Source organism: Sparus aurata, unplaced genomic scaffold (assembly GCF_900880675.1).
Source record: "Sparus aurata unplaced genomic scaffold, fSpaAur1.1, whole genome shotgun sequence".
NCBI lineage: Eukaryota > Metazoa > Chordata > Actinopteri > Spariformes > Sparidae > Sparus > Sparus aurata.
The window spans coordinates 1-57,137 of record NW_022045146.1 but is presented as its reverse complement, the minus strand read 5'-3'; the positions used below and the strand labels follow the sequence as shown (position 1 = coordinate 57,137).

General features: G+C 42.1%; 2 protein-coding genes across 6 annotated transcripts; both read right to left on the bottom strand.

Annotated features, from left to right (window-relative positions):
- Positions 1–15,196: 15,196 nt before the first annotated feature.
- On the bottom strand, positions 15,197–17,305 carry LOC115577995 (putative nuclease HARBI1). The gene is made up of 3 exons (XM_030410855.1): positions 17,150–17,305; positions 15,831–16,533; positions 15,197–15,744 (listed from the first exon to the last, which is right to left on the bottom strand). Exons 1-3 carry the CDS (start codon positions 17,303–17,305, stop codon positions 15,368–15,370), a joined length of 1,236 nt encoding a protein of 411 aa, XP_030266715.1. The 3' UTR covers positions 15,197–15,367.
- Positions 17,306–22,223: 4,918 nt separating this feature from the next.
- Positions 22,224–29,114, bottom strand: LOC115577999 (uncharacterized). Of its 5 annotated transcripts, none has more exons than XM_030410859.1 (6): positions 29,045–29,114; positions 27,508–27,563; positions 24,652–25,111; positions 24,358–24,426; positions 23,564–23,701; positions 22,224–22,559 (listed from the first exon to the last, which is right to left on the bottom strand). In XM_030410859.1, exons 2-6 carry the CDS (start codon positions 27,513–27,515, stop codon positions 22,377–22,379), a joined length of 858 nt encoding a protein of 285 aa, XP_030266719.1. In that variant the 5' UTR covers positions 27,516–27,563; positions 29,045–29,114; the 3' UTR covers positions 22,224–22,376. The 5 variants fall into 5 exon arrangements, with proteins under 5 accessions (XP_030266719.1, XP_030266721.1, XP_030266723.1 ...); XM_030410861.1 differs by lacking the exon at positions 29,045–29,114 and adding an exon at positions 28,585–28,683; XM_030410863.1 differs by lacking the exon at positions 29,045–29,114 and adding an exon at positions 27,867–27,938.
- Positions 29,115–57,137: the final 28,023 nt, after the last annotated feature.

Below are 57,137 nucleotides of genomic sequence, written 5' to 3'. Positions count from 1 at the left end.
ACACGTCGATATTCAATGCCTGGATATTTCTGTTTATATTTCATATTTGTTCATATTTCATATGATCTATTTTGTTTTTTGTTGTCTAAATTTCCAAAGTTGTTGCAGTTTGCACAATAAGAGTTCACACTGATGAATTGGTTGTTGATTTAAAAACATTTCACACACATACACACACACACAGGGCCCTGGTAGTCACCCGGCTCCATAATATAACTGGCAAAAATACAAGAATTTCATGCATCGGCCTACAATGGGAAAATGGTTCAATCTGGTGAAATACATAAAAATATAACTACTTTTCTTCAAAATGGCATGCTGACATTACAGAATGCATGGTTTTATACTGTAATGGTAGTGCGATTAAAAAATGTGGTTTTAATGGAAGTCAATGGGGCATTTTTTGCCACAAAGGTGGTTAGAGGGAGTATTTGTTACTACATAAAATATACTAATGCAATCAAATCAATTTTGTTGGTAATCTTTGATATATCAAAGACTCTAATCACCACTAAAGCCCCATCAGCCTACTACTTATTATATGGAAAATAATACATTTTTTGTGTTTCTTAAAAAATAGATAATTAGTAATTCAAATAATAAAACTGGCATTTAAAGGGTTAAAATCCTGAAAATTATTGAATTTTTGATCATTTTGATCAGGGAACAAGTTGACTAAGGGATTCAAGCAAAAAAAAAAAAGCAGAAAAAAATACTGATGTATGAGTATTTTATTGCAGATTTTGTGCGTGTACATTTTTGGTGGTTAGAGGGTGCAAAATGCATTACAGGAAAATAAAAGACATGTAAGAGTAAAAGACACTGGATTTCAAAAATATGACTAAAAAGAAGAGTTCCTACAAAAATCCATGCAACAAGCTGTAACACAGCCAAAATGATCGCTAAATCAAAAGAAAAAGTTGAGAAAAATGTACAAAAATGCCCGAGGAGGGCACAAGGGTTAAAAAAAAGGGCTTAGGGCTCTAACAAGTCCTTTGAGTTTACGAGTTACATGCAACTGTCTGAAAGAAACAAATATTTTCTTAATGTTATTCCATGTTCATTATTTTTAGATGGCTAAATCAAATGCAGAGAGGCAAAGAGAGTACAGGGCGAGAAGAAATGCAGATTCACAGAGAAGAGAAGAATATCTCAGGAAAGAGCGTGCCAGGTGGCAAAGAGATACTGCAGCAGGGAAAAAGAAGTCAATTAATGACCTAAGTGAGAGAGCTAAAAGACATAAGCGGAAGATGTGGCGGAAGGCTAAAGAAACACAGAAAAGAAAAGCTGAAATTGAGAGCAGTGGGTCTGCACCTTTAACCCCTCCACATAGTCCTGAGAGTGAGATTCAGGATGCAGTGCAAGCCAGACCAGGGTCTTCAAGGTGAGGGACATTGCTACTCAGTCTAAATTGTAATAGAACCTGCTGTAACCCTCCTGCTGTCTTTGGGTCAAGGAAGGACTGGAAGAAAGAAGGAAGGATGGAAGGGTGGGAGTAAGGAAGAGAGGAAAGAAGGAAGGAACAAGAGGGGGAGGGAAGAAAGCAGTAAAGAACAAGGAGGGTGGAAAGAGAGAGGAGGGAAGAAAGGAAGGAAGGAAGGAGGGAGGGAGAAAGGAAGGAAGGAAGGAAGGAAGGAAGGAAGGAAGGAAGGAAGGGAGGGGGGAGGGAGGGAGAAAGGAAGAAAGGAGGGAGGGAGGAAGGAAGGAAGGAAGGAAGGGAGAAAGGAAGGAGGCAAGGAAGGAAAGAAGGAAAGGACGAAGGAAGAGTGAAAAGAGGGTCAATTTGACCCAGGAAGACAGCAGGAGGGTTAGAATTAAGACTGGCACACACAGACCTTAATGTTTTAACCACACACACACACACACACACACACACACACGGTGGTCAATTATTGTACCCTTCCTCGAACAAATATGAAGGTGCACAGAGAGAAACTTATCTGCAGTGGGCCTCAGAAGAAAGAGCTCATAAAGAAGAGACCTCAGTCACAAAAATAACAGTGAAAACAAAGGTGGAGAGTAGCCAAGAGGAACTTGTTGAAAGGTTCCACAGACACATGAGGAAATTCAAACGTCACCTCTTCAACATACGGCAACAGTACGCCTACTCCCGTGCACTGCACAACAACATGGCCAATGATGAATGCCTGATTCACATTGATTTCTCAGAAAACTTCTCTTGTAAATACCATAAAGGAATCCAGTCAACATACTATGGTTCAAACCACCAACAAGCCACACTGCACACTGGTGTTATTTATTTTGGTGGAAACAAAGAGCCAACCTGCTTCACCTCCATCTCACCATCTAGGCACAAGAGTCCTGCTGCGATTTGGGAACACCTCAAACCTGTACTGGACCATGTGCAGACCAGCAATCCTGAAGTGTCTGTTGTGCACTTTTTTAGCGATGGGCCCTGTACCCAATATAAACAAAAAGGAAACTTTTTCCTTTTTAGCACAGAACTAGAGAAGAGAGGTCTGAGAGGGACCTGGAACTTTTTCGAGTCCAGTCATGGAAAAGGAGCACCAGATGGTGTAGGAGCTGCTTTGAAGAGGTCAGCAGACAGGCTCATTTGCCATGGCCAAGACAACACCAATGCTTATGAGCTCTTCAAGGCCCTTTCGGAGACAGACACTTCAATCAAATTATATTTTGTTGAAGGTGAAGCTATTGAGCAGGCATTGGAAAGGATGCCGTCCACAATACCACCAGTCCCAGGAAACATTAGCACCCATCAGGTGGTAACACTCGCTCGTGGGGAGATACAGTTTTTATTGATTGCTTTGATGCAGAACTATAAGAATGTTGAAAAAAAGGCGAAAAGCTGTAGGTTAAGAGGGTAGTAAAGATGTTAAAATGGAGAAAGAAGGTTAAATAGGTGAAAAAAGGAGGCAAGGGATCAAAAGCTGTTGGGTAAGAGGGAAGGAAGATGTTAAAATGGTGATGAAATCTGAAAAGCTGTAGAGTAAGTGGGCTGGAAGAGGTTAAAAAGGTGAAAACACATGAAAGGCTGTAGAGTAAGAAGGCTGGAAGAGGTTAAAAAGGTGAAAAAATATGAACAGTTGTAGAGTAAGAGGGCTGAAACAGGTTAAAATGTTGAAAAAAGGCTAAGGGGTGAAAAGTTAAAGGCTGAAAGAGCTTCAGAAGGTGAGAATAGGATGAAAAGCTGTACAGTCAGAGGGCTGGAAGAGGTTAAAATGGTGAAAAAAGGGCTGGAAGAGGTTAAAATGGTGAAAAAAGGCTGGAAGAGGTTAAAATGGTGAAAAAAGGCTAAAAAGGATGACAAGCAGTGGAGTCAGAGGGCTGGAAGAGGTTCAAATGGTGAAAAAAGGGCTGGAAGAGGTTAAAATGGTGAAAAAAGGCTAAAAAGTATGACAAGCAGTGGAGTACGAGGGCTGGAAGAGGTTAAAAGGGCGAAAAAATATGAGCAGTTGTAAGGTAAGAGGGCTGGAAGAGGTTAAAAAGGTGAAAAAATATGAACAGTTGTAGAGTACGAGGGCTGGAACAGGTTAAAAAGGTGAAAAAATATGAACAGTAGTAGAGTAAGAGGGCTGGAACAGGTTAAAGAGTTGAAAAAAGGATGACAATGTAAAAAAGTCAAAGGGTGAAAGAGCTCAAATAGGTGAAACAAGGATGAAAAGGTAAAAAGATGCAGAGTAAGAGTGCTGGAAGAGGTTAAAATGGCTGTACATACGTTGAAGGAGGAGCAAACATGAAGCAAGCCAACAAGATTTCCTACATTTTGTATGTATACATTGTCTATGTGAAGTAAAAGATAAGAGACCCAAATCCAGCTGAAGAGAATTCTTTCTCCAGATTTTCCAGCTGTCCTACACTGTAGCGATGATGTCACGCACTCTGGCTCACGCAATACACACTCATTCTTCAGATACACACGCTGAGAAATACAGAGAGACAGATCAAACTGTCCCCATAAGGATGAACAGGAGAAGCCCTCCCAAACTCCTGCGATTTCTGAAAAAAACGTAATGGTAATCGCAGAATAATGGTTATTAGGGCTGCACGATTCTGGAAAAAATGTGAATCACGATTTTTTTGCTTAGAATTGAGATCACGATTCTCTGGCACGATTTTTTTCACAAAATGTTTATTGCACTGATGAACTTGAACAAAACAAACAAAAACATGATAGTATGGCAGATACTACTATGCCTCTGCCAAAGCAATGCTTTTTTTGTTCATTTCAAGTTCTATCATTGGATGAGAAATTATTTTTACGCACAAAAAAAAAAAAAAATTGTCTCCCAAGATGAGAGGGCATTCTTTTATACCTCATGTTGTACAGTGTTTATTGGGGGCCGTATCTTAAGCTAGGTGAACGAATTTGTCTTCAAAATAAGAGCTTTACATTACACCCCATTGGAGTTTAGAGCTGGGTTCTTAGCGGGGGGCTTTTAATTTGAGAGTAGCGACCGTTCCTAGATTGTGGCTTACACAACAAGCTAACACAACCATACAGCTAGAGATCCAGGAGACGCTAGCATCTCCTGATCTCAGCGGCTGTCCAGTTGCTCATCTAGCAGGCGAGGCGGAAATAAGTGTACCCTCCGAGGTGGGAAATCGGCGGACCAAAACAGACCCCCATTTTGCCGCCCTCTGTCTAAAACCGCGGACCTAGCCGCCAAAAGGACGGGCAGATTGGCGGCTTGCTGCCCCGTCTAAAGACGGCTTCTCACTCACTCTTTCCATACACTTAACTGCAGGCGGGCTTCCGCCACTGAATCACGTGTTGTCAAGACGCTTTACCACAGGTTGAGGGCAGAGGCAGCGGCATGCTGCGTTTGGGGGCGCTTCAAAAAATCCGGGAGGAAAATAGGAGCATTTGTTTGTGATTCAGCTCGAGATACAAAATGCTTCAGAATCGCTGTGTGTAGATATGAGATCACGCGTATGTGTGAATCGAGATCGCGATTTTTTAACGATTTTTTGTGCAGCCCTAATGTGTATGTTGAGTGACAGGAGACCTGGCTGAACACACAGATGTTATTTTCATTTCAGTCGAGTGAGAAATGATGGCACATCAGCGAGAGACATATCAGGTACCGTCTGCTCTCGGCCAGAAATCTGGGCTCTAAATTAACATTGCGACTTATGGACCACGGTTTTGAGTTTGTGTCGCTCCCGGGCTTCTAAATACAAAACTGTAATTCCCACATCTGAAATGAGGCAACCAGCTGTCACCCAACACGTTTTCCTACATTTCTATTCATATATTGAGTATGTCAAATAAAAGGTGTGGGATCAAAATCAAGCTGAAGACAATTTTGGCTCCCATTCTTCGAGCAGCCTTTCACTCTGGCGATGATGTCACGCAATACACACCCATTAAAAAATCAGAAGAGGAGCTAAAAATCCTTAAAACTAAAACTGCAATATTTTCAAAACCGTACAATAATTTTAAAAACTGAATAAATTGTTAATAGTTCAAGGTCTTGAGACTGTTTTAAAGTTTGAATGGTGTCTCTCGCTCAACATATGACGAACAAGATGAGGTTGAAAGTCGATGACTTTTGAAGAGGATTTGAAGCTTTTCCCATTTGATTCAATGTTAAATGTTTTGGTGAATTATTGAAAAAGTTGAAAAGTTGAAAAGTTGAAAAGCATAATTTTGAGAGCTGAACGAGCTGAACATTTGAATGTATGAATGGTTTGAATAGCTGAACGTATGCTGAAGTTATAGGAGAATGAAATTTGAAAACATCTCCATAAGGATGAATTGGGAAAATTTGGCAGAAAAAGCTGAATATTTCCAAAAGTATAAAAGGTAGAAATAAGAAAAATAGACACCATCATGTCCTAAACAAGCTGAACGTTTTGATATTTGAATGGTTTGAATCGGTCAAGATTTGTAGGAGGAGATACGTGCCAAAAAGCGTACGGAAGAATAATAATAACTAGAAAAAAAAATTGCATTTCCTACGAAAATACAGTGTGAATGCTGAAGACTGAAACGAAATCGGCTGAACCTACTGCCGGAAATGCATAAAACTATAGGCTGAATGGTCGTGATTTTGCAGAAAAAGCAGAATTTTCCAATAGCTGGTAAGGCGGAAAGGCTTAAAAGCAATAGGTTTAATGGGCTAACAAAGTTGAACATTTTGATAGCTGAGCAGTTTCTCTAGCTGAACATGAAGTTGTATGTTTGAAGGAGTTGAAAAAGCAGAAACATGAATATCTAAAAAGGCTAAAAAGCTGTAGAGTAACAGGGCTAAAAGAGCTTAAAAAGTTGAAAGAAGGCAAAAAAGGTTAAAAGTTAAAGGCTGACAAGGACCCAAAAAGTTTAAAAATGTGAAAAAGGGTGAAAAGCTGTAGAGTAAGAGGGCTGGAAGAGGTTAAAAAGGTGAAAACGTATGAAAAGCTGTAAAGTAAGAGGGCTGGAAGAGGTTATAAAGGTGAATAAAGGATGAAAAGCTGTAGAGTAACAGGGCTAGAAGAGGTTAAAAATGTCAAAACATCTCAAATGATGTAAATTAAGAGGGCTGGAAGAGGTTCAAAAGGTGAAAACATAAAAAGCTGTAGAGTAAGAGGGCTGGAAAAGGTTAAAATGGTGATAACATATGAAAAGCTGTAGTGTAACAAGGCTGGAAGAGGATGAAAAGGTGAAAAAAGGATGAAAAGGTAAAAAGTTTAAGGGTGAAAGAACTCAAATAGGTGAGAAAAGGATGATAACATGTGAAAAGCTTTAGAGTAAGAGGGCTGGAAGAGGTTCAAAAGGTGAAAAAAATATGAACAGTTGTAGAGTAAGAAGGCTGGAACAGGTTAAAATGTTGAGAAAAGGCTAAAAGGTGAAAAGTTAAAGGCTGAAAGAGCTTCAAAAGGTGATAAAAGGATGAAAAGCTGTACAGTCTGAGGGCTGAAAGAGGTTAAAATGGTGATAACACATGGAAAGCTGTAGAGTAAGAGGGCTGGAAGAGGTTAAAAAGGTGAAAAAAGGATGAAAAGGTAAAGTTTAACCCTCTGGCCTTGTTCGTTTTTACGCCAAAAATGGCCACCAACAGATTGAGTCTGTAATTTTTGGGATGTTGTATGTTTTTTGATACTTTCACTGCATAAAATGTTTAATTAATATCAGTTCTTGTCATAAGTACAAAAAATTTATTCATTTTTAATTTTTTAACCCCTCAAATGCCAATTTGTTTGAACAATGCGCTTGTTGGAAAACTACCACAAAAATGATCACTGCCTATCTTCTCAGTGCTACCGGTTTTTCTTGTATTATAAATAACACAGTCTGAGATATGTAACTGATTAACAACAACATTGATTATCATGCATTGTTATTTTTGTGCAGGGAAGGCAAAGTAGAAAAAACTCCCTCTCAGCTTGTTCGTGGCCAAAAGTGTCCACCTCCTGTTTGCTTACAAAATGCTATATACAAACACTATATACTGAAAATATTTGCTCCTTTTTTCAAATTTGACATCAGTCCTGATCATGAAATCCAAAATTTTAATCAATTCCAGAATTAACTGGGTGGTTTTCCCATGTAAATCTCCATGCTCCAGGCATAGGAGGTTGCCACATCACAGGTGAACCAGATTTTAATGCCATACTGTGCAGGCTTGTTGGGAATATATTGTAGATGTCAGTGGTGTGCATGGGAGGGTGGGCAGTGGCCTAATTGTTGGAAAATGCACACTAAAGTGCCCTCTTGGGTGCCAAAATGCTTGCTAAAGTGCCCTCTTGGGAGCCAAAATGTGCGCTGAAGCACCATCTTGGGAGCCAAAACTCGCGCTGAAGCGCCCTCTTGGGAGCCAAAAAGTGCGTTAAAGTGCCCTCTTGATTGGCAAAACACAACAAACTGCCCCCTTGGCTGGTTAAAACATGATAAACTGCCCTCTTGGGTGACAAAATCAGGCACTAAAGTGCCCTCCTCAGAGCCAAAACGCGCGCTACTGTGCCCTCTTCAGTCGCAAGAACTTGCTGTATGTGCCCTTTTTTTGCTTTTCATCCCTGCCTTTCAAAAGGTCTGTGCACGCAACTGGTCAAAGTCCACAATGACCTATGAATGCAACAAGCTGCTCGTCAACACACACACATCAACCCCAGGATCAAATAAGAGGGGGAGGCAAGCAACCCACTTTTCCCACAGGATGCGAAATGCAGCGAGTTTATCATTCCTGAAGCGTCCTAGATGTGAGAGCCTGTCATCAAAGCAGATGTTAGCGCTGATCTGAGTGAAGCTGTAGAGGGGCATCGTGGCACAAAACGTGGCCCGTCCTGTCTTGGCATCCCACATGCCACGTGTTGCTTCATGTCTTGAGCGGTAGATGCCAGCCAGAATCAGAATCCCAATGTAGACTCTCATCTCCACTTCATCCACATTCTTCCAATCCTCACACCTTCGCCTCTCATGCAGGTTTGTGTTGGTGCACAGCAGCTGAATGATCTCCTCTGTAATAAAATGGTCAAAGGCAGACCTCAGGTTGCTGATATGGGCAACTGCATACAGGGTGGGCCCTGGGGTGAAACCAGTGGATACTGGATTGTGGTGCAGGGTCTCTTCAGCAGTGGGAAACCACATAATTTTCCCATGACGAGACATCCACTCACCCACCTGCCCCTCTGTCTCTGCCATCAGCTGATCGGCCGCCATTGCTGTGTCTGTACTGTCATCAGTGGTGTTGCTGTCATCCTCTGAGGAAGGTGTCCCATCATCTTCAGGAGAGGACGTGTCCTCATCTTGGGTAGAAGATTTCTCCTCCTCAAACGCAGAGGATTTCTCCCCATCTTTACTCTCTGAGCCCATCACATACTCAAGTGCTTCAGTCAGGGCATATGACCTTCTCACCATCCTGCAGATAAAGAAGGATCTGGGAGCTGATAGGCTCACTTATAGCATTAGTACTGACTGCACCTGCAAAAACTCCAGGATAGATTTATAAACAGCGTCAGACTTTGTTTTTGTTTCCCCAGAAGCCAGAGGTCAAGATGACCTGTGATCCTTTTTTTTGGAGAGCAGCTATTTGAGAATGTAAAGGCTATTGTGTAGTTGTGTGTGGCATTTTTTATGAAAAGATCAAAGTTACAGGTGTTTTCAACCTGTGCATCACAGCCAAGTTTGCCTTGGAAACTCAAAGCTCAATAACCTGTACCGAGAGAAATTCACCAAAACTTGTATGGTATGATACACTGTAATTTATGTCACTTTATCTTGTTAATACTATTTTTTTTTTTCATGCACAAACACACATCATTACCTGACATCCTTAGGATCACACCTATGTCAAAATTGTGTCATTCATTTGCTCCATTGGAGTGCAGGAAGCCATCATACGCCCCTAATGGAAACTAACAATATTAACTGAAATTGCTCCCTTGCCCCAAAATGGACAAATGACACAATCTGGTAAAAAACATTAAAAACTAAAATTTTCAAGTGTTGAGTTTAGAATGAAAGCCATTTTACCTAAATTATATGATTTTATACTGTAAATCACAAGGAATTAAAAAATGTGGTTTTAATGGGTTTCAATTGGCCAAAAGTGTCCACGATAGAGCCATAAGGTACAATTGTAGATACACAGCATAATATTGACATATTTAAAGAGCAGGTTTTGAAAATTGAAAGATCAGCCAAAAATCCAGACCCTTGGGAAATATCATTCCATATGCATTAACACAGCTAAAATGATCAACAAAAAGGAAGTGAGGTGGACACAAATGGCCAGCATAGAGTCCAGAGGGTTAAATGGGACGGTCTACCCTTCCGGCCATTTCCTGGTTGCGTCACCAGATGTTCCCGCCCCGCCTCGTACGTCACTATTTATGCAGCCCAGGTCCGCAAAATGACAAAAAGATTTTTGAAGGGAAAAAAAAGTCTGGATATTCTCCGAAGTAAAAAAAAAAAAATGACAAGAAGAGTAGTTTGAAAAGTTTGACTGTCAGATCTGTTTGAGCTGCAGGAATTCCTCATTTCCTTTTTAAGCCTCCTCCGTGATGTGGAGAATGGGAGAAGCGGCTCTGGTTTACCTCCGGCTGAGAGGACCGTGGAGAGGTAAACCTGTTATTGATCCCACAGTAATGTTTTCAATATTATCATTATTAGCTAGCCAACAGTTTGGGGTCATTAACATACCGATACATTACGTTAAAGCTGACATAAACTGCTGATCACCACATATGGTTTTAATTTAATTTTAAAGGCGTTATTCCAATTTAAAATCTTTGGTAGATAGTTTTGTTTTTTGTAATGATTTATTATTATTATTATTATTAAATTATAATTCTTGCCTCTTTCTTAAAACGTTCTTAATGACATGGCAGCCGTGGATGGAGTCAGAACCGCAGACCCAGTTGATGGACGTTGTGGTGGACAGAGGAGTCTAGACCCCCAAACACCCTGAGTACCAACCCAGATGATGTCCCACTGACACCATCCAGCCCAGCAGCACTGCAGGGACTCCTGCTCAGCCTGTTACTGTCCATCATCTGTAACTGTTTTAATATTGTTTTTAATAATATTTGTTTTTGTTAATAATGAATTATAATCTATAAATAGTTATTCATGCTGTAATTTTGTAAATAGTTGTAAATGTTAAGACCTTAATAATAAAAGAAAACATTCAATCCCTTGTTGTCCCTGAAAAGTAACACTTGATGCTGTTTGCTGTTCTTAATTGTACTTAATCTTTAAATACTGAATGGAATAGACAACGTGTAACAATAGAACAATATTTTATTTCATGAATTATGTAAAATGAACAATTATGAACAAATAATTTAAAAAGAACTCATAAATTAACTAAATAACAACAGCTATAATGTAAGGATTGTCCTCTGGAGCGGAAAAGAGACTCTCCATCCTCTCTGCAGCCTCATGTCCTCCTTCATCCTCCTCCTCCTCTTCCTCCTCGGTCCTGGCTGCCTCTCCTCCTCCTCCTCATCGTCTTCATCCTCCTCCTCCTGGTCACTTGGCCCTGGTGTGTCCTCAGGGATAGAGGCAGTTAGGACAGGGGGGGCAGTGGAAGGCCTCTGTCCTAACACCTCATCCATGAGGGCTAACCAGGTCCAGTAGCTGCGCTGGGCCTGCGGCTGACCCTCTGCTGTCCCTGGATATCTGCAATCCTAAGGCAGTGGAAAACAATCACGTCAGCAAAGTATTTATTAACTTGCAGGGTAAAACAAATATAATTTAGTTTCCACATCATCATTCAAACGTGCAGCTACTTTGTATTTGTTCTTTAAATGGTACCACTTGTTTCTGGCCTGCTGGGCTCGACCTTCCCCTGCAGGCCCTTTGTTTCCAGAACTGTTCTCAACACAGAGAGAAGCAAGAGAAAAGGTCAATACAAGATCACATGAACACAGGGATGCAAAGATTTACAGACAGTGACACCACGACAGAGACATGGGCCATTTATAATTTTTTTTATTACTGCCTTACTTCCATCCAGTCAGCAGAGTGTTTCACACTGTGAACAAATGCTGTTCTGATCTCAGACAGTGATGAAGCTCTCTGTTGATCTCTAAAACAGAAAGAAGTGTAAAAGATGTTTTGTTTTATGTCAACCGACTAAAGGGTTCGATTACAGCAAACATATTATCATCATAAGGAAAATCCTAAACTTAGCTCTTTATTTAATTCAAACGTTTAACTAGACCATACAGCTTTATAGTCTGGAAATAAAGCAGGGATCACAGCATGATTTGAATCTGTTCATCTTGGTCTGTTTATGTACATGAATTAAAAATAGTCTAGAACAGCAAACGGCATCAAGTGCTACTTTGGTTATGTAGTTTTCTCAACGACATAACCCTACTTTCTTATATTCAATGAAAATTAAGCAATAACACAATATCATACAAGACTTCTTTAAAAAAAAACATTTCATTAAATGGCTAATATACAAGACAAAAAAAGGTCACAAATTACTATTCCTTCCGGGATTCGAACCCCAGGCGCCTGTATGACAAGCATTTGCGCTGCCACCTATACTACCTTTTGTATTGTGTGCTCTGTACAGGGTTTCTGCAGACTTGAACAAGTCAAATTTAAGCCTTTTTAAGACCTTTTTAAGACCACTTTCAACGAAATTTAAGACCTACACGAAGTCCGAAAAAGCAAAGAAAAATAAAGTCCCCGAATTACTTTCAAAAATAACTAAATATATTGCCATTCACAGAGCAATTACACAGTTATTATAGTTTTAAAATTTCATTAGTTTTTATTTTAATTTGTATTTTCAGTTTGCATTTTATTTCAGTTTAGTTTGAATTAGTTTAACAAGTGATTAAGTAGCTGTAGTTTAGTTTTTATCTGGGAATTTAATTTATTAACTATAATAGCCCTGGGTTTTTCTTTATATATTTATTTATCATTTATTTTGTACACAAACACCAGGATTATTATACATGTGCGTGCGCGCACACACACACACACACAAACTGTACACCAGAGGGGAACCCTCTGGGCCTTCTAGGTATTCAGTCAGTGGCGGTTCTAGACCAGTTTTAATAGGGGGGCCAGGTTGGGGACGGCTTTTTTGTTAGGGGGCACATACAACCCGGAAAAAAAGATAAATCTCTGACCCTGATGTCCACTACAAGGGACAGGTTATAAACAATAAATCAATAACATTTTTGAAAATCATCTTGGTGATATGTTTATTACATCCCAATTATTTAAATTCTGTATAAAGATATGTTTTTCTTTCTGGTCTCAGGAGGATATGCTGACCTTGCATGTCACATGTAGGACTCTGGCTATTATTTTTATTGCTTTGTTTGATTGCTTATTGCAAATTGTGGCCCGATGGTCCTAGTGTAGGCCCAGGGTCCAGGGCCACGGTTTGCCACTGCTGTACACACACACACGGTGTTCAAAATCCAAAGCACCTCCGATTTCAACGTCAGAGTTGAGATGAAGAAGGTTTGAATGTCGCTTGACTACGAGACGTCAGAATTCGGGTTGAGCAGAAGTGGACGAACTTAGACCGGGAACTGGTGACAAAGGCATACAGCAGTGTGTGATAGCATGACTTCACTGGAGACTTTTAGAAGCTAACCGGTGTTTTTCTGATTTTGTGTGTGACACCAGCGCTTTCACACCGAGTGTGCCCAATTTGAGGGTCCTCTTGCAGAGCGTGCACTGCGCTTCAGATTCATTATCAAGTACGGCTTTTAAACCAACTGAAATCTGGATGTTCAAGCCAACACTTGTTAAATACACTTTCACATAGTTGTAGCAGACTCCGCAGTCGAAGTCTTGGCCGTTTCCCAATATGCGTTCTTCTCCGTACTTCTGTTCTTGTGGACTTGAGAAACGTCATCAGCTTTGGACCAAGTACCGTTCCAATTCAAAGTTCGCATCGGGCCAAGTACGGTCGAATACCCCGGAGACGTTCTTGCCCCGCCCATTTCATCGAGGATGCATCGGTGGAAACTTGTGTGTACCTTGGACAGTTAGGTATCCCAGAAGGCACGTCGTTATAGCAATGGCAGAGGAGAGGACCCACAACTGTAAGTTACACGTTTTACACGTTTACTGATTTAGGGTCACGAAATGTAAGTTTTATTTTTTTTTGTACGAGAATGTAATTGTTATAAGTGCAAATTAGTGCTGTTATTGATTCATTACTGCAGCACGTAGTTTTTGCTTCGACGTGGTAGCCCCGCTAACAGCTATCGTACTCCGCTAGCTGCTAGCAAATTGGCCCATGTGCTTAGCATTACTGCTACCCCGCTAATTACAGCCGTGTCCTGGCGTGACCCTCTGAAATCAGCCGCCCGCTGGCTAACGTTATGTATCGTTGTAGTGGTACAACGTGATCGTTCACTTTGCATTTAATGGGCAAGTGTCTGAAACGAAATACTTTAGGTTTTATGATACAGGATTAATTGGTCTGTCTGGGAGGCGAGGGTTTTATTTAAGTTTTTATATTTTATTTTATTTAACCTAAAGCACTTGTCGCCGACCAAAACGTGTAACGTTATCCTCTCATACTCCCTGTTGTTCCCTATTAGTTTGACTACTTAAACACATCGGGGTGTAAAATAAACGGTATTGTGCATTAAATCTGTTGACTGTAATTTCGTTCAAGGGACAGCTGAGGAGACCCGGGCCCTCATTAAGTGGCGCGGAGAGAATGAGGCCCTCTTCACGGGGCGCAAAAACTCTGCCAGGAACAGATGGGAGTGAGTATAATATTTTCATCATTGCCTGTGTATCTGGGGAAGGGTTCGAATTTGTTGGTCTTAAACCATATTATGGAGGGAGTATGCCATTAAATATATATATGTATTCCAAGGGACTTTGTCACAATCAGTGGCCTGGCAATAACCGCCAAACAGGCCAAGAAAAAGTGGAACAACTTAAAGGACAAGTACAAGGTACCAATTATATATTTGCGTTTAAAATGTGATGGATTCTGTTGGATTTTTCTGTTTTTTTTTTTTTAATTACTTGATTTTAATTTCTCAGGTCATAAATTAAACCAAACAAAGAATTTCAGTGTCACACTGAATGACTGATGAATAACTTACTTATAGGAGTTAAAAGACCCGCCAACAGGCAAAGGGGTAGAGGCCGGGAGTGTGACCGCTGCCACCTGGCCGTGGTACAGCCTGATGAATGCTGTACTCCAGGGGCAGCATGCTGTTAATCCGCCCCTGGTTGTAGCAAGTGCCACACCAGGTGGCGTGGTTAGCACCCCGGCCTCTACCTCTACTGCAGAGGAAGAGGCAGGAGAGGACGTGATAGAGGAGAGGAGGCCAGGAAGAAAGAGGAAGAGAGAGAGTGATTTGATGGACTTTTTAAAAGAGCGAGCAGAGAGAGAGGATGAGAGAGAGAGAGAGGCATTGGTGAGGGAGGAGGAGAGGGAGAGGGCAGCAGCGGACAGGGCTGAGAGATACCTCTCACTGTTTGAGAGACTTATTAATAAGTTTTAATTGTAATATTTGTTGTTCTGTTATTAAATTTGAAATGTTTAAATGTGTTTAAGACAATTCATATTTAAGAGATACTGTACATATTCACAACAAAAACAAAATATTAGTGTGTAATTATTTACATTTATCCAAAAAAGAACATTGGATATATTATTTACAGTTGTGTTTAAATTAGAATGAACCAAACCAATACAATAAAATGAAACAAAACCGATTACATTGAAAAGAATAAATAAAAATAGTTATTTACAGTAATTTCATTGAATTTAAATTTGGGCTAACCAGAAAAAAAATATGTACATCATATTTACATAGTTTACATATTTACACCTATACAAATCTATATTCATTTGATTTACACAATATATACATTGATATCTGATCATATTTACATATTTACACACTCCCAGGTGAACATGACTACATCCAGAGAGAGAGAGTGAATAATTACTCTCTAGATGTAGTCATGTTCACCCAGACATGCAGGCAGATCCTGAGGTGCAGAGAGCTGGGCTGCCAGATGCCCTCGGACCTCCCTCCCTGACAGGCCCCTTTCGTCCCCCTCTGCATTGCCCGGGCCATCTCTGCCATCTGGGACCTCCGCCATCTCTCCCTCATCCTGCTCCTGCTCCTCCTCCAGGATATCATGGGCTGCCACACAGATGTTTTGGAGGACGCAGCAGGCCCCAACCACCTTTGGGGCGAACACAGGCCGGATCTCCAGGGCCCTCAGAAAAATTGAGCGCCACCTTGTCTTGAGGATGCCAAAGGTGCGCTCAATGACATTCCTTGCCCTTGCGTGGTGCCTGTTGTAGCGGCCTTCAACTTGACCTGTTCAAATTGGAAAGAAAATGTACAGTGTATTGTGAAGTGACATAATAACCTGTATGTGTGTGTGTCTATGTGTGTTTTCTTACTTGCTACAGGCTGGCGATACGGGGTCATGATGGCAACAGGGCGCTGCAGGCATGGGTACCCTCCATCTCCCAGCAGGAAGTATCCTGCAGGTGGGTACAGGGCCTGGCTGTACATGGGTGACCTTCGGAGGACAAGTGCATCATGCACTGACCCTGGCTGTCCAATGTAAACATCGAGAAAAGAGCCTTTGGCATCACACATCCCCTGGAGGATGATGGATGGGAACAGCTTTCTGTTTATACAGCTTCTTTTCTGTGGCTCTGCAGGAGGAACAATCCTGATATGGCACCCGTCGATGGCACCAGGAGCAGCCCGAAATGCCTCATGGTTGGCAAGCTGAGCAAAGCCAGCCCCCACCTCTGCCATCTCCTCAGCCCTGGGAAAGTGGATGACTCTTGGGAGGATGGTCATCATGTCATCCACAACGCGGTGCACAATCCTGCACACTGTGGCCAGTGGAATGGAGAAGACGTTGGAGGTGACCCGGTACGATGCTCCACAGGCAAGCCAGTACAGTGTCACCAGCACCTCCAGCAGATGACTCCATCCATGGCTCTTCTCCCGTGGCAACATCTGAAGCAGCATGGTGATGCTGTTCCTGGAGAGACGGAACGCCGGCTTCACCTCAGCCCCAGAAAAGAATGTGGCCAGAATAGACACCTGGTCATTCAGCTGTGCATACATACGCACAGGGCCTTGGTCCTGTTTCAGAGGAGATACACATTTTAGAATTCATTTATTATTATTATTTATTATTATGATATAGTATGACATTATCTATTATGATGAAGTCTCTTTTTAATCATGTAGTTATTATGAATTCCCTTTTTAATCTATTTATTATGGTTTTGTATTTCATATTTATTGAAAATGTATTTATTAAATTGTGTTCACAATGTCCCACCCTGTCAATCAAATGCCTTAAAGACATTTATATTAAGGTTTTTTCACTTTATATTCAGTTGCTTTATTTCCCGTTTTGAAAACCATTACAAATGTTGTACAAGGTCTTTCAGATTGAATATCAACATCTTCGTGTTTGAGTGCTAAGACAGAGGGCAGGTAAGTGTGTAGGGTATAGGCTGAGGGTTATTATTGAACTATTAAAAGTAGTTAATTATGGGTTAATTTATTATTATTAATTTTAATGACAGGGACCACATACAATAAACACACTGATAGACTTGAAATATTACATGGTAAAGTGAATAAACCTATATGATGTTGTAGTTGAACAATTAACACTAATTCTACAAAAGCTTATGTCATTTTTGTGAAAATTAGGACTAAATAGAGTATGGTGACTACACAAACTAACCAATTCAGCGAGGCATGCCAGGATGGCACGCCTCCTCTCCGTCCTTCGCCGAATGGCGGCTGTCCTCTGGCGGATGCTCCTCCTCAAACGACCCCCTTCCTCTTCCGCTTCCTCATACATTACCCCGGCGATAATAGCAGTGACCAACTGCGCCATGTCGTCAATTGGGCAACGTATGTTAACAGTAACAAAAATAACAAATCTCTCTTTTTTCTGCTGCGTCACTGCTCTCCACTACAACAATAAACCCCACAATATTTTCCCGCCTCTCGGCCTTTATATAGGCACGTTTCTGAAATTCTATATTCATATTCGTATAAAAAGGAAACACTATATTATATCAACATATAATATGTAATAAAATATACAAATGAGACGGAGTTGTTTTTTATATTGTTTTTTTATATGGTTTTTTTTTTTTTAACCAGTGAAAATAACCGGAAGTTGAAATGCCGCAACCAGCGAAGATTACGTACGTACGTCAAGTACGTTCCTGTTCCAATTACAGAAAGACCGCCCTCCTGTTCTCCCGTCCTTCCGTCCCCCGGGAGTTCGTTCTTCCAACTGAACTCCACAAGTCCATACTCCCGGAGTTCACAAGTTCGAACTTGGCGTACTTGGTATTGAGAAACGGCTTTTCTGGAACTGGTGAAGCGTGCGGCGATAAATTCCGACCGGGCTGTTGGCAAAATGCCACTTACGTTCCTTCATACTTCAGAAAGAAGTACAACGCACTGAGCCGACTGTGAGTCTCACCAGTACATTTCCCCGAAACAAAAAAAAAAGGGGAAAAAAAGGCGACGACGGAAGCGATAAATGAATGTACATATTTAAGACCTGACTAAGTGTAATTTAAGACCTATGTGCAAAATATGGGCGTATTTAAGACTTTTTAAGGCCTAAAATTGAGATTGTCAAATTTTAGACTTTTTAAGACTTTTTAAGACCCCGCGGAAACCCTGTCTGTAACTGTGTTGCTGTTCCGGTCGTGCCGCTAACGTTATGTCCTCCAGCAAGACGAACGAAAAAACGAAAACTATGAATTATCTTTCTGACTGCTTCTCTCTGATTCCTCCAAACAGTTTCTTTTCTTTCAGAAATGTGCTTACATGTCCTTTGAAACCGATTCCAATATCGCTGAAAACTCTACATACAAGTATTTTTTGTTTACGGTTGTATAAATGTGAGAATGAAATTTGGGAACTGTTATTGGACTAACCTGCTGTCAATCTTGTATTCTGGTTGGTGATTGGTAAGGGAGGACGTCCTCCTTTAGCGCGTCATTTTACGTGGCTTAGCCAATCATAAATCAGCATGAAAAAATCCTTAATGCATTGAGTGAATGGAAGGAGATCTCTCCCACGGAGGACAGAAGCGTGTGTGTATATGTATGCATATGTATGTATATATATATATATATGTGTATATATATATATATATATATATATATATATATATATATATATATATATATATATATATATATATATATATTTAAGAAAGAGTAACTGGTTGAAATAAATCATTACCAAATATCAGTATCATATATATACACTACTCACAATAAGTTAGGGATATTGTGAGAGACTCAGTGGATTTCATACATACGGTGTTTGTTTCACTTCAGAGAGTTTTGGGATAGGGAGGCAATTGTATTGGGGTGATAGACACACCTCATTTGTGTTTTCCACGTAATGGTCTCACTGTGTACAGTGTGCCTTACATATTGGGGCCAATACCAAAAACTAAAAGACAACCCCTTTCAATTTCAACATTCTGTGGGTATAAAAACCTGGTACTGTCAGTAAATCATTCCAAGTTCATCATTCAAACAGCCATGAACACACAACGTCACTTAACGGACGAGCAGCGCCACCTGGCCATAGTGCGCCTTCGGGTCGGTGGCAGGTAGTCAGATGTTGCTCGTGAACTTGGTGTGTCTCAAAGTTTCATCAGCAGACTTGCATCAAGACACAGAACTACTGGCAGAGTTCGTGACAGACCCAGGAGTGGAGCCCCACTAGTGACAGACCGCAACGATGACCAGTACCTAAGAACCTATGCACTCAGACATCGTTATGCAACTGCCACACAGCTGCAGGCCCAGTTACGAGATGTGAGGGGTACTAGGGTTTCCAGACAAACCATTCGAAACCGACTCCATTGCTTTGGCTTGAATGCCAGACGACCATTGCATGTGACTCCACTGACACCAAGACACCGCCGTGAACGTTTGCAGTGGGCACAAAACCATGTGACCTGGACAATGCAGCAGTGGTCTACCGTCCTGTTCACTGATGAGTGTCGGGTCACCTTGCACAGAAATGATGGTTGTTAGCGTTGCTGGAGAAGGCGAGGTGAGCGATACGCCGAGATCAACATGGTCCCCAGGGTTCCCTTTGGTGGAGGAGGTGCAACAGTCTGGGCAGGCATCACCAGTCAGCGCAAAACAGATTTGGTTATTGTAGATGGCTCAGTCACTGCACATTCTTACCTCAGAGACATCATAGAACCCATCATCATCCCCCAATTCTGCCAGCACACCCCCAACTTTCTGTTCATGGATGATAATGCTCCACCACATCGTGCCAGAATTGTCACAGCTCGACTTCAGGAAGTCGGAGTGCCTCATATGGTATGGCCAGCAATGTCCCCTGACCTGAACCCCATAGAGCACGTCTGGGACCAGCTGAAGCAAAGACTGGATGATCGTACCCCACCCCCACATGACCTGGCAGAACTGCGTGTAGCACTTGTGGAGGAGTGGAACGCATTGCCTTAGAACAGCGGTCCTCAATAGGCGGCCCCCGGGCCGCATCCGGCCCGCCGGCCTCCTGTATGTGGCCCCCGAACTATTATTCCTTCACTATGTGTTTTGGTTGGGTCAGCACATGTATACCGGGACTTGTCTCCATGCCAACGATACACAGACAGAGCGCAACTTTTAACTTTCACTTTCGTTTTCAGAGCACTTCGCGTATTCACATTTTGCTGGTGGTAAGAGATTGAATATGGCGTGTTTCCAAATAAACTGTTATGACAAAGTGGACAGTGATAATCGGCAACTCGCAGAAATAGGATCTTCAAAGTTGCATTTATTATGCCTCCAACCGGGACAATCTCCACGTATCTAGCAGTTTTAAATCCTTCGTCTTACGTTACCACCTTGCGCAGTTTGAGCAAGTTTTAGCTAGCGATCTCATGTATATTCAATGTTGCAAGTAGCGTAACGGACGGGGAGTTTCTCCCGGCAAACACCCTTTCACTCACGGTGCCAAAATTTGTATCATCCTTGTTAAAACACCATTTAATCACAGAACAAAGGACGTGAAATAACCCACAACCATCTTACATATCATCTTATTCACAAACACATTCACGAACCATAATTACACCAACAACAACAGAATACCCAAGATCCATTGCGCCACAGTCCACAAGTGGCGTTACAATATGCCAGGAGAAGCTGTGATGAAGATTTCCAATTTGAAACGGCATTATGAGACGAAGCATAGGAATTTTGAAGAGACATTTCCTCAAAATTCAGAGATAAGCAAAACACAAATAAATGCATTGAAATCGTCATATCAAGCTGCAAGCAGGATTCTTGTCACATCTATGTCACAATAAAATAAAATAATGCATGACTGAAGTGATGGACACAATGTTTGAAGGCAAACCAAAAGAGGAAATATTCAACTACGTATTTTAATTTATGTTAAAATGGAAATTATATTTTATTTTAGCTCGGATTTTGTTGTTTAGAATGAAAAGGACATTTTGTTTTGAATATGACAGTATTATTGCATGTGGCCTGACCGACCTCAATACATGGACCTCTGAGTCATTCAAAAAAATCTTTGTGGCCCTTTAAGATTTGTATTTGAGTACCCCTGCCTTAGAACAACATCATGAGGCTAGTGAGGAGCATGAGACGTCGCTGTCAAGCTGTCATTGCGGCAAATGGTGGAAACACCCGCTACTGACATTGTCAATTTTTGTTATTTGGGGCTATCCTTGTTATTGTCTAAATTTTTGGGGTAATAAATATTAAACTAATGAAAATGGTGTTTCTTCTCATTTATTATTAGTAATATCAAAGGGAACTTTTACTTATTTCATTAAAATTCAGACCAAATAGGAAAAGCACTCATGTAAATAACAATATCCCTAACTTATTGTGAGTAGTGTGTGTATATATATATATATATATATATATATATATATATATATATGTGTGTATATGTATGCATATGTATATATATATATATGTATATATATATATATATATATATATATATGCATATGTATATATATATATATATATATGTATATATATATATATATATATATATATATATGTATATATATATATATATATATATATATATGTATATATATATATATATATATATGTATATATGTATATATATATATATATATATGTATATATATATATATATATATATATATATATATATATATATATATATATATATATGTATATAAATACTTATAAGATACTTATGTGACTGATCTGTCTCCACACTCCTTCTGGTGGCACTACTAGGCTTACTACATGAGATATTTTCAGCAGTGTAGTGCAATGCATTATACTTTCATTCATTTCAGTAATTTTTCATCTTTTCATCTATCTTTTAGTCTTCCTCCTCTGATTTCTGCTCCTCCTCTTCTTTCTTCTACTCCTTCTGCTAGTAAAATATTTAGCTTCGTTCAGCTCATTTTCCACTTCTTTTTTCAAATGTCAAAACTCCTCTGTCATGGCACTTACACATTTTCTTATGCCTTTTCAAAAATTAGCCTTTAGGCGGAGATTTTTTTGTGTGGCCTTGTTGTTTGTTGTCTGTGTTTGTCAGAAAATGTAATAAAAATTTGATTTAAAAAAGAACCTTTTCCCCACTTTTTCCTTTTCCCTTCATTACAATAAAGACAATTAAGCACTAACAATAGAGTACTTAAACTGTGACTGAGTACCAGTGACTTCATAAAAATGTTGAGTGAGTATAATGTTTAATAACATATTTATTGAAAAAAAAAAATGGAATATGCACAACACAGAAGAACTATGGAACTAGAACTAACGTATAACAATAATTCAACAGATTAACAAAAAATATTCATGAACAAAAAAACAGAACATTCCCCCCCATTCCCCCAGCACCCTGTTCACTACTCTTCTGCAATCATGATCACCTCAACTATCTCGTCACCCTGTCTTCAAGATAGCTATAATTGGCCCACTCTTGAGTTGGTGGTCAAATGGTCCCCACAGCTCCTTGTGAATATTAAGGACTGTATTGTCATTCAGGAGCACCTGGAGGAACCGATTTCCATCTGCCTCCTCCATCACCCCAACGATTTTGGAGCGCTTTTCAACAGTGTCTGGCGTCTGTTGAGAGACGAAATAAACATATGGCATTAGATCAGAATTCTCATTTTGCTAAACAGAATCATCATCAGAATCAGAATACTTTATTGATCCACAGAGGGAAATTGTTTTTGTTACAGGTGCTCCGTGCAAAAGAGGACAGAGAAATACAGCGTGCAAACAAGACATAAATATATATATAAATAAAATATTAAGTAGACAATAATAAAATAAAATAAAGCAATAAAGTAAACAATAAAACAAAATATTGAATAATAAAGTAAGCAACTGGAACAGCCTGCATACACCGCGGCGCATGCACACTACTCTAACGAATAACAAATTGAACAGATTTTCTTTGCCTGATTGAAATTATTTGCCATGGCAGTCAAGTTGGTTGTTACAGTTTTTTCCCACCTCCTTTCTCCCTTACTTGCTTCTTCCTAGTGTGTGTCTGTGTCTGTGGGTGTTGCAACAGAGACACACCTGCATGTCATCATCTCATGAACTCCTGCAAGATCAACCCGGTCTCTTCACTACTTTTGGTCACCATATGGTGACTATTCCTGTTCTTATGTTGCAAAGTATTTGTGTGCTTTTGCTCCAGTGTTTTCAGCAAAACACTTGGATTTTTTTTGGTCTCATGATCGTGTTTTTTCCTCTCTAATGTGCAGTACCCTCAGCACCTCTCCACTCAGCTCCACCTGATCTCTTGTGTGTTTCACCTCCTCACTACCAGATGACTCACCCTCATGCCTGCCCTCCCTTCTCTCAATGTCCCAGCTATAGTTGTAAATAAATACCTCTGAACAGTTCTACTGCCCCCAGCTTCTACAGCATTTTCACTCAAATTAGGTTTAATCTTTTCGCTTACATTTATGAACTTTTCAGTACTCTAGGTAAAATGACATTTTAATTTAAATGTATTTTCAATTTAGTGTCAATACACTTAAACTTGTTTAGATTAAAAAATGTGTGTTTTAAAACTGGGTAAAAAAAAAAACAATACAGAAACAAGACAGTACCACAAAACTTGTGTTTCCCGTCGAGTGGAGAGTTGACACTTTTCCACCAACAAGATGGGTCAGAGTCACTCTTTCCCCGATTGTCAGTTGGTGGAGAGCGGCTTCCCTCCACGGGCAAACACTGATACTCTTGGTACCCTGTTAAAAATAGGGGAATACAGTTGTTTTTTTAAACAGTAACACTTATATACTACCTCTTCCCGCTTTACTTCCTCCTTCATATATCTCCCCTTCTATCGCTTCCTCTTTCTTGTCTCTGTTCTTCCTCCTACTCTTCCTCCTGTAACTGATCTTTATCTTCTCTCATCTTTCTGCTCCTTCTCTTCTTCCACTTGGCTAGTTGTCCTTTCTTTCTTCCTCCTCTTTCTCCATCTCAGCTATAACCTCATCCCCCTCTTTTGCCTCTTCTGTTCCCCTCGTTCTCCTCCCTATGTCTACTTGTCCATAAACCCCTAAATATGTCTGAACTAATCCAGCATCAGTTCCTGTCAATTTGTCCTCAGAAACAGCATGTAGAACATCCTACTACAGTTCAGATATGGGTCAGACATGCACACGTGTAGACGCACACACAATTTGTTTTTCCTGTACTCCTTCTCCCCTTCTGTCTCCCTCTCCCTTCCTTTTCCTTATCTCATCTGCCTCCCTCCTCCCTCTCCCATCCTGGCTCTCTCTATTTCCCCCTCCCATCTTTTGTTCATTTTCTTCTGTCATTCTGCCCCTTTCTCTTCCCTATCTCCTCTTCTTCTTCCCCATCTCTACCTGTCCATGAACCATACAAATTTACAACTTACCTTCTGCACTTTCACTTTTTTCATAGGGACAAAGTCCCTCCCCACCTTCACTTTCCTGACAGTTGAAGCCTGAATGACAAAATGAGAAGATTCAATTATGATAATTCTTTTAATCATAAATAGAAGTCTTGGTCTTATCAACCAACAGACAATTAACCTCTGAACACAGACACAAAGGTTATTGTTGTCAAAAAACCCATGTATTACAGGAATAAATGCAAAGTGCATGCCACAGTACTATGGCTTTTACTGCCACTTTATTGTCTTAATACTAGAAGCAATTAAAAAACTTGCCTCCACAACCTGGCCCTCAATTGACCTCAGGCCCTGCCTGGTCTCCCACTCGTCTGCAGGGATGAGGGGTGAAGGTGGGTTGGCCAACACCTCTGACTCCCTTTTCAGCTCATCTGGCACACGCATGTCGCTGGTCCGAAAAACCATGGTTTTGGCATCAACACATATTATATAAGGGGGTTCACTTTTTGTCAGGCCGTAGCCCCTGACAATGTAAGTATTGCCGGCTCTCATCTTATTGGCAAACTGCTCAAACACTGTAAATTTAGCCAGTGTCTGTCCATCGGTCACTACTGCAACTTTGTTAACTTTCCGGGCTCCTACCTGCACAGTGCTTTGGCTGAAATCCCATGTAATTACACAGGGTGAATTGGTGAGTTGCAGGACAGCGAGTTTTAATGGTGGGTGCTGACAATACGGGTTCTCCATTTTCGTGGTTAAAACGTCTTGAAGAGCCGATCTGAAACAACAAAAAACACACATGACATGAGTTAGTATCAAAAGCCCAAACGAAAATGGAAGGCCTTGTTAGTCTGTCTGCTTTAGTGTCCCAAATGACTATTGGTGGTGTACTGTAATGATTACTTGGGCTTTTGGTAAATATATTAAACTCTGTAAACTTGTTAATACAGGGCCCAGACTTGCTGAATCCATCATGGCTATTTAATTGTTCAACATGTGTTATTTGGGCATATTGTTAGCAGTAACCACGAAGTAATGTAGCAGTATTTTTTTACTCTACACTGACGGTAATAATATATTATTTAAAATCAAGATAACTAACATGTAATATATTCCATTTCAAAAATAATGTTAAAGTTGTTAAAGTTAAAAGTTTTGTATTTCTGACAGTACATAGGAGTATCTGAGTTGTAAAAAACTGTCTACAAAAACTCACAGAGCTTGTATTTACTTGGTAAAGAAGCAATGATAACAGAGGACACACCTGAAGGTAAAAACATTGAGAAATAGAATAACCAACTGAATCTGGACAACTAAAAGTAATTTCATGTTTTAATCTTGTGAGACACTTCAGACACAACTGAAACACCTACAACAGGTCATATGATCTGATATATAATTCCACCTTTTTTCTATTTTTTTAATTTGTATTTTTTGTTCAAATGCAGCCACATATAGATAGATAAATATATAGATAGATAGATAGATAGATAGATAGAATACAAGACAATCAGAAATACAAAATACAATAACTGTACATACATATACATATATGTACACAAAATACATATAACTGTACATTTAGTTTATTCACCATTTGGGCATTGTTCAGTGGCAACAAAAGTTTAATGTGATGAATCTGTCATTATTTTTGAACCAGTGATTTTGGTGGAATACAATATTATACATTTACATTTAAGACATTAAGCAAACACTTTTGTTCGAAAGTGACTTATAATAAGTGCATTTGTACTATTTATTATACCAAATAATGAACCCTTTTGCAGTGACAATATACGGTAGTTAAATATTGTAATTGTTATTTAAATTAATATATACATTATAACAAAATAAGGGTCACAGAATTTAATGTAGGAACAAACACCTTTGTTCCGTGTTTGCACCCGGTTGTTTTTAGAGTTCCTTTTGTCCATCGTTATGTGTTGCAGTTGCAAACGAGCCCCGTACAAAACAACATTTTGTTCCGATAAAATTAGTTTCTCACATAAGTTTTGAAAGATGTACAAAAGCGTAATTTCTGTTTTCTCCACTGAAATAAAGTATCTGTATTTTGCAACACAATTCACATAGGGTGACAGAATTTGGTGTGACACCGGAACATTTGTGTTCCCTGTTTGCACCCCGATGTTTTGCGACTTCCTGGTGTCTTCAGGCAGCGTGGAGATCATCGTTAGACGTCATACTTGCCCCCTACAAAATGGATTTTTTTTTCCGATAAAAAGGACTTTCAGAGGTAAGTTTTGCAACATGCATTGTAAGGAAGCGTGATTGTTGCATTGTTTAGTTCCCTAAAGTAAATGTAGTATTTGTATTTTGCAACGATTTTGTTGAGCCTCTGTAATGCAAGTTGCGCAAGTGTTAAGCTAAGCGTTAGCCCGGATCAAGAAAGCTTATTTAGTCCATAGTTTAATTGATTAACTACTGTGATGGACTATGCGTAGATTAAAAAATAATTATACGGTTTGCCCCGAAGTTGAGGTTTATTTAATACATAGGCGAAAACGGGAAACATTAACCTATTTTCAAGCGCCATACAGACAACACATAGCGCTCCAGGCACTGTGAATAGAAAAGACCGTAACGCTAGACATTATGATAGTAAGATATATATCCCGCTCCCACCCTCCAACAGCCAATCGTGTGTTTCCTTGAAACGACAAACCAAGCCAACCGTGTTGTTGCATCTTTTTTGCCCAGGATTTTTGCCAAAATGGCTGCCTACTGTCAAGACTTGAGTTAAAGGTCTTCGGTATTATGTTAAATGGCAATATAACATTTTGGCTGTACTCACCCATGTATGTTACAAATGATGAAACATTGAAAAGACACAATTCACATGACTCATGTAACGTTAGTAATAGAATTGTGAAAGCCAACTGTGAAAACTTTGTAGTTAGCTCTACTAACATAAGCTGCTAACGACAACTCAGCCTATGTTGAGCGTTAGAACCTCATTATCTGACTGCCGGTAACTGTCAATTTAGACCAACATTTAGTTGTTACCTAGTTCACGTAAATTAAATGTATATTATTGACACAGTTTTCCGGAGAATGAATGAGTGTTGGCCGAAGTGGCCCAGCTCATCAAAGAAAGTCTGGTGTTCATAAATGAATTTATGGATTAAGCTAGATATCCTTAGCTAAATTACTTACTGGTCCATTGGAGAAATGAATGAATTCTGGTTGTTCAGAAGATGAAGTTCTGCAAGCTGTAATGGGTAGAAAACACGTAGTAAAGAAAATTGAACTTTTTACAACCAAAATTTAAATATTTACAGTCATTTATACCTTTCTGAATAGTTGGAGCAAGAGAGCAAGAGGCTAGTGTAAAGGTTGTAGATAGGTTGTAGATGGATTGTGGATTGTCCGTTCGCACGCACCGGTACTTTAACTGCTACTGTTTATGCGCACGCGATGAACTGTGTGTGTGTGTGCGTGCGTGTGTGTTGTGTATGCTTACTCGGACCATCCTCTGATCTGTAAGATACTTTCAATGACTAACATAGATGTACCAGTATTCAGGGCTTAAAGTTCTCCTCCAAGAGTACCCATCTGCAGTCAAGATGGCCGACAAGGGCGCCGCCATATATCCAATCCATACCGGAAGTCCCAACCGGAAGTTGGAAAATCACCAAAATAAAAGCCGCCATGTACCCAATCCATACCGGAAGTCTCAAGCGGAAGTTAGTTAATCACCAAAATAAAAGCTTAAAAAACACGTACGTTTAACCAAAGACTGTATGGTTAACACATAACATAATTCTATGCATTTTGTGCATTTACATGTTTATCTTAACGGTATAATTGATTAGTTAATTGTCTCGCCACGACTTTATTCAGAAGTTAGTTAGAAGCCTATAACAATCACTAACTTATAATGTTAACATTTCATGGATTTAGCTTCAATATCAACGTTATGAATAAAAATGTGAATATTATGTTTGTGAGGTGGTGGTAGGGGGCACACACACACACACACACACAAACAGTAGGACTGAAGTATAACTAAGAATAAATAAACTGAATTCTCAAATTAAATAGAGAACTGATAAAACGGTCACAACAAATGTCATACTTACTATCAAATTAGTACATGGTAAATGTTAATTTATGTTACTGTTTCATTGATTTACAATTAATATTGATTGTAAATATTAATATTACGGTTATTAAACACAAATACAATGTTTGTGTGTGTGTGAGTATATGTGTATGTGGGGGGCTGCTCACATGTATCATTCACGCTAGACGGGCCCGGTTCTAGGCATGGGCACGGGGGGGGCAAATGCTTCGGCTGCCCCACCAAACCTACCCTGCTTCATTCCGAAAAAAAAAAAAAAAATGCAGCTCAGAGTAATTACAGTACGCGGCTCTTCTGCCAACAGGACCGGGTCTCTCTCTCTTGCCCTGCATACAGTCAGCAGCAGCTTCCCTCGGTTAGCATCACATTAGATACCACGGGCACTCCAGACAGTTTTAGCCGTAGGCTAGTTGTTAGCATGCTTGCTAGCAACTGCCGGTAGTAGCATAGTCCCGTCGGCGGCTGCAGCGGAGTTTGTCTCTGTCCCGCTCACGACATGGGAAGCCTCACAGGGGCCCCGCTGTTACGTTAGTCCTGTTGACCCGCGAGTCTCCCCCACCCCGCCGACTGGATTAAACAACACACGTTAGTGAGAGGAGACTCCATTACCCGTTAATTCAGGTTAGCGCTGCCGGACACTATACTTCCTGGGGTCAGAGCCTTCGACAGCGGCTTCTCTGAGGCTGCTGGCATCAAGCAGGGAGAAAGGCAGGCACACACGACTTTCCAAAGAGCGAGAAAGTGGTACACAATAATATAGAATCAATCAGTCTGTCAAGATTTATTTATTTATTTTTATAGCGCTGTTTACAAAATTGCTTTAGTCACAGATTATAAAGGAACGTTTTTTGCCCCCCCCCCCCAAATTTTCCAACCTCCCTTTACATCTACCACCACCAGTGATCGAGTGGTGATACTGATCATGTGGAAATCGCAAAATAACCGTAACTCCGTATAAGTTGACTGACTAAATACACTATTCTCTAAGAAGTGTTGTTTTGAGACCTAAATGACTAGACTCTCCAAGTCCTTCACATTGTTTAAAAGAATTCTAATCACTATTTATATACCACATATGAGTCTCTATATCACAGTCATGGTTACCCTCTACATACAGTCTACAGTCAAGAACTTTGACATCAGTCTGCATTGTTTTGTAGCGAAATTGCTAATTAAAATGTTCAAAAACGTGCATGGTTTTAAATAATACAAATCTACCTGCATTTTTTTATTTGATTATTTGTTTGCAAAAGTTAACAATGAAGCAATGCCTTCTGGGAATTTCAAGCCTGAATGGAGTAGACAGTCTGCGTGGTGGTTGGTAGTTGGAGATTGGAAATTGGTAGCTGAGATTAGGCTAGCAAAAAAAATGAGTCAAGCGATGGGGGGAGCGGAGACAAAGAGAGAAATCTAAGAGAGCATTGGCTGACGGTGAAAAATGCTGCAAACTGCCTGATTTGTTTTTAAAATCAAGTGCAGCTTCAACTAGAAGAGGTAAACATGGATAACGAATGATGGCAAGACATTTTTATTATGGAATGGCTGGCTCTGATGATTTTTTTTTTAATGCATTGGGGTTGTGCACTGATATGTCTATGTTTTGGTGCAGTTGTTTATAGCATCACCGGGGCTATCAAAAGTGTGTGTTCTTTGCGTGCGTCAAAAGTTCTATCTGCGCAATATTTAGGGTTAGATTCCATTTATATTAGATAACTAACTATATTTGGGTATTGATAAAGTTGTCCTCCTACAATGGGGGGTGGAGGTGGGTTTAAAATTCAAAATGCCAATTACATTGTAGTTTCACATTTAAATAGAAAATATGTTAGTAGACTGACATCAATAATTTGCTGGCCACAGAATATTTTTCTCCATCAATCCAGAAAAAGAATTCCTGTTAGAGCTTTGCCGATGTAACCACAGCGAATTGGCGATGCTTATGTCTGGGTTGGCATCATACAAAAAATCATCCCTATAGCAATCAAAACAGTGGTGACCCATCAACATTTCTTACTGCCCCCCCAATCAAGGCAGTCTAGAACCGGGCCTGACGCTAGAACTGAAAAATAAGGCCAACACTGTAATTTAATAGTTGCACATAAAAATGAACACATCTCCAGACCCAGCAACTCCCCATTCTGTTGCATCACACTTGTCTGTGGCCACTGTGTTGCTCATGATGCCCCCCTCCTCCCTGAAGATCCCTGGTGGGTGAGGAAACGACAAGCTAGACTGATGTCTTTTAGCTTAGTTTCTTTATTATGCTTTTGAGCAAACAATGTGTGGGTAGTCTGTACTGTGCTTAATGAAAGCATCTTCTGGTAAACAGGCTCGGCCATATACAGGAAAGACGGAGAGAGCATGCCAGCTTCCTGCAAACAAGATCCTGTATAATATATGGGCAATACAGTCCTTACACTGTATCACCACCAATGATTTACAGCAGGGGTCCCCAAACTTTTTCGGTGGTGGCCACATCAACTTTCCTTTCTGTGGTGGGGGGCCGGTGTCAGTCTATAACAGGAAATTATATAGGCCAACCAGGGCCGTAACCAGGGTTATGAAACTAGTGAGGTACAAACCATGCAAGCGCGCAAGCAAAGAAATTTTGAGCACTTATTTATGAATAAAAAGTCAAATAAATAGTGTTTTAAACTGTGCAATTACACAAATACACACTCACATAATGTTGTTGACTGGGTTTTTATTAACTTTTGGCACTCTCAGATACTGTATATATTATTGACCTTTTGGAGGGCTGGCTGGATCCTGTCTCCAGAGGGTTCAACTCACTGAAAGTACATAAAAAGGACAGGCAGACAGACTTATAATCAGTTAATGCAAATGTGACAAATAATACTGCTTTTTTTCATCTCAGTTTTAACCAGGTAAGCATTTGAGAACAAATTCTTATTTACAAAGGCTGTCTAATCTTCACAGTATTACCTTTCGGAAAGGCCAGGCGGATCCTCCTGTGTCCAGAGGTATCCCACCGCCTGAGTACGCTTTACTTGTTGATCTTGATGTTGTTGTGAACATGCATGAGAGTTAGTCCTGAGAGACGGTCATCAGACATACTGGCTCTGAGCCATGTTTTTAGTCTTCTCATGGCAGAAAATGATCTCTTACAAGCACATGTTGTAACGGAAAGAGTCAAAAAGGATTTAAGCATACAATGTATGTTAGGAGAGAAGGGCATCAGTCCCTGAACAGCACGCGTTTCACAGACAAGCCACAATGCAGAGTGTAAACAACGTCACCCGGTTCAGCACCATGGACAGCTGCAGGGTCGGGGGGTCGAAACAGCTGTGTTTCGGAGTGGGGGGGTTTCGGAACAACGGGGTGTCGGAATGGAGGTGTTTCGGAATGGAGAGCTGTCCCCCTCCTTCTCGTTACATTACACTAGCTAACGTTAGCTAGTGAGATGAGATGACGATGAGATGAGATAAACTTTATTGTCCCCCGAGTTGAAATTTGTCTTGGGCAAGTACATGCAGCTGCTGCAAAATAGTGTTTTCTTTTTGTTTCAACAAAACTATTATCATGACAGATGCGCGAACTAGCGAGTATGTTCGTTCCTTGCCTCTCATTTAGGTCTCATCACACGCGGAGAATCTCTTCTTCTTCACCCCAAAACCAAAACATGTCCAGTCAGTGCAGGTACACGTGACGCTCTGCGGCGTGACGTGTAAGGCTAAAGGTTACGAGACCTCATATGCAGAAACACAACTCCTTCTTTTTTTTTTTTTTTAGAAACACAACTCCTGATTGTCGGCTGTAACGGTTGATATAATTTGTGATCTTTCTATGAATTCGATTTTCATATATTTTTTGTAAAATGTATATTTTTCTAAAAAATCCCAGGAAATAGTAACCGAGGTAGCCTATTTACCTCAGGTACCTCATAGCTAGTTACGGCCATGGGGTCAACTACCACTGTTCAGCTATTAAACACCAAGTCCTTACCACCATTACCCATTAATCTCAATGTCCCAATTCAAAATGTTGCACCATAACTGCATATGAAAAACAATACGAAGGGATCTACCATGTTAAATAAAGTTTATTTAACATTTAATATATTTTCATTAATTGTATTAGGAATTGAGGAAAACATCAACACTTATAGAGAAAATACAACACTGAAAAAATGCAATACTGCTGTTACATGACTTTTCCTAAAAGTGTATGTATTTTAACTTTGAATAGTTTTTATATAAATTACACAAAATATGATATGTTAACCTATTTCGGCCATAAGCGGTCAAACTGACCGCACATCACTTCGCGGGGTTTCATTGTTCCATTTTTCGTGCGGTTTGCTGCTTTCATTGTCTCTCTTGTCTCTAACTGTGTTTGCGGTCTCCAGCTGTGCCTCTTTGTGAATTTTCTTGTGAGTTAATAATTATATATAATTATATAGTACCAGCCATGGAAGACTGTCTGCATCCTGAGCACCTGCACACAGGTGTGGGCACCTTTAGTGGGGCGAAGGCAACACCAGAGTCTGTAATGTACAACAACAACACCAAGTACGGCGTGGACGTCCCGGACCAGATGGCGAGGCTGTACTCTGGGATCAATGCCCGCATCTCATTCAGAGAGCACCAGCAGCAGGAGAGGCCGGAGGAAAGTCCTGCAGCAGCTGGCAGAGGAGCTGAGGGCAGAATGCATGGAGGGGAAAGCGGCCAAGGTCGGCACAAGCTGGGCACCAGCGGAAGCAACCACCGCAGCAGCAGCAGACACGGAGACGGAGGCAGTGCCGGTCCGAAAGAGCTGCAAACGGAACCAAACGTCGGACATTTGAAATGCCACAAGCCCGTGTGTGGTGACTGTGAGCGGAGGTAATCTGCAGACTGTGACCAGTGATCACAGCAGCTTTTCTTTTGTTTGAGATCAGCTCGTTTCCAGCTTTTTCGATTATTATATTTTTTTTACTTATATATTATTATAAAATCATCCATAATCAAATAAGTTACTTTTAATTGTTCTAACTTTTCTCTATTAAATTCTTGTGTAAATATGCAAAAATAACGGTTTACTATGTTATTAATAAATGTATAATTAAACTTGTTAAAATGTACACTGTTAGAAATTTCTTGAAATTTTACAGGAATTTCCTGGCTAATAATTGCCGTAAATTTACTGTAAACAGGATACAGGTCTGTTACTGTAAAATATCTACAACAAGGTACTTTACTTAATACAACATCCTACTGTAATTAATTACAATACAATCGTGTAAATTTACTGGAACTTGCCAGTAATTTCCTGTAATTTCACAGGATTAAATACTGTAAATATTACAGCAAAATGTTGTATTTACAGCAACTCAGTAGCCAGGAATTTCCTGTAATTTTAGGGATTTCCTGTAATTTCACAGGACAGGATATTGTTAATATTACAATTAAATGCTGTAACATGGATAAATGTCCTCTTTCAGACTTCTGCAAAGAAAAACAAAACAAGTGGTATTTTTGTTGTTTGATATTTTATTTTCTCTTAAAATTGAAGAGAAAACGGAGTGCACAATGCACAAACAATCCTTCATCATTAATTATTTTCAACAACAATTTTTAACATGTAAAATTCACTGTGCCTGTATGTACCAAGATTGTTTTAGTAGCAAAATGGCTGAAACAAGCCTGGTTTTGTGCAAAAAATACAAATACAATACAATGCAATACAAAAATAGAGACAAAAAGGACTGCTCGGATGGGACAAAATCATAGATTCCTTTCTCTGCAGGCCTGCTGCTATTACTGTACCAAACTGGTTGAACATGAGTTGACAAACATATTTCAGATATCAAAACATGAGTAGTCTAACAAAAGAGGGATGTTCAGCCTCTTCAAGCACATCAATCCAACATTGTGATCAAGTTTGCTGATAGAGACATGTCCCCTGTCCACTAATGTCCCCTACCCACCAATTCAAAATCCAGCAGTTTTCTCAAAAGAGTGCAAACTGGTGTGTTCAGCATTCGTTTTTTCTCTGCCTTGCTGCCCATCTGGGGATTTATGCTGCAAAAGGATCTGAAAACAGGGGGGGGGGGGGGGGAAAACACACACAGACACACTTATCAGGTAACATTTAAAACTGATATGACATGGTCATAACCATGACATTAAATATTAAGGGATCTTTATGAGTGAGTGATTGAGTGAGTGAGTGAGTGAGTGTGACTGAGAGTTGGTGTAGGCTATATGAGTGTGTGTGTGAGACTGAGTTGGTGTAGGCTATATGAGTGTGTGTGTTTGTGTGTGTGTGTGAGACTGAGTTGGTGTAGGCTATATGAGTGTGTGTGTGAGACTGAGTTGGTGTAGGCTATATGAGTGTGTGTGTGAGACTGAGTTGGTGTAATCTATACGAGTGTGTGTGTGTGTGTGAGACTGAGTTGGTGTAGGCTATATGAGTGTGTGTGTGTGTGTGTGTGTGTGTGAGACTGAGTTGGTGTAGGCTATATGAGTGTGTGTGTGTGTGTGTGTGTGTGTGTGTGTGTGTGTGTGAGACTGAGTTGGTGTAGGCTATATGAGTGTGTGTGTGAGACTGAGTTGGTGTAGGCTATATGAGTGTGTGTGTGTGTGAGACTGAGTTGGTGTAGGCTATATGAGTGTGTGTGTGTGAGACTGAGTTGGTGTAGGCTATATGAGTGTGTGTGTGTGTGTGTGTGTGTGTGTGTGAGACTGAGTTGGTGTAGGCTATATGAGTGTGTGTGGCTTGGCACGATTCACCGATTTGCATTACTGCATCGATGCAAGGGTCAGCAATGCGAGTGCACCAGTTGGAGTGGTGTACATCGGATAGAAATCGGGCTGAAAATGTCATGCATCTCCCTTTAAAAGCTTTGCATCGGTAAAATCTAATTTCTTATCATCATATTTTTAAATGTATATTTTACTGATGATGATTGATGATTATTTTCATTCAATTTACTTTCATAATTATCTCAGCCATTTCCCAAATGAGCAGACTATTAGATGTGAAGGGATCGTTAAATCATTAGTGAGGACAAAGTATAAAAGTGCTTTGTGTGCTGATAGACGCACTATGCAGACGACCACCCCCATCCCGGAAACGCACAACACAACCCGAATCACCCAACCTACGGTTACCTTGAGATGAAAAGGCACGGAGGAGCTTTCTACACTGGACCACACGGAGAAAGGGCAGAAGGTTTTCTTCACTTAGAAGGCTCATGTCCTCCTTGTTCTCCACACCAAGTTCCTCCAGGCCTGCCATCAAGGTAGTTAGTGTGTCTGCAGGGAGGTCCGGAAGTACTGCCAGGATAGCCCTCCTGAGCTCCTCCTGTGCTGCAGCCATGTCTCTGCAAAGGAGTAATGGAGACAGATCATTGTAATGTCACACATTTTGTAGGCTGGCAAAGGATAATAATCCAGTAGATCATCATGCCTCATGCAAACAAACTGCTCTTGGGGTGTCCCCAAAACACTATAGACCCCGATGTTGGGCCAAGACATGGAGGTAATCCAGGCATCCTTCACGGAAATGTGACCTCAAGTGACAAACTAGTAAAGATGTTGTTTCACACCTTACTGCACAAAAGTCACATTGCATAGGAGTACATGGTTGCTGACTATTCCTCAAAAGCACATCTGCTTTGTGGTCTCTGTACATGTGAGCTTTAAGAACAGAAATTTTAACATACTGTCTGGAGCATTCAGGCACACCACACTGATATCTGTAATTTGCACTATTGCTATGCAACTTAATGTGCTGAGTAAACTCACCAACTCTGTTAAATTCCTTTCCACACGTGCTTAACTTGCAAAGAAACATTTTGGACTGTTACTGTGTGAAGCTCGCTAGCTAAGCAGCCAGTTGGCTGCTGGTTGAGCTCACCCTCACCACACGTGGTGGATTTCTCAAAATGTTCGGCAAAACAGCGAAACGGACAAAAAACAAGATAGAAATATATAAGATGTTGTAAAATCTAGTCTTGATATAGGCTTTAAAAGTTATAAGAATATAGCAAACATACAAGTTACCTCTTTAAACTAACAGCTAACAAGCCAACTTGCACTGACAGGAGACAGACGTGACGTTCTTCTCAGAGGTCAAGAGCGCAATGAAAATCTTTCCACAGAACACCGGACTTTCAGCAAGCGAACAAAGTTGAGAAGAGACCGTTTCACGACGAGCACATTTTTTAAGATGCACATGCGCAGTTCAGTTTAAGATTAGACAGTTTAGCTAGCTTACAAACATAATCAGTTGAGCTAGCTAGCCAATCAATCCAACCAGTGAAAGAACCATGTTGAATTTACTTCAGGCAGATTAAAAATAGCCTCAACTTGTGATGAACAAGCTAGCTAACGTTAGCAACTACCGGTACAAACCTGATTTCAATGGACTGATGGAGGAACGTTAACGTTTGCTTCTTCAGCCACCAATGTCCGCCCTTTTATGTGTAACGTTATGTGTCACTTAATAACGTTACGTTATGTGTCACTAAATAACGTCACGTTATGTGTCACTAAATATAAAAGAAACTTAAGCATCCACCCCTTAAGTGTAACTAGATTAGCTATGTACCAAAAAATGAAATTTTTACCATGACTAGAAGAGCTGTAAACAGTGTTGTAAGGCTGTGTGTACAAATCCAGGGGGCGGCTGACTTTATGTCAGCTAACGTTAGGGGTGGGCAGATCGATCCAAATATCGATAGTATCGATACCAAGGTGAGTATTGGTATCAGATCGATACTAGCGCGATGAGATCGATATTTTTGTTGTAGTTTCTTCTCTGTAAGTTCAGCAAATCACTCGTTTTTCTTCACAGAGTTTGTGTGAGCGCAGCGTCTCTCTTATGTGCAGCGCTCCTCTCCACCTCTCTCACTCCGCTCACTCAGGTTCACTGAGGAACTCAAAAATATATGCTTATATTTAGATATATAGCCTACCTTATACCTGAAGTATGAATATGGCAGAGTATAATTACTCTTTTGTAGCTGTTGAAGGAACATTTAGTATTCTTCATGCAGATAGGTTATAGATTTAATTATGTTAAATATTATTTTCTTATTAGCTAAAATCTTTGTCCTGTGTTTTATTATTATCATAATCATGATCAACTCAATAAAGGCAAAAGTACAAAATCATTCAATGATCAGTAATCTTCAAAGAAAAAGTATCAGTATCGGTATCGGCAATACTGGCACTGTAATTACTTGGTATCGGATCGATACCAAAATTTGCAGTAACGCCCACCCCTAGCTAACGTTAATCAAAGCAGACGAAACCGTCACCACCCACTGAGATAAGCAGAACTAATAAAGTTATATCTATGATATAAAAATATATATGTTAGTCTAACCGTAAGTTAAATGACGATAAGTTACCTTCTTCCCAGAATGTTAGCTTCTTCTTTTTTTGTTCTTCTTGAATGTTTGCTTCGTCCCAAAATGTTCGTTGAGAACTAACCGCGCCTACAAATTCAAAATTCAGACAGCAGCGATCCCATGATGCAACGCGGAGGCTGTAAAACCAGTGTAAAACTCCGCTTGTACAGTGAAGTTACAATAATAATACAGGACTGTCCATAAATTTCCCATGGTGCATTGCCACTTACAGTAAAAACGCAAATACAATAAACTGTTGTAAGATTTACTGTAGAAATTACATCAATTGCTAATAGTGTACATTTTGGTGTAATTTCGTTAAAGAAAAATATATCATATGGAAGCGAATTTGTACCATAATTCAAATTAAAATGCATTTACAGAAATGCTTTTTCATTTTAAGAATGTAGCTGCATTTTTTGACTCATAAATAAAATTAGTAATAAATCATCCAAATTGCATTTTCATTTTCTTCTTCAAGACTGCTCATTTTGTAACTTAATTCAAATGATTAAGAAAAGGACATTTAAGATTTAATATTCAAAAGATGGCCCAGCAAATAGGTACCAAAATTCAATTTGAAATGTCAAATTTGAAAATTAAAATGCATTAGCAGAAATGCTTTTTCATTTCAAAGTCAGAGCTGCATTTTTTGACTCATGAATCAAATTAGTAATAAATCATCCAAATTGCATTTTTATTTTCTTCTTCAAGACTGCTTATTATGTAACTTAATTCAAATGATAAGGAAAAGGACATTTTAGATATAATTTCAAAAGATGACCTAGCAAATAGGTACCAAAATTCAATTTGAAATGTCAAATTTGAAAATTAAAATGCATTAGCCGAAATGCTTTCTCATTTCAAAGTCAGAGCTGCATTTTTGACTCATAAATAAAATTAGTAATAAATCATCCAGATTGCATTTTCATTTTCTTCTTCAAAACTGCTCATTTTGTTACACAAAGACAAAGAAAACTGCTTTTTCGTTTTGAAGCCCTCCCCCCGCAAAAAAAGGTCCAAAATTCAATTTGAATTCGCAATCCCAAGCGGCGCAGGAGAGTGACGTCAGCGGCCTCTCTTCTTCTTCAGCCCCCAGTCTGACCGACCGTGCTACACATCTACGTTAGGGGGCGGCGGTGTGCTTATTCGACACTGGAGCAAGAGAAGGGACAAGAGGAGAGTGTGAAGGCTGTGTTGGTTGCACAGACTGTGGTACATGTTTTCAGAAACAGCGGGGAATTCACCACCATGTCCAGTTCTGTACTGCGGTCAAGCCAGCCATGGTTCGCGTTTGCTTGGTTAAATCAGCCGCACATTTTTTTTCCAGTGCGAAATTCTCTAACATTTACGGTGATCGTAATGAAGCCGCTCTGAAGAGCTGCTGGCAGTGACGGTGGGTCAGACTGCAGACTCACAGTCAGACCCATGAAACACACACGGTACTTTACAGTCAGTATTCCCGGTAATAAACTGAAGGTATCAGCTGGACCGTACGTCGACGTCGCCCCCATATTGGATGTGGCAGCTCAGCCCCGTGAACTAATACAAGTTAATGGAGTGAACGTTATAAAGCTTCTTCTACAAAGTGCTATAAGCTAATGTCTCTCTCTCTCCCACACCCACGCACCTGCAGCGGGTCACAAAATCACCGGCCGCTTTATAGCCTGGAGCCCCGCCTTTCCGAAACCCCGCTGTTCCGAACATAGACTTCAATTCATCGTAATGGCGGGGTTTCTCTTTTTTTCAAAGACCCCGCTATTCCGAAAAGTCTATTGGGGAAACCCCTCCATTCCGAAACCCCCCACTCCGAACGGACTCAATCAGAAAGGAAACGGAGGCTGCACATTTATCCTTTTTTATTTTGTGGGTTAAAACGGATCATGTGGCTGATTAACCGCAAAACAAGCCTACTTCATATTAATAATGACATAACGCTCATTATGCTTCAGCTGGACAAATGGCTGTGTTGAATTGACATTATTTTATCATGCTAAATATCCGAAATTGTATGAAAGTTGCTCCAATGCGTTATACCGATCTTCGGACATATTCAGACACAGCCTGATATGGGTTCTGAGCAAAGGAATGTCTGTTTTCTCCCCCGGTCTGTTGTCAGCAGGAGCGGGGGCTGCAGGCTCGCGCCTGGGTGAAGTGGGCTCAAGCCAGAGTTCAGCCAGGCTCGAGCCGAGCGGGGAGAGAAAAAATGTGTATTTCTTTTGCTCTGTGGGAGATCTCCCACAACAGAGTGGATGAGAAAGCAAGGGGGACAGATCTGCCCAGCAAACATCAGAACACAGAGTGCAGCCTTTGTCTGTCACCTGGTTCAGCACCCTGGACAGCTGCCTGCGTAACTGGATGTGGGAATTTGATGCATTTGAAGTCGCGACATTTGGTTCAGAAACGTCATATATAATAACATTGTTTCGAGTCGTAAACAGTTCTGTAAGTGGAAATAAGAATCAATTAGGCTATTAGTGTTAGTCCTTCTTCATATAAAGTTGTGTTACAGTCGCACAGCTGGAGACCGCTAACAAGAGACAAGAGATAAAATGAATGAAATCCCGCGAAATGATGTGCGGTCAATATGACCGCTTATGGCTGAAATAGGTAAAACAGATCAAATGTTCTTTTCCTTGTATGTAATTTATATAAAAAACTATTCTCAATTAAAATACAGACACTTTTAGAAAATGGTTAGAAGTCTGTAATGTTTGCATTTTCTTCACATCGCACATTGATAACTTAATTGTGATGATGTTCAAAGTTATTATTATTATTATTTCACATGAACACACACACAGCAAGTATAATGGTACTGTGCTAGGTATTCTTTTCCTGGTTCTTGGTGATGACTGATAAGTGTTGTGTTTACAAATGAGCAATACATCCAGATTTCTTGAGATTTGTATTGTAAATGGGAATTTAAATTTAAATGTCAGGCGATGTTTTCTTCATGGAAATTATTTTTCGGGCAAACAATTATAAGAGAGAGAGGGAGCGGACGGGGGATCCGTTGTGTGACAGCGGAGCGGAGGGTCAGCAGCTGGATTTTGCACGCACGTCAGTATTATTAGTAGGTGTTTAAGGTTTATTACGTTTGCGGACATTATTACATTCAATGTAATAATGTAACAGCCTTTGTGTGCGCACAGTTTGCGTGTGTAGGCCCGTGGTCATGATAATCCGTCTATGGCTATAAGAGATGGATACACAATCAATTTCATGTAGTTTTTATTGAATCAAAAATACATAGGTAGCCTATTGTCTTCTCCTCTGCTTTTTTTTTTTTCAAAGACAAACTGAGCAGCACTGCTCAATCCACTCAATCCGCTCCAGCTCCACCCGCCCGGCGCTCCTCCGAGTGCCGACAGGACTGCCAGCTCTCCGGCGCTCCGGAGCGTGGCTTCCCCGTGCACACCCCCTCCTGATCTGACTTTGTCCGTGTGACAATAAACACTCCATGCATCCAGCTACAGCCTCCTGTCCGCTTCTGGGTCTCACCTTTGCTAAAGACACCTAACATTAACAGATTAAAACAGAGTAAACGGCAGCTATCCGACATCAGATCCACGCTCCTGCCTGCCCCAGCCAGCCCCCACACACCGGCCTGCTGCGCAGCCGCGCGGGAGGGAACAGGAGAGACCCCGGCGCTGCTGCAGAGGAGCCGTGGACTGCGATAACTCTGAGCAGCATGTGAATTACAATATAATCTTTTTCTCGCCTTTCCCCCGATGATCTGAATAAGTCGCTAAATTTGTCGCTAGTCGCTTTTTCGAAATAATGTCGCTTAGAGGGTCTGAAAAGTCGCTAAGTCTAGCGAGACAGTCGCCATGTTGGCAACACTGAAGAAGAGAGGCCGCTGACGTCACTCTCCTGCGCCGCTTGGGATTGCGAATTCAAATTGAATTTTGGACCTTTTTTTGCGGGGGGAGGGCTTCAAAACGAAAAAGCATTTTTCTTTGTCTTTGTGTAACAAAATGAGCAGTTTTGAAGAAGAAAATGAAAATGCAATCTGGATGATTTATTACTAATTTTATTTATGAGTCAAAAATGCAGCTCTGACTTTGAAATGAGAAAGCATTTCGGCTAATGCATTTTAATTTTCAAATTTGACATTTCAAATTGAATTTTGGTACCTATTTGCTGGGTCATCTTTTGAAAATTATATCTAAAATGTCCTTTTCCTTATCATTTGAATTAAGTTACATAATAAGCAGTCTTGAAGAAGAAAATGAAAATGCAATTTGGATGATTTATTACTAATTTGATTTATGAGTCAAAAAATGCAGCTCTGACTTTGAAATGAAAAAGCATTTCTGCTGATGCATTTTAATTTTCAAATTTGACATTTCAAATTGAATTTTGGTACCTATTTGCTGGGCCATCTTTTGAATATTAAATCTTAAATGTCTTTTTCTTAATCATTTGAATTAAGTTACAAAATGAGCAGTCTTGAAGAAGAAAATGAAAATGCAATTTGGATGATTTATTACTAATTTTATTTATGAGTCAAAAAATGCAGCTACATTCTTAAAATGAAAAAGCATTTCTGTAAATGCATTTTAATTTGAATTATGGTACAGATTCGCTTCCATAATATCATGACATAATGAATGCATTCAGAGTTTAAAATCTAGCTGTCCAAAGTTCAAGTAGTTGTGGATTTCCGGCCTTCTGAAGTCCAGCTGACACTTGGTCGAATCAGAAACATATAATTTGACCGGATCTAACTCTTGGGTCGTGTAAAGCGCACTGTTATGCCTTAACCAAGATATAGATCATTAAGATTAATTGGATCAGATCTGACTGGAATGAATCCGTCACAGTTGCTGGTAAACTGATTCACTTCACCCACCAGGCACCAGCACACAAATTCCCCCGCATTTGGCGGATGGCGGGTGCTAATTTCGATCCCTGCAGTGTAATGAAGACATACATTCATTCTTTCCTCCTTACATAGTTAGATATGATTATCGAGAGCTCTCTCTCTCTCGCTCTTGCTCTGGCGTCTTGCAACGAGGATGGCGCCCGACACTGCGGCACGTTGCCAAGCTCTATAGGAAATGCAAATTTAAATTAAAACTGCAAGCAGTGATGAACGGGCCCTCGCAGTCCGCGCGCATGTCGGGGCGTGCTGCCTTCCAAACGCGGCGCGGCTGAAGCCCCATTGCTTGATCGTTGTTCATAGAGACAGCAACTGCCTGTGTTTGGGACGGTGCATACCGGGGTTTAATATCAGCCTCTTCTCCCAACGTGTGTTTGTGACGTGGTTGGTTGCCCCTGCCAGTATTAAGTGCTTTCAGGTGAAGTCAGAACAACTTCCTGCAATTCACAGAAATCCAAATGGACTACAGGTGAATGATTTCTAAAACATTTAGCTATCGGGTACGTTTTGACAATCGATTCTGCACTGTTATGTGAAGTGTTACGGCCTTCTCTTTGCCTGGAATTCAGGCATGGACACCTGTGTTTTTGCAGGAAATAGATTGGAAGTGGGATAGAGAAAGGGGGATTGTGGCTTGCAGTAAACTTCCTCCGCCCTAAATTCGAACCCGGGTCCACTGCGTATGTGGCATGCTAACCACTCGACTACTGGCGCAGCTAAGACACTGCCTTCTGTTGTCACTGTGAAGGCAGGAAGGCAGCGCATCATAGGGGAGGATGGAAGTGAAATGCCACAGATTTCGATAGGTAGTGGAGTGCAGCCAGATGTGATTCTTTTCCTTTTGGAAAGGGACAGCAGTCAAGTGACCAGGTTTGACAAGCGTCCTGCACAGTGGCGCCCCCAGAACATTTCCATTGGGGGGGCCAGATGGGGCCAGTGACAATCTTAGGGTGGCACACCAAAATGGTCTTTGTGGCAACTCAGATTCGGCTCCAGTCTGTGGCTGTGTATTGCATTCCCCTTGACTCTTTTTCATTAAAGACAATATGCATCCAACACATTTACCTGAAGTTTGAGAAACACACAAACATTTCAGAAAAACACAAAAATGTTGTTGTTTCTTCTTCTGCTTCTTGCACCGACTTCCTGTCAGACTGCACACCTTTCAGCACATTAGCACCCCCACAGGTGGTGAATTTAAATTACAGTTCCCTATTGAGCCAGCACCTTAGTCAGTCAGGGAAATTGGTGGGAGCAGTGGGGTGGCCAGCAATTTTCCAGGGGTGGCTATGGCCCCCCTGGGGGCGCCACTGGTCCTGCAGTAGCTGTGTTTAACCAAAGAACTCACTCAGCTGTTTAAAATGGCAGGGGAAGCCACTGTGTTCATCGTGGAAAAGTTGGTCAGAATCACAACTCCACACATCTTGTTTTGTACCACACTGACAGGGCAGACACAACACACAAATGGCATTCTTAGCAAATTGGCTTGATTGAAAATTGTGTGCTGTGGCTTACTACCACTGACTTATCCATTATGTGGCTCTGAACATTACCCTTCAATTATTCCATGTTGTAATGTGCAATTTAGACAAAACTACCTGCAAATGCAATGTACATCTGACTATGTTTGTCACCAATGCACATAAATGAGTGAAAAGTACTGCTTCACTTGCCTTCTTTCAAAAATGTATTTATGGCTGTCTATTAAAGCCCCTGTACGGAGTTTTTAACTGGATATAGAAAAGTCTCTGGTTTCTGCTGATGTGTCTCTGTTACCTACAACAGCAAATGAGCCCATCAGCGTGAAGATACGCTTTTTCTAAGTAGTCTAATTCTATACCTCTGAAAGGCATTGGTCGGGTCGGACCACTGACGAAACGATTTACGGCAGTCAGACCGGAACTGACGACATTCAGGATACGGCATAGCTGTTTTGTTGCTACGCTAGCCAGTGCTAACCGAGCTAAAACTTTTGTCATGGCTGATAATGAGACAAAGAAAAGAAAAAGAATTCGAACCGAAGACCAACGAAAGGCCGAGAGGGAATCCGATCGAGCTAGGGCTAAAACACGGATAAACATTGGCGATTCCTTCCAGAGATGGAGAGAGTTGCGGGGCTTGAAGGGAGGGTCGGATCCAGAATTTGCCCGATTCCTCCTAGACAGGTTTGTACATTTTATTTCATTTATGAAATGTAATGCGGGACGTAGTTTACAGCAATACATGAATTTATGTTGTTACAACAAAGCTGGCTAACGTTACCACTAGATTAGCTCTAGATACTACACTCGTGAAAACGACAACAAACGTCTTAGATCACGCATCCATTTCAGCTGTGTGTATCAGCCCAGCCGACCTGCAACGATGCATCGGTAATATCCTCTGTCATTATAAATGATTCAGTTTCTTACTTAGAACAAAACATCCATCACAATCACTGTGACTTTGCTGTAACGCTAGCTCTGTAGCACCGTGGGTAATATATATAGCTGGGAAATTGCAGTGCAACAGCAGCATTACTTTGTTTCACCGGCGGCATATTATATTAAGTAGAAATACAAATAGACACATTACCTCGTCCATATGCACGCTGCAGATAGCTGCTAAATAAAAGTTTTCAAAGCAAGTCCCGTCGTCTTTCCGACGTTTCCAAAACAAATCTACACGCGCCGGCCAGACAAACGTCTTCACGACAGTGGGCGCCAGAGCTCATGGGAAATGCAGTCTCCATTCCGGCAAAACACTACCGCTTTCGTCCAGCGGGGCCGCCAAAATCAACACTAAATGAAAAGTCTGTACTGGGGCTTTAATGTCAAGCTTTTGATCTAATTTCTGCTTTGTTCGCTAGTCTTTATTCCATAAAGTGCGTGCAGCCACATTTTGAAATTTCAATAAAATCTGATAAATATGAGGCTGACTTCCTGCAATGGAATGGAATTATCTAGAGGTTATCCAGAGGTTGCTAAGCACAAAGGATACCTGTGACCTGAAAGACAACAATGCCATCTAGTGGCGACCTGCATCACGTACACCATCAATTCACGTGCTTCTAAGCAAAATTGACCACTTCCTGTTGGACTGAGAGTGTGGGTGTAAATGACTCATTAGTGCGTCTTGTCATAACACACCTGCTTGCCAAATTTAATTCATGTACATGCATGTTACATACAGATTGCTATTCACCATAAAAAAGACCAATTATGATTAAAAAAAATATTAAAACAGTTATAGATGATGGACAGTAACAGGCTGAGCAGGTGTCCCTGCAGTGCTGCTGGGCTGGATGGTGTCAGTGGGACATCATCTGGGTCGGTACTCAGGGTGTTTGGGGGTCCAGTCTCCTCTGTCCACCACATCGTCCGTCAACCGGGTCTGCAGTTCTGATTCCATCGACGGCTGCCATGTCATTAAGAATGTTTTAAGAAAGAGGCAGGAATTATAATTTCATACTCTAATTATCATAATAATAATCATAATAAATTACAGCAAACTAAACTATCTACCAAACATTTCAAATACAATGCCTTTAAAATCATCATAAAATCATATGTGGTGATCAGCAGTTTATATGTCAGCATTAACATGATGTATCGGTATGTTAATGACCCCAAACTGTTAGCTAGCTAATAATGATAATATTGATAACATTACTGTGGGTTCAATAACAGGTTTACCTCTCCACGGTCCTCTCAGCCGGAGATAAACCAGAGCCTCTTCTCCTCTTCCTCCACAAGCAGAAGGATTAAAAAGGAAATCAGGAATTCCAGTAGCTCAAACAGATCTGACAGTCGAACTTTACTCTTCTTGTCACTTTCGCGGACCTTACCTCACCAGAAATAGTGAGGTGCGGGTAGGGGCGGAAACATCTGGTGACGCAACGAGGAAATGCTGCGAAGGGTAGACCGTCCAATTTCACAACAGGCGGACGCGGCCTGCAGGTCTCTCTGAAGGACCCTGCCTTTGCTGGCAGCGAAGGATGGGTCCTTGAAGGATGCTACCCCTGAATTCGGACACAGCCTATGTTTGTCATCACTGCACATAAATGAGTGTAGAATAATGCTTCACTTGCCTTCTTTCAAAATTGTATTTATGGCTGTCTATCAGTGTCAAGCTTTTCATCTAAGCTCTGCTTCGTTTGCCAGTTATTATTCCAAGAAGTGCGTGCTGCCACCTTTTGAAGTTTCAATAAAATCTGATGAATATGATACATGTGCCTTGAAAGACAACAGTGCCATCTAGTGGCGACTTGCATCACCTACACTATCAATTCATGTGCTTCTAAGCAAAATTGACCACTTCCTGTTGGACTGAGAGTGTGGGTGTAAATGAGTCATTTGTGTGTCTTGTCATAACACACATGCGTGCCACATTTCATTCATGTACATGCATGTAGGATGCCAAAATTGCCTGAAATAAAACTTGCTTCATGTTTCCAGTGGGTTTCCAGTGGGTGGCGCTATTCATATGACACAGTATTGATGCACAGGTCTATTCAGGGCGACTCCCTCTAGATTCCCTCTAGATTTGGCCGAGATAGAACATTGTATGAAGAAGTTATGAGGACACGACGCTTTACGGCGAAGGATTTGAATTGACCGCTCCACTGTGGCCAGCAGGTATGACGTAGGATAAAGATTTCCATAACTTTTCATCTTCAAGGTCAGAGGATGCTACTGAGTGACTTTGAAGTCGGTGGTGTTACATCTGTAGGAGGAGATAATTTAAGTACGAAGATTGGCAATATTTCAAAATGGCGGCAAAAATCAAAATGGCCGACTTTGTATTGATGCTGAGATTTATTTGGGGAGACAGCCTCTACACTTAATAGAAGTTTGGTGTGAATAGGAATTTGTATGTTGAAGTTATAAAGCCTTGATGTTTGACCGCGAGGGGAAAAAATGGTTTCCACCGCCCCGCCCACTAAAGCATGTCGCAGCTGAAAGATTTTAATAACTTTTGTTCTCCAAGGCATGAAGAAAATTACTGAGTTAATGTGAAGACTGTGGTGTTTAAGCTCTAGGACAAGATATTTTTCAAAGTAGGCATGAATTTGTCAAAAATCCGCCACACATCAAAATAACTGACTTCCTGTTGGAGTGAGAGTAAGCATCCAAATGGGTTTTTTGTGCGTCTGGTCATGATGAAGGTGTGTACCAATTTTCGTCCTTCTTTGTACAAGTAGGAGGCGGGGCATCACAATAGGGGGCGCTACAGAGCCCACGCGTCACCGCCACGCCCCATGACCACACAGATCTCATCAGGGCGACTACCTCTGCATTCCTGAGAGATTTGGCCGAGATAGAACATTGTATGAAGAAGTTATGAGGACACGATGCTTTAAGGCGAAGGATTCGAATTGCCCGCTCCACTGTGGCCAGCAGGTATGATGTAGGATAAAGATTTTAATAACTTTTCATCTTCAAGGTCACAGGATACTACTGAGTGACTTTGAAGTCGGTGGCGTTACATCTGTAGGAGGAGATAATTTAAGTATGAAGATTGGCAATATTTCAAAATGGTTGCGAAAAGCAAAATGGCCGATTTATTATTGATGCTGAGATTTGTTCGGGGAGACAGCCTCTACAGTTACGAGCAGTTTGGTGTGGATAGGAAATTTTATGATAAAGTTATAAAGCCTCGATGCTTGACGGCGTGAGGAAAAAATGGTTTCCACCGCACCGCCCACTAAAGTTTGGCGCAGCTGAATGATTTCCATAACTTTTGTTCTTCAAGACATGAAGAAAATTACTGAGTTACTTTGAAGACTGTGGTGTTTAAGCTCTAGGACAAGATAATTTTCAAAGTAGGCATGAATTGGACAAAAACGCCACCACACATCTAAATAGCTGACTTCCTGTTGGAGTGACAGTATGGTCCCCCCAAGTCAGAATAACTTTTTTGTGCGTCTGCTCATGAGGAATCTGCGTATTGAATTTCGTTCTTCTACGCACTTGTGGGAGGCGGGGATGAACATTAGGGGGCGCTAAAGAGCCCGCAGGTCACGACCACGCTCAATGACAATGCAGGATCGCAATTTTCGCCAGATGTGACATATATTCCAAATTTGGTGAGTTTTTGGGTATGTTCAGGCATCCAAAACTGCATTCAAACTTGGAGAAGAAAATTTCTGTCCTTCCAATAACAATAGGGACCCTAAAAATAGGCACGTTTAGAGAGATTGTTTGGGCTTTTATTAGGGTCATCGACCTGTGAGGTTCCTATTGTAATTGGAAGGACTAGTGTACCTGAACATACCCAAAAACTCACTAAATTTGGAATATACGTCACATCGAGTGAAAAATTTGATAATTTAATGCCGTTGGGCGAGGTCGTGACCTGTGGGCTCTGTAGCGCCCCCTAATGTTCTTCCCTGCCTTCCACATGCACGTAGATGAACGAAATTCGGTACGCTGATTCATCGTGAGCAGACGCACAAAAAAGTCTGTGGGGACCATACTGTCACTCCAACAGGAAGTCAGCTATTTAGATGTGTGGCGGCGTTTTTGTCCAATTCATGCCTACTTTGAAAATTATCTTGTCCTAGAGCTTAAACACCACAGTCTTCAAATTAACTCAGTAATTTTCTTCATGTCTTGAAGAACAAAAGTTATGGAAATCATTCAGCTGCGCCAAACTTTAATGGGCGGTGCGGTGGAAACCATTTTTTCCTCACGCCGTCAAGCATCGAGGCTTTATAACTTTATCATACAATTGCCTATCCACACCAAACTGCTTGTAACTGTAGAGGCTGTCTCCCCGAACAAATCTCAGCATCAATACTAAGGCGGCCATTTTGCTTTTCGCCACCATTTTGAAATATTGCCAATCTTCATACTTAAATTATCTCCTCCTACAGATGTTACGCCACCGACTTCAAAGTCACTCAGTAGCATCCTCTGACCTTGAAGATGAAAAGTTATTAAAATCTTTATCCTACGTCATACCTGCTGGCCACAGTGGAGCGGTCAATTCAAATCCTTCGCCGTAAAGCATCGTGTCCTCATAACTTCTTCATACAATGTTCTATCTCGGCCAAATCTAGAGGGAATCTATAGGGAGTCGCCCTGAATAGATCTGTGCATCAATACTGTGTCATATCAATAGCGCCACCCACTGGAAACCCACTGGAAATATGAGGTAAGTATTATCTCAGTCAATGTTGGCGCCCTACATGCATATACATAAATGAAATTTGGCACACATGTGTGTTATGACAAGACGCACTAATGACTCATTTACACCCACACTCTCAGTCCAACAGGAAATGGTCAATTTGCTTAGAAGCACTTGAATTTATGGTGTACGTGATGCAAGTCGCCACTAGATGGCATTGTTCTCTTTCAAGGCACATGTATCCTGTCTGAATAACCTCTTAGTAATTCCATTCAATTCCAGTAAGTCAGCCGCATATTCATCAGGTTTTATTGAAACTTCAAAAGGTGGCAGCACGCACTTCTTGGAATAAAAACTAGCAAACAAAGCAGAACTTAGATCAAAAGCTTGACACTGATAGACAGCCATAAATACATTGTTGAAAGAAGGCAAGTGAAGCATTATTCTACACTCATTTATGTGCAGTAATGACAAACATAGTCAGATGTGCATGGCATTTGCAGGTAGTTTTGTCTACATTGCACGTTACAACAGGGCATATTTGAAGGGTAATGGGTAGAGCCACATAATGGATAAGTGAGTGGTAGTGAGCCACAGCACACAATTTTCAAATAAGCCAATTTGCTAAGAATGCCATTTGCGTGTTGTGTCTGCCCTGTCAATGTGGCACACAACAAGATGTGTGTAGTTGTGATTCTGCCCAACTTTTCCGCGATGAACGAAGTGGCTTCCCCTGCGATATGAAACAACTGAGTGAGTTCTGTGGTTAAACACAGCTACTGCAGGACGCTGGTCAAATCTGGTCACTTGACTGCTGTCCCTTTCCAAAAGGAAGACCCACATCTGGCTGCACTCCACTACCTATCTAAATCTGTGGCATTCCACGTCCATCCTCCCCTATGATGCGCTGCCTTCCTGCCTTCACAGTGATAGCAGAAGACAGTGTCTTAGCTGCGCCGGTGGTCGAGTGGTTGGAGTGCATGCCACATACGCAGTGGGCCCGGGTTCGAATTTAGGGCGGAGGAAGTTTACTGCAAGCCACAACCCCGCCCCCCGTCCCACTTCCAATCTATTCCCTGCAAAAACACAGGTGTCCATGCCTGAATTCCAGACAAAGGCAAAGAGAAGACCGTAACACTTCACACAACATAACGGTGCAGAATCGATGGTCAATACGTACCCGATTACTAAATGTTGTAGAAGTCATTCACCTGCAATCCATTTGGGTTTCTGTGGATTGCAGGAAGTTGTTCTGACTTCACCTGAAAGCACTTGATACTGGCAGGGGCAACCCAGCGCGTTACAAACACACGTTGGGGGAAGAGGCTGATATTCAACCCCCGGCGTGCACCATCCCAAACGCAGGCGGTTGCCGCCTCCGTGAGCAACGACCGAGCAACGGGGCTTAAACCGCGGCGCGTTTGGCAACGGCACGCCCCGACGCGGGCGCAGACTGCGAGGGCCCGTTCATCACTGCTTGCAGTTTTAATTATCATTGTCCTTCATAGTCAGGTGATCGTAGAAGGCAAAGAACAGGATGCATTTCAGCAGCTCCAGGGCGATCCTCTGCACATCGAACTGCCAGAAGATAGTATCTATTGTGCTGCTCAAGAAGCCTCTCTTGTTTCCATTGACAGGAGCTTGGGTCTCAGGATCGTCATGAACTCCTTGAAATTGACCTGTCCATCACCATCCATGCTTAGTCTCTGTGTGATGTAAACAAAATACACAAATGGAAAACTTCTGTTATAAATCAGATTCACATAGCTAGAAAACAGCAAGTAAATAAATAAATAAAGCCGTATGTTTGTACATACATTTGGATGTGTGTGTTCGTATGGATATGTATATGGATATGGTATTATGGTACTTTTATGACATTTATTTTAATTTTTCTCAATCCTTTCCTTAGAGTGTTCATTTTATCCAGGCAACAAATATCATGTCAGTTATTTGTCCTGTTTGGGAAAATGCTGATATTAATCCATATGTTGATATGTCTTTCAACAGAAGCCAAAACATGTCATTGACCTGTGGAGATCCTTGGCTGCCATGGAGGAGGAGGATGAGAACAGCGGCATCCTACACGGGCTCACATAAGACAATGATGTCTTACAGATTGAAAAAAAAACTCTGTGAGCCGTTTCAAGAAATACTCAAAATTGAAACAGTAAACATGCTACTAGCGCAACTACTAGTCACTAGTGACCTCAATGTCACTGGTTCTGAAAAACATTGCCCTTCAGTCCACATTATTATTATAATGTACATACTGATAATTTGGGTGCTGAATTTTTCAAAAAGGATCAATTTAGACAGTGTTAGGACATTGCTGGTTACCACCTCCATGTGTTTTTTTTTTTGTTTTTTTTGTGACTGGGTGCACGTTATTGTATTCCTTTAATGTCCCACAGATTGGGAAATTTGTATTTGTAAGCTGTCCTCCATTTTCAGTACAGCTATTGGAAGAATAGATGACATAAATTTAGGATTTTCCAATCTTGTCCAGATCAGGTTTTGTCTAGTGCCATTCTGAAATTATGTACAACAACACACAGACATAGGTGTTTTTTAAATTTCGAAAGCCCAACTGAAAATGGAGGGCTTGGTCCCCATCTTCTACCTGTCCATGAACCATACCTATTTCTTTACAGCTTACCTGCTGCAGTGATATTTTTGATTGGAAGGAACACTGTCCCGGGCGTGATTTTGGTCTGTAGTGATGCCAATATGACGAGATGGATTAATTAAATTAATTAAATGATGATATTCCAAACTCAAGTTTATATCATCATAGTGGTATTTTCTTCAAGTTGTGTCCGTTTAGACCATGGGTCTTAAACTTGCGGCCCGCCTGCTATTTTGTTGCCCCCGCCTTGATAGGCCATAAGGTAAACCTGTTTTTCGTTTCATCCTGTTCCCATGTCTGGGCACTAAATGATTTTTGGTTCTTCAAAAAGATATATTGGTTTTGACCGAGAAAAAAAAAGTTCTCCTCTTGACATCCTGCAGTATTTTTTTAATTAGTGTTTAAAGTCGGGACTTTTTCTTGCTTAGTGGAACAATATTTTTGTTCCGAGTGGTAACGTTTTTGTCACGTGCTTCACATTGCCCAATCAGGTAGCCGCGCAAATCCAAGATGGCGATTTAATGTTACTACGGTCCGTGAGTTTTATGTGAATGGCACTTTGCCACGTTGTGTGTGGAAGGTCCCTTTGATGCGCCATCTGGAGCTGAAAGAACCTACCTACCTACTGTGATTACAGTAGGGTATATGGCTCTCAGGGGCGGGCCATCAGCCGGGCTTGATGCAAGCAGAGAAACATTTGACAACAACAATGGCAGCGCCCGTGTAACACCGCATAGCCGTGATAGAATTACTACTCGGCAATGTTACCGGCATTACCGAGGCGGGCAGACCTCCGACGGGGCCACTCAGCCAGCTCCTGCCCACCGTCCTGCGTCGGGCCCGGTGGAATGAGGCTGGGTTGTGGCCTCGTCGGGGGTCTGTCCGCCTCGGTGGTATAGCCAACGGAACATCGGTTTTTCCTCGGTCCATACAACGCCGCTAGCTTAGAAGCCCTATTGTCGTAACCACCCAAAGCAGACTTACCACGACTTATGATATTGTGAAACGATTGTATATGATCATGTAGAAGCCACAAGTCCGTATTAATATCAAGCTTGTTTTAAGGAAAACATGTTTTATTCGCGATGTCATACTACACTACCCACAATCCTAGTGGAGCTCGCTGTAACCATGGAAATGTTTACCCTAACCTACCCTACAAAATACTTACATGCATTTTACATTTTTCACTGCCAGCCATGCTCGGACAAGAAATATGGAGTTTTCAGCGATATTGGAATCGGTTTCAAACTCTGTGTGTGTGTGTGTGTGTGTGTGTGTGTGTGTGTGGTGCCGCCCTCTGCTGGTGGACAGGTTTACTGCAGTGTGTGTGTGTGTGTGGTGCCGCCCCCTGCTGATGGACTGGTTTACTGCAGTGTGTGTGTGTGTGTGTGTGTGTGTGTGGTGCCGCCCTCTGCTGGTGGACAGGTTTACTGCAGTGTGTGTGTGTGTGTGTGTGTGGTGCCGCCCCCTGCTTGTGGACAGGTTTACTGCAGTGTGTGTGTGGTGCCGCCCTCTGCTGGTGGACGGGTTTACTGCAGTGTGTGTGTGTGTGTGTGGTGCCGCCCTCTGCTGGTGGACGCGTTTACTGCAGTGTGTGTGTGTGTGTGTGTGTGTGGTGCCGCCCTCTGCTGGTGGACGGGTTTACTGCAGTGTGTGTGTGTGTGGTGCCGCCCCCTGCTGGTGGACGGGTTTACTGCAGTGTGTGTGTGTGTGGTGCCGCCCCCTGCTGGTGGACGGGTTTACTGCTGTGTGTGTGTGTGTTGCCGCCCTCTGCTGGTGGACGGGTTTACTGCAGTGTGTGTGTGTGTGTGTGTGGTGCCGCCCCCTGCTAGTGGACGGGTTTACTGCAGTGTGTGTGTGGTGCCGCCCCCTGCTAGTGGACGGGTTTACTGCAGTGTGTGTGTGTGTGTGGTGCCGCCCTCTGCTGGTGGACAGGTTTACTGCAGTGTGTGTGTGTGTGTGTGTGGTGCGGCCCCCTGCTTGTGGACAGGTTTACTGCAGTGTGTGTGTGGTGCCGCCCTCTGCTGGTGGACGGGTTTACTGCAGTGTGTGTGTGTGTGTGTGGTGCCGCCCCCTGCTGGTGGACGGGTTTACTGCAGTGTGTGTGTGTGTGGTGCCGCCCCCTGCTGGTGGACGGGTTTACTGCTGTGTGTGTGTGGTGCCGCCCTCTGCTGGTGGACGGGTTTACTGCAGTGTGTGTGTGTGTGTGTGTGTGTGTGTGTGGTGCCGCCCCCTGCGAGTGGACGGGTTTACTGCAGTGTGTGTGTGGTGCCGCCCCCTGCTAGTGGACGGGTTTACTGCAGTGTGTGTGTGTGTGTGGTGCCGCCCTCTGCTGGTGGACAGGTTTACTGCAGTGTGTGGGTGTGTTGCCGCCCCCTGCTGGTGGACGGGTTTACTGCAGTGTGTGTGTGTGTGTGTGTGTGTGTGTGTGTGGTGCCGCCCTCTGCTGGTGGACGGGTTTACTGCAGTGTGTGTGTGTGTGTGTGGTGCCGCCCCCTGCTAGTGGACAGGTTTACTGCAAGTTGTGTGTGTGTGTGTGTGTGTGTGTGTGGTGCCGCCCCCTGCTGGTGGACAGGTTTACTGCAGTGTGTGGGTGTGTTGCCGCCCCCTGCTGGTGGACGGGTTTACTGCAGTGTGTGTGTGTGTGTGTGTGTGGTGCCGCCCCCTGCTAGTGGACAGGTTTACTGCAGTGTGTGTGTGTGTGTGTGTGTGGTGCCGCCCCCTGCTGGTGGACGGGTTTACTGCAAGTTTGTGTGTGTGTGTGTGTGTGTGTGTGGTGCCGCCCCCTGCTGGTGGACAGGTTTAATGCAGTGTGTGGGTGTGTTGCCGCCCCCTGCTGGTGGACGGGTTTACTGCAGTGTGTGTGTGTGTGTGTGTGGTGCTGCCCTCTGCTGGTGGACGGGTTTACTGCAGTGTGTGTGTGTGTGTGGTGCCGCCCCCTGCTAGTGGACGGGTTTACTGCAGTGTGTGTGTGTGTGGTGCCGCCCCCTGCTGGTGGACGGGTTTACTGCAGTGTGTGTGTGTGTGTGTGGTGCCGCCCCCTGCTTGTGGACAGGTTTACTGCAGTGTGTGTGTGGTGCCGCCCTCTGCTGGTGGACGGGTTTACTGCAGTGTGTGTGTGTGTGTGTGGTGCCGCCCTCTGCTGGTGGACGCGTTTACTGCAGTGTGTGTGTGTGTGTGTGTGTGTGTGGTGCCGCCCTCTGCTGGTGGACGGGTTCACTGCAGTGTGTGTGTGTGTGGTGCCGCCCCCTGCTGGTGGACGGGTTTACTGCAGTGTGTGTGTGTGTGTGTGTGGTGCCGCCCCCTGCTAGTGGACAGGTTTACTGCAGTGTGTGTGTGTGTGTGTGTGTGGTGCCGCCCCCTGCTGGTGGACGGGTTTACTGCAAGTTTGTGTGTGTGTGTGTGTGTGTGTGGTGCCGCCCTCTGCTGGTGGACGGGTTCACTGCAGTGTGTGTGTGTGTGGTGCCGCCCCCTGCTGGTGGACGGGTTTACTGCTGTGTGTGTGTGTGTTGCCGCCCTCTGCTGGTGGACGGGTTTACTGCAGTGTGTGTGTGTGTGTGGTGTGTTGGTGCCGCCCCCTGCTAGTGGACGGGTTTACTGCAGTGTGTGTGTGGTGCCGCCCCCTACTAGTGGACGGGTTTACTGCAGTGTGTGTGTGTGTGTGTGGTGCCGCCCTCTGCTGGTGGACACGTTTACTGCAGTGTGTGTGTGTGGTTGTGGTGTGTTGTTGGTGCCGCCCTCTGCTGGTGGGACGGGTTTTACTGCAGTGTGTGTGTGTGTGGTGGCCGCCCTCTGCTGGTGGACGGGTTTACTGGAGTGTGTGTGTGTGTGTGTGTGTGGTGCCGCCCTCTGCTGGTGGACGGGTTTACTGCTGTGTGTGTGTGTGTTGCCGCCCTCTGCTGGTGGACGGGTTTACTGCAGTGTGTGTGTGTGTGTGTGTGTGGTGCCGCCCCCTGCTAGTGGATAGGTTTAATGCAGTGTGTGTGTGTGTGTGGTGCCGCCCCCTGCTAGTGGACGGGTTTACTGCAGTGTGTGTGTGTGTGGTGCCGCCCCCTGCTGGTGGACGGGTTTACTGCAGTGTGTGGGTGTGTTGCCGCCCCCTGCTGGTGGACGGGTTTACTGCAGTGTGTGTGTGTGTGTGTGTGTGTGTGGTGCCGCCCTCTGCTGGTGGACGGGTTTACTGCAGTGTGGGGGGGTGTGTGTGTGGTGTTGTGGTGTGGGTGCCGCCCCCTGCTAGTGGACGGTTTACTGCAGTGTGTGTGTGGTTGCCGCCCCTGGCTAGTGGGACGGGTTACCTTGCAGTGTGTGTTGTGTGTGTGGTGCCGGGGCCCTCTGCTGGTGGACAGGTTTACACTTGGCAGTGTGTGGGTGTGTTGTGCCGCCCCCCTTCGCGGTGGACGGGTTTACTTGCAGTGGTGTTGTGTGTTGTGTGTGGTGTGTGTGTGTGTGGGTGCTGCCGCCCCTCGTGCTGGTGGACAGTGTGTACTGTCAGTGGTGTGTGGGTGTGGGGTGTGGTGGCGGCCCCCTGCTTGTGGACAGGTTGGCTGCAGTGTTGTGTGTGTGCCGCCCTCTCTGCTGGTGGAACGGGTTTACTCTGCAGTGTGGTGTGTGGTGTGTGTGGTGCCGCCCCCTGCTGGTGGACGGGTTTACTGCAGTGTGTGTGTGTGTGGTGCCGCCCCCTGCTGGTCGACGGGTTTACTGCTGTGTG

Coding starts and splice junctions, on each gene's coding strand:
- LOC115577995 (XM_030410855.1), bottom strand. CDS start 17,305: ATGGCGCAGTTGGTCACTGCTATTATCGCCGGGGTAATGTATGAGGAA. Junction 16,534..17,149: donor TGGCATGCCTCGCTGAATTG/GTTAGTTTGTGT, acceptor CCTCTGAAACAG/GACCAAGGCCCTGTGCGTAT. Junction 15,745..15,830: donor GTATCGCCAGCCTGTAGCAA/GTAAGAAAACAC, acceptor CAATTTGAACAG/GTCAAGTTGAAGGCCGCTAC.
- LOC115577999 (XM_030410861.1), bottom strand. Junction 25,112..27,507: donor TTCATTTCTCCAATGGACCA/GTAAGTAATTTA, acceptor TTGTTGTTTCAG/ATCGGCTCTTCAAGACGTTT. Junction 24,427..24,651: donor TTGAGGGCCAGGTTGTGGAG/GCAAGTTTTTTA, acceptor TTTGTCATTCAG/GCTTCAACTGTCAGGAAAGT.